Here is a 66,237-nt window from a genome sequence, read left to right as displayed (position 1 = left end):
TTCCATACGAGCTTTCTCTCTCTCTCTCTCTCTCTCTCTCTCTCTCTCTCTCTCTCTCTCTCTCCATATCTATCTATGCATCGACCCTTTGTTCCCTTAATTCTTCCATACGAGCTTTCTATGACCTCTCTCTCTCTCTCTCTCTCTCTCTCTCTCTCTCTCTCTCCATATTTATCTATCTATCTATCTATGCATCTGTTCCCTTTCTTCCATCTCTCTCTCTCTCTCTCTCTCTCTCTCTCCATATTTATCTATCTATCCATGCATCCTTTTCTGTTCCTCTCTTCTCTCTCTCTCGACCTTTGGCACTCCAGGCGGGGCCGCGAAGGGGGTGCCAACCTTACAACCCTTTGCTAACGTTTGTGGTGAAGTCTGTATGACGTCACGAGAGAGAGAGAGAGAGAGAGAGAGAGAGAGAGAGAGAGAGAGAGAGAGAGAGAGAGAGAGAGAGAGAGGAAGGAAAGGAGGGGAAGAAAGGGAGAAGGGAGAGGAAGGGGAGGAATGAGTGGAAGAGAGAGAGAGAGAGAGAGAGAGAGAGAGAGAGAGAGAGAGAGAGAGAGAATGCTAATTGGGTCCCCCTTTATGAAAATTTAAGATAGGAAGGTAAGGGAGAGGGTGATAAATAAGAAAGGGAAGGAGAGAAGGAGGAACAGAAGAGAGGGAAAGAAAGAAGATCGAGTAATGAAGGAGGGAAAAAAGGAAAGGGATACGAAAGAGGGAAAGGAAGGGAAAAGGAGAGGGAAAGAATAGGAGAAAAGGAGGGGAAGGGGAAGCCAGAAGGGAAAGAAAGGAAGACAGTGGAAGAGTAAAGATCGAAAGGAAAGAGGAAGAAAAGGGAGAAAGGAAAATTAATAAACAGAGAAAAATAAAAGAGAACAGAGAAGAAAGGAGAAAAGGTGTATAAATGAAAAGAGAAAAGGAAGGGAGAGAAAGAATGAAGAGGAGGGTTTTGCATGTGTCTTGGAAAAGGGAGGCAATGAAAAGAGGATAAAGAGAAAGAAGGACGAGAAAGAAGGAAAAATGAAAAAAGCGAAAGGATAGAGAAAGAACGGATAGAAGGACGGGAAAGGAAAGGAAAAGAAAGGGAAGCTAGGTATATATAAATTAAGAGACAAAGGAAGGGAGGGAAAGGAAAGGAAAAGAAAGGGAAGCTAGGTATATATAAATTAAGAGACAAAGGAAGGGAGGGAAAGGAAAGGAAAAGAAAGGGAAGCTAGGTATATAAATTAAGAGACAAAGGAAGGGAGGGTAAGGAAAGGAAAGGAAAGAGAAGAAATTAAGGTATATACATGCCCAATGACAAAGGAAGGGAAAGGAAAAATAAGGTAGAGAAAAAGGTATATAAATGAATGGACGAAGGAAGGGAGGGAAAGCAGCTAGAGAAGGGATTCGTACCTCGGGTCCACGCAGGTACTTGTATATAGTATTGCGTCATTCGTCCCGTGGTGCACTCATTCTAACCCACATGACGTCACTTCCTCCAACCCTTTGTGTGGGAGGAGGAGGAGGAAGAGGAGGAGGAGGATTCTGTGACGCAATTGGCCAAGAGAAAAAATACCATAACATACGCAAATAGAGAGAGAGAGAGAGAGAGAGAGAGAGAGAGAGAGAGAGAGCAGGAAGCACCCACGTAATGATTTATTTACTTTCCACCTTTTTTCACACCTGGCTCACCGCCCCCCACGCCCCCCCCCCCTCCCCTCCCTCTCTCTCTTCCGCCCCCTCCATTCCCTTCCATCTTTACACCCATTACTCATTCTCTCTCTCTCTCTCTCTCTCTCTCTCTCTCTCTCGACAGGTGTGACTGGCAACGTAAACTAATTAACTGGACCACAGGTATGCGAGTGGCTACCTGACATGTATGAACTGACAAACTGGTTGACTGACTGGCTGACTGACTGGTTGGTGGTAGGATGACTGAATGGCTGACTGACTGACTGGCTGATTGAGTGACTGGCTCGTTAACTGACTGACTGACTGACTGACTTGGCTTCCTGGCTGATGGACTGACTGCTCGACTACCTGACTGACTTGATGGCTACCTGTCTGACTGCTTGACTGACTCACTGCTATAGCCAACACATGATTCACCACAACTGGCTCTGAAAATGCACATATATAGGATGAGTAATATTCTTACACACACACACACACACACACACACGGAAACAGGGAAAAGAAGGGAGACGAGAATAGAAAGGGAGGGAAAAGGAGAGGGAAAGAAAGAGAGGACAGGAGATGGGAGGAGAAAAGGGAGGGTAATAGACAGAGGAAGGGAAAGGAATGGACACACACACACACACACACACACACACACACACACACACACTGTCAAGAATAAAAACACACTACTAGCCAAGCCAATCTTTATTACAAGACAGATTATGGTAACATTTTAAAAAGGAGAGAAAAAAGTTATATATAAAATTATTTCGTATTTATAAAAATATGTACAAATTGGCTTCCTTCCGAGGCGAACCTTAAGAGCAAGGTGGAAGGGGATTGCTTCTTTTGGTTACGTGGTATTGCGGAGACGACGAGGCCAGGGGAACGCCAAAACGCCAGAAAAATATAAAAAATTCCTTTGTTGTCGTATGTACAGACTGGCTTACGCTTCTCTCAAACGCTCTTTTACTATTTGCTTTTGTGGAAGTGCCAAGCGGGCGATTCTGTTTTCTTTTTGTTTATGCCCTTGAGCTGTTTCCTCTGCTGTAAAATAACAAAATAATTAGGGAAGGGAACGAGGAATTCTTTGATGCTGTCGTGGAGATGATGACAGGTTGCGAAATGTCAAAAATATGTAAACGCACGTAGCAATTCCTTTCCTTCTTGTTGAGCGTACAAATGAATGGGAGCTTTCGACAGAGGGATAAATAATTCTTTTTAAATTATACACCACTGCAGAGATGATGACAGGTTGCGAAATGTCAAAAATATGTAAACGCATGTAGCAATTCCTTTCCTTCTTGTTGAGCGTACAAATAAATGGGAGTTTTCGTCAGAGGGATAAATAATTCTTTTTTTAAATTATACACCATTGCAGAGATGATGAATGGGTGTGGAGCGTAAGGAAAATATAAACACATGTAATTCCTTTCCTTCTCGTTAAGCGTACAAATGGATGTGAGTTTTCGACAGTCGGATAAGTAATTCTTTTTTAAATTACACACCACTGCAGACGTGATGAATGGCTGCGGAACGTCACGAAAATATAAACGCATAAAAACTCATTCCTATTTCCTCGAGTGTATGGACTGATGTGAGCTTTCAACAGAGGAACAAGTAATTCTTTTTTTAAATCACACACTATTGAAGAGATTTTTTAAATTATACACCACTGAAGAGATGATAACAGGTTGGGGAACAGAAAAATATAAACGCATGTAATTCCTTCCTATCCTGTCAAGCGTATGGACCAATGTGAGCGTTCGCCGGAGGGATAAATTATTCTTTCGTAATTCACTTTTTAATTATATGCCGTTGTAAAGAGGACGGCAAGTTGTGGCAAGACAGAAAAATAACGCCTAAGTTTCCTCTTGGCAACTCAAGGTAACACGAGAGCCATTATGATTTTCTGAAGCTATGATTTGAAAACGATTTGACTTTTTATTACTTTTCCAGAATCAAAGTACGAGGAGGTAACTTTTGCACACGTAACAAAACTCACTTCGGGAAAAAATAAAAAAATAAATTAAATTATATTCTCTATCGACAGCTCAAGACAACCCAAGAGCCATTATGATATTCTAAGACAATTATCTGCAAGAACGATTAGACTTTCTTTTACTTTTTCGGAATCAAAGTACGAGGAGAGAAATTTTGCACACGTAACAAAACTCACTTCGGGGAAAAACAAATTAAATGAAAAGAAAAGAAAACACTGAACTTTCCTATTGACAGCTCAAGGGAACCCGAGAGCCATTATGATTTTCCGAGGCCATGATATGCAAGAACGATTTGACTTTTTCGGAATCAAAGTACAAGGAGGGAAGTTCTGCACATGTAACAAAACTCACTTCGGACAGAAAAAAAGAAAGAAAAAAGAAAGAAAAGAAAACACTGAACTTTCCTAATGACAGCTCAAGGGAACATGAGAGCCATTATGATTTTCTGAGGCCATGATATGCAAGAACGATTTGACTTTTACGGAATCAAAGTACGAGGAGGGAAATTTTGCACATGTAACAAAACTCACTTCGTACAAAAAAAGAAACAAAAAGGAAAGAAACAAAAGACACCTAACTTTCCTATCGACAGCTCAAGGAAGCACGAGAGCAATTATGATTTTCCGAGGCCATGATACGCAAGAAGGCTTCAACTTTCTTTTTTTTTTATTTACTTTCTCAGAATAAAAGTACGTGATGGGAAATTCTGCACACGTAACAACTCACTTCAAGAAAAAAATATATATATGTTCCTCTTTTATCTCCATATGTATGTGTGTATGTATGTATGTATGTACTACAAGAGACGCACAGTTGTACTCTTTAGCCTGGGTGGCGTGGTGACGCACACAAACAAACAAACAAACAAGGAAGGAAGTGTTTGTGCCTCTCTTAAAAGGGTGTAGAAAAAAAAATTATGACAACAGAAAACAAAATACCTCAAAATTTTGCTTGTATGCCCTTTTTTTGGTGGAGAGGGGGGGAATGGAGGTGAAGGAAGGGGGAAGGGGGGATGGGTGGAGATTGTGGGTGATGGGGAAGGGAGGAGGAAGGGGAAGGGAGGAAGGGGAAGGGTGGAGATGGGGAATGGAGGTGAAGAACGGGGCAATGCGGGATGGGAGGAGATGGGAACGAGTGGAGATGAAGGGAGGAGGAAGGGGAAGGGGTGGAGATGGAGGGTAATGGGAGGGGATGGAAGTGAAGGAAAAGGGTGATGGGGGGGGGGGGGGGTTGAAGGGAGAGGGAAGGGGGGGTGAGGAAGGGGGGAGGGGTGGAGATGGAGGGTAATGGGAGGGGATGGAAGTGAAGGGAAAATGTGATGGGGGGGGGGGGGGGTGTCTGAAGGCAGGGAGTAGGGGGGTCTGAAGGAGGGGAGGGTGGTGAGGAGGGGGGAGCATCATGGAGGGGGAGGGGGGGGGGTGGAGGTGCACTGGACAGCTTATCACTTCTAAGTACATACAAAAAACAGCAGAGATAAGAATGAGGTGATAAATGATAAAGAAATAATGAAACACTGGTAAGGAGGAGGAGGAGGACCGACCTAAGAGAGAAAAAATGAAGTTAGAAATGGAAATGGTACGGAATCAACACATTATCAATCTTGGCAACTGTGTAGGTGAGAGAAAATATAGATAAATAAATAACAAACAATAAAAACACAAACATTGGCTTCGAGTGAACATATTTTGGCAAGGAGATGTGCAAATGACCTGGCTACACACACACACACACACACACACACACACACACACACACACACACACACACACACACACACACACACTGGAAGCACCGAGCATTGGGAGAAATTGGAACACATTAATGGGACGAAGAATAAGAAATAAAGTTAAATTCTCCCAGGAAACTGAAGGAAAGGAAAACATTAGGAGAGGAATAAAAAAGGAGAAAGGAAAATAAAGGAAAGAAGGATATCAAAGAGTTGAGAAAGGTAGAGTGGATGGCTACGGAAATTGAGGGAAAGGAAAACATCAGGAAAGGAATCAAAGAGGAAAGAAAATAGAGGAAAGAAGAATATTAAAGAGTTGTGGAAAGTAGAGTGGATGGCCGTAGAATAAAGTAAGGATTCATAACTCACAAAATCCATACAGACAGACAGACATAGAGAGAAATGCACTGTATCAAATATCACAGAAGTCAATCACCTTTCCGAAACGGGGGAATGGTGTGTGTGTGCGTGTGTGTGTGTGTGTGTGTGTGTGTGTGAATCCATTCCTATCCACACTGTCTCTTCTTTCGCCTATTGTAATTTTCGTGGAATCTATAACCCTCCGACTGAATGTAAACAAATAAGCATTCACTGGATATTTAAATCGTTCAAATAAGTGCTTTGAATAACTTGGCAATTGTGGGGAACGTTAAAATAAATCAGGAAATATATTAACCGAGGATATGACACGAAAGGTAAATAATAATAATAATAATAATAATAATAATAATAATAATAATGATAATAATAATAATACATAGAATGTGTTTTTTACCTTAATTTACCTTCCCCTAAATCACTTATGGTTACTTACATGATTATTAAGGCACTTTTAACTCCCCTTCCCTTTCCCTTCTCTCCCTTCACCCTTTGTTTACTTTCACTCTCAACTTTCTTACATTCTCTCCCTTCTCCCTTCCTTTATGCTCACCGTTCTAAGCTTGAGATCCGATCTGGGAATGTTCTAAATGCTCTATAATGGAGGTTAATAGAGTTTAAGTCACACTAAAGGCCAAGGAGAGAGATTTAGGGTTGAAAATACTAAACATAAATTTATAAACATATTCTGGTGGCGGTGAGAAATATATAACGATCTAAATACTCTAAAAGGGAGCTTGATATCATATTTTAAGTCGTGCAAGAGGCCTAAGAAAGAGATTTACAGTTTGAAATACTAAGAATAAATCTGTAAGCCTACTCAGGTGGTGGTGGAAAATGTATAATGATCAATATACTCAAAAAGGGAGGATTTTAACATATTTTAAGTCACACAAAAGGCCTGAGAGAGAGACAAAGAGATTTAGGGTTCAAAATACTAAGAATATATAATGATCAATATGCTCAAAAAGGGAGGATTTTAACATATTTTAAGTCACACAAAAGGCCTGAGAGAGAGACAAAGAGATTTAGGGTTCAAAATACTAAGAATATATAATGATCAATATGCTCAAAAAGGGAGGATTTTAACATATTTTAAGTCACACAAAAGGCCTGAGAGAGAGACAAAGAGATTTAGGGTTCAAAATACTAAGAATATATAATGATCAATATACTCAAAAAGGGAGGATTTTAACATATTTTAAGTCACACAAAAGGCCTGAGAGAGAGACAAAGAGATTTAGGGTTCAAAATATTGTGGCAGCACTGAAAAAAAACATAGATCTAAATACTACAAAGTGGAGGTTGATGGCAGGTTTTAAGTCACAGAAACGGCCTGCCAAAGGGAGAGAAAGATAGATTTAGAGTTCAATGTATGAAAAATAAATTTGTGTCCATATTGTGGCAGCGTTGAAAAAATATAATGTTATAAATATTCCAAAAGGGACATTGAAAGTAAACTGATAACATACAAAATACCTGACAAACAGAGAGAGAGAAGGATAGATTTAGGCACCAAAATACAAAGAATAAATTTGTTTCCATATAGTGACAGCATTGAAAAATATAATGTTCAAACTATTCCAAAAAGGGACATTGAAAGTAAATTGATAACAAACAAAATACCTGACAAAGAGAGACAGAGAGGGGGATTTAACATTTATAGTAAGAACAAATTTGTATTCATATCGACAGAAAAAAAAAAGTATTGTACCATAGCTTTAAAAATGAAGTCGAAAGCACATTGGCAACCGACGCAAAGAAATGGCCTGAGAGAGATACTGGAGATTTCGTAACAACAAGAATCAATTTACATTCGGCAGTACAAAATAACACGGTTGCTTTCTTAATATACCGAGATGCAATAATCATAACAGGTGCTAATTATGGCTTGGAAAACTAGTATTATTTAAGTTAACGGTGTACAGTCATCCTCAAATAGTACGGTTTTGGTTTTATGTGGATTTTCATAGAAGACTTTTTTAGGATTTTTAAATTTCCCGATAAGCAGGAAATTTTAAAATCCTAAAAAATCTTCTATGACAATCTGTGTAAAACCGAAACCGAACTATTGAAAACTGTACTATTTGAGGGATGACTGTAATGCATATGTCGTTTTCAAGACTTGATTCTCGTCTTCACTCATGACCGAGAGCAAAAAATGCGTCCCAATAAATACGAAAGATAAATACGCGTTGGGGTGCCAAGGTGTGCGTGTGTGAGAGGGGGAGGAGGGGGAGAGGGGGGAGTCTTCAGAAAAATATATTATCCTCTGTGGTGTATATACATGAAAAATTCCATGGCACAGGACACACACACACACACACACACACACACACACACACTACGAAACCAGCAATCACATTCAAATTTCCATATGTATAAAAATTGGAGGTACACGTGACTGGGAGTGTCAGGCAAAAGATATCCACTATGACATGACTGTTCGAGGCAAAATCTATCAAATCATCAACACGACTCCTTGAAAACTGTCCATATAAGAGAATAGGGAGAAGATATGCGTAATTGACCTCCCCACACACTATCCCTTTCCTTGAATCACACACTCAATCTAGTTACTTATGGCCCTGTCCCTTACGTAACCTTCCTATAGAACATCCTTTCCACTAAATCACATACTTAATCCACTTACTTATGGGCCTGTCCCTTACAAAACCTTCCGAAATACCATCCTTTCCACTAAATCACATACTCCACTTACTTATGGGTCTGTCCCTTATGTAACCTTCCTATATAACATCCTTTCCACTAAATCACATAACCCACTTACTTATGGCCCTGTCCCTCACAAAACCAACCTTCCGATACGCCATCATTTCTGCTAAATCACATAATCCACTTACTTATGGCCCTGTCCCTCACAAAACCAACCTTCCGATATGCCATCCTTTCTGCTAAATCACATAACCCACTTACTTATGACCCTGTCCCTTACAAAACCTTCCAATAGACCATCCTTTCCGCTAAATCACATACTTCATAGCACACGCAGTTTCAAGCCTTCAATACTTATCATAATATTGCCGGTGAGGTGAACACATTGCTTACACATTTTTAATTACCAAGACTTCAATTTGGAAAGGGATGCGGTCTCACTCCATACACACCTTAGACTAAAACCCCCTCCCCCCTCCCTCCCTTTCTTTCTACCCCCGAGAGAAAAATAAATATCTGCCTTAAGATTTGGGGAATGCAGAAGCCAACAGTCATTTCCGAGGAGCTATACGACTGGCGTGAGACGGAGACGGAACGCTGGGAAGGCACAGAAGATGCATCACAAACAGTCACGGAGAAGTTCGAAGCCCATATTTTCAAACATATCGGTACCTTGGTTAACCTGTTCAAAAAACCCCCTCGTAGAAGTTGCTGGGATATTCATGGACTGCTTTACGAGCCGAGATAGGTTTACAGTCTATATATCTTGAATGGGAAAACTATCCATGAAAACTGGGGTAATCTTCTATGGGGGCTTGGAAATTTTGAAAAGTTTCGTTTAGTCGGCGCAACATCTGCAGTCATATGCCGGAGAGAGACAGGAAGGGAAGGAATTATAGGAGAAGAGAACGGATCCCAGGAGACGGGACACAACCCCCGATTAATACCTGGTACTCATTCACTGCTGGGTGGACTGGGGCATAGGACATCGGAAAAGCCCCCAAAATTTTTCCACTCCAACCAGGAATCGAACCCGGGCTCTCTTGGTTCTGGGGGCTTGGAAAATAGGAGTAATGGGAACTATATATGTTGAATGGGAAAACTGTCCATGAAAATCCAGTTAATCTTCTTTGGGGGGCTTGAAAAATAAGAGTGATGGGGACCCGATACATTTAATGATATGGACCTCAAACCCTTATGTTCTTTTCTTTGTTCATGCTGGGAAGTATGGGCCAAAACACCTCACTCTTCCATAACAGTGTTCATGTAATTCTTTGTCAGGTCACTCAGACACACTTCAGGAATCAGCTTATCATAGTGACTCAGTGAACTCCTCTTCTTTTTGACGTCAAGAAATCTGGACCAACATTGCCAGATTGTCGTACTCAGCCTCCTATGTTTGACGATTTCCGACCCAAAAACTGCCTCCTTGACCCCAATAACTGCCTTTATATATAGTTACCGTTAAAATGGTTAATTATTGGTGTTTTTTTGGCAATAGCTATGGCTCAGAAGCCGGTAAATACGAGGCTCTGACTACGATAATCTGGCAACGGTGATATGGACCACTAACCTAACCTACATACACCCTAAACGAATATCTCCCTTAAGACTTAAAGGTACAAGGCTCGTATTCTCAGACGCTTTCAGCTCTCACAACAATCATTCCCCAAGGGCGCAAAGGAGGTTAGTTGGGTTCTCATGAGTGGTTTCACATCCATGGTGCAGAGGCCTTCTCACCAATGTTGCCAGATTGTCGTACTCAGCTGCTTATATTTCCCAAGTTTGCTTTGGCCGAGGCTCACACACCTGGGATATATGAGGCCTTCAGGAGTCAACAGAACACATGGTACAGGGGAGCGTGTATTCCTAAATATATTGTCACCCCAGTACATGCCTGTTTAAAAAGCCTCTCGTAGAAGTACCCAGGATATACATGGACTGTTCTGTGATGCTAGGGATAATTTTACCCGAGTTCTGGATCTTGAATGAGAAAATCACCCATGAAAGCCCGGTTAGTCTTCCCTGTGGCCTTGGGAAATACACCTGATTACCAAAATGTCGTATGAGTCTATAAACAATTAGCTGATTTGTCTTTTTTTATATTTCCCGACTTCCTACCCCAAAACTGTCGTCTGGGCTCCGATAACGAAACTCATTTATAGTTATCGTTAAAAGAGTTAGATCCTGATGTTTCTTGGCAATAGTTAGGCGTCAGAAACTGGTAAATACTATGTAATTTTCAAGGCATTTAGTTGGTTTTGTCGAGTTTTTTATATTCCTCTTTACGTCCAAGTTTGTAATATCGACATAACTCTGAAAATCAAACACTTCTGACTAAATCCACCACAAAAACGTAATTAAAAAAGCCAAACTAGTCACACAACTGTTAATGAATACAATACGACATTTGAATAATCAGGCGATAGTCGTGATGGGAGCCGATACATTTAATTAGGAATACTGAGCAGGGTAAAGAGGAGCACTGCAGCTGGCCAGGGACGAAGGACCGGGCGCAGCATGACACTGGGTGGGTGCTGGCAGTGACACGTGGTACAGGGGATGATGAGCTGGGCTGAGATAGTGTGCTTAAAGCTATTGTAATCATGACAGACTTTAGCGCCACCCTCGTACACAAACTGCCTATAAGTTATTTTTTGGTGATTTTCAGATTTTTGGTTCCATCAGTTGTTTGTTTGTGGTGCTCCTTGTTTTTGGTAGGGTTGCTTTTGTTGTTTTATAGAGAGTGTGTTTGTTCGAAAATTTCCCTTCTTAAATCTTCTGTCTATATAATATCATAAGCTGACTAAGTGGAAAACGACAGGTCATTTTTTTTCGATTTCCCCAAAAGCAGAAAAAAATTTACCAAGGCAGTTTATTTACGAAGGTGACGTTATGTTCCGCCCCAGCGACTCAAAAATAATACTCACACAGTGACTACGAAAGCATCACTCTCTTACCACAATACTCCTCCTACGACCTGCACCATTTTTTATCATCGCTGGGACGGGACACGGAACGAACACAATAAATAGGACCAGAAGGAAGCTCAAGTGGCGTCGCTGATCATGTAGTAGTAGTAGTAGTAGTAGTAGTAGTAGTTATAGTGGTAGTAGTATCTGGAATCAGCCGGCTACCACAAATAAGTTACAGGCTATCAACACGCGGGATATATTAACAGTAGTATGAGGTGGCAGTCACTCGCACTCGCCTCCATAACATAACTAGTGGAGAGTCGGAGTCATTCAGAGCTTCAAAAAACAATCACAAACTTCACAATTACATAAAAGATAAAAAAAACAACCAAAAAAATATATGGATTATACATGATTTCTTTAAGTAAAAACTGCAAGGCGGATACAGTAACATAATAACCTTTCAATGTACAGACTTATCACTGCAATACAATACTACAATGCATAAAAAGTGAATATTGGAACCAACACGCCTAAGTGCCCCATTCACCTTACCAGCGCAACTAAGCCACGCCCACAACACCCAGCATCCACCAATAGGATTACGCCTCCTCCAGCATCCACCAATCACATGCAGCCTGGTAAAGAAAGGGTGTGTGGCCTCCTTGTGGATTAGCCAATGATATAGTTACAGGAAAAGAGGAGGAGCTTATGGATAAGGCTTGTGGATTAGCCAATGATATGCAGTGAATAGGAAAAGGGGAGGGGCTAATGGAGCTTGCTTGTGGATTAGCCAATGATATGCAGTGAATAGGAAAAGGGGAGGGGCTTATGGGGCTTGCTTGTGGATTGGCCAATGATATGTAGTTATTAGGAAAAGGGGAGGGGCTTAAGGACGAGGCATGGCTTACCTAATGAGGGTGGGTAGTCTGGCTCAGAGGCGAAGGTAACGTGAAGAGAGTCAAGGTAACGCGCTAACCTTTCCCTCAGTCTGTCAAGAGGTGACTTCAAACTGGCCGGTCTCGTTGTGTTGGGTTTAAGGTCGCACCACGAGGAGGCAACACAGGGGGACTGGGGGGTGAAGAGGAGGGCAACTTGGCACATCTAATACACCTCTTTGCTGCGTGTCTCTCCACGGAAGAGGCGCACAGGGAAGAGCTGCAGTTAGAAGGGCCGAGTAGAGAACTAAACCCACCACTCTCAGCCACGTCACTTCATAAATGAGTAACGTAAAAGGGCTGATGATAGGAGAGGCCGGGTTAGGCATTAAATTTACCACTCTTTACTGTGTCACTTCATATGGGAGTCACATGGAGGAGCTGGCACTGAGGGGGCTGAATATAGGATTGAATACACCGCCCTTTGTAGCATCATTTCACAAAGGAGTAATGCTGTGGAGCTGGTGTTGGGGGGAGAGTGACACATGTAATACACCACTCTTTCCTGCATCACTTCATATGGGAGTTATGAGGCGGAGGTGGTGTTTAAGAGGTCGAACGGAGGATCAAAAATACTCATCGCCGGGATACACGAAAGACCGATGTATAAGTCAATCCATAATGAGAGAGAATAACAATATTTGGACTGCGAAAAAATGACGGTGAAAGGAAAAAGGAACACTCACTCACCTTACCTTACTGACTTCATGGGCGTTTGTTTGTGTGTGTGTGTGTGAGTGTGAGTGTTTATGCGAGCTATATACAGTGTGTCTATGCAGCGTTACCAAGGTAGGACATCGGACCTTGGCAGCAAACTGAGCCTATGAGGTCGGGTTCGAAGGGCGGATAGACTTGACTCACAGCTCCCTCAGTCTCTGCAGCAAGGCGTCGGAGTCATTCCCGTTCTCGCTCTGCTGGCTACCGAAGTTTCTATCCCTTGACTCTAGACCAGTGGGTAGACCTGGCCGGCGTGTACGAGGACGGGATGGGCGCGCTGGCATGTTCTCTATGTCGATTTCCTCACTCCTGTGCCGGGGACGAGACGATGGTTCAGATACGAAAATAATATATGGTTTGGCAATCATGCATAAGGATAGAGAGGCTGGTTCTGATGGTGATGCAATAAAAATAATGATGAAATAGTGATTGTGCTTAAAAGAAATACTGTTTTTTTGATGCACTGATTGTTTTTAAGGGTATTGCTAAAAATATAAGATAGAATAGAAGTAAATATATCATTTTTTGCCTTTTTGATGGTGATATAATAATAGTAATAGTGAAATAGTGATCATGCATAAAAGAAAGGCTGCTTTTTGATGCATTGATTGTTTTGAGTATTGCTAAAACATATAAGATAGAAAAGAAGGAAATGTATATTGTTTTTTGCTGGTGATATAATAATAATAATAATAATAATGAAATAGTGATCATGCATCCGAGACTGGTTTTGATGGTAAAGTACTGCTCAAATAACATAAGACAGTAAAAGAAGAAGAAATATTCAGAGGTAAAAGAAAGAGGAAGAGAAAGAGCAAGAAAGAAAAAAAACTGAGAAAAAACAACTTAAAAGAACAGATGGAAAAATGAGGTTAAGAAATAACTAAAGAAAGAAAAATGAGAAAAAAATGAGGAAAAGGAAATCAAGTAAAAAAAAAATCTGATAGTAAAACGAAGGACGGAGGAGAAAAAAAGGGGAAGAAAAAGGAGAAAAAAAAGCAAACAAAACAAAATAAAAAACATTAAGAAAGAAAAAAACAAGAAAAAAATTAGGAAAAAGGAAAAAAAAAATAATAATAATAATAAATCTGATAGGAAAACGAGAGAAGAAAAGGAGGACAAAAAAAGAAGAAAAAAGGAAATAAGACAAAAATAAAACCATAAAGAAAGAAATAAGAGAAAAAATGAGGAAAAACGAAAAAAAAAATGTAAAAAAAAATTGGATAGTGAAATGAAGGGAAAAAAAAGGGGGGTGGGGGAAAGAAATGGAAGGAAAAAGGAAAATAAAATAAAACTCAAGCCATCTCACTCACAGTTTCATCTCCTTCATGCTAGTGGGAGAAGGCGTTATTAGACCGGACCGAGAACGGCTGCGGTTCAACTGGGCCCGTCTCTCGGCTGTGTGGGGGAGGAGCCGAGCGGTGGCGGTGGAGGTGGTGATGGCGGCAGCGTGTAGGGGTGAGGGGGGCAGGGAGGTGCAGTGCAGGGGGTGGAGGAGGAACAGGAGGAGGAGGGGGAAAGGTAGGGAAGGGAAAATAAATCTTGGGTCAGAAAGGATTCATAATTTTTTTTTGTCCATCTAATCAATATTCTTAGATAGGATTCATAGTATTTTTTTTTGTCCATCTAATCAATATTCTTAGATAGGATTCATAGTATTTTTTTTGTCCATCTAATCAATATTCTTTAGATCTTTTTTCTCTTTTTTTTCTTAATTACTACGGTTCTCTTCCTAAAAGCAACTATGAAAGTCACTCTCTATAAACTGTTATTTTTACTTTTCCCAAGTATCGCGTATCTGCATAAATACTTGAGGCTGTACCAAACATATGTATATGTGTGGATATATATTTAATGTAGGTATATTCTTTGGTAATTCTTTTATTCTTTGGTAATTCTTTTATTCTTTGGTAATTCTTTTATTCTTTGGTAATTCTTATATTCTTTGGTAATTCTATTTTTTGTAATTCTTCTATTCTTCGGTAATTCTTCTATTCTTTAGTAATTCTTCTACTTTTTGGCAATTCTATTTTTTGGTGATTCTTCTATTCTTTGGTAATTCTTCTATTCTTTGGTAATTCTTCTATTCTTTGGTAATTCTTCTATTCTTTGGTAATTCTTCTATTCTTTGGTAAAATTCTTCTATTCTTTAGTAATTCAATAAACTCTTTTTACCACCCAGAGTGAGTTCATTTGTTGATTTGCAAGGAAGAACACAAATGCTCAAAACAAATTTATAGAAAACCATAAATTTCATAATATTCTACTCTCTCTGGTAATAAACTAAACTCATAATATCTAAACCCATCAGGAGTGCAACAGACTAACCTCCAAAACTCGCAAATCTAAAAATAATGTGAAAATAAACTAACCTAAAAATTCATAAACATAGAAGCATCATCATAAATCTTTGTAAATATGCATCAAAATCAAGTCAATATTGATTCTCTAGGAACTTGCAAAACTGAGGCATTGTTCCATTAAGGGGCAGATACCAAGACACAATGATTGCAAAGAATACTAAAGAACAAAACCATATATATAAAACTGAATGCCATAAACAAAAACATTAACATAGACACAATAGCTAAAAATACATAATAATAAGAATAAGGAGGATAAGTATAATGTGAGTAATACATTCAAGACACAATTAGGATTCAATGACATGATCCAATACCTTCCATTACTTTATACATGTGAAGTTAAGCATCGGATAAGTAGGTTTTAATTACTCTTGGAGCACAATAGGGTGGAATTAGGGATTATCCAAGTTTATACAATTAAAACTAAGGCTTGTAAGTATGTTTAATAATTTCTGGGAGGATATTAGGGTGGAAAAAAGGACATATTAACTTGACATAATTAAACTCAAGCCTCGTACGTAGATTAAATGACTTCTTAGAGGGATGGGGTGGAATTAGAGACCGATTAACTTGATATAATTAAAATCAAGCCTCATAAGGGGGTTAAAAATGACTTGTGAGAGGGAGGGGGTGTAATTAAGGAACCAATTACCTCTATACAATTAAGGTTAAGCCTCATAAGTAAGGGAGTAAAATGGGGCAGAATCAAAGGACCAATTAACTATATATTTAAAATCAAGCCTCACAGATATGTTAAAAATGACTTCTGAGAGGGAGGGGGTATAATTAAGGAACCAATTACCTCTATACAATTCAGGTTAAGCCTCATAAGTAAGGGAGTAAAATAGAGCAGAATCAAAGGACCAATTAACTATACAATTAAAATCAAGCCTCACAGATACGTTCAAAATTACTTCTGAGAGCGAAGGGGTGGAATTAAGGGAAAAATCAACCCCGTACAATTAAACTTACGCCTCAGACAAGAGAGCAAAATGGGGCACAATCAATTAAAGGACCAATTAACTATACAATAAGTAGGTTGAATGACTTCCAAGGGCATAATGGGGTGGAATTAAGGGACCAATTACCTTCATACAATTAAACTTAAGCCTCAGACAAGATAGCAAAATGGGACACAATCAATTAAAGGGCCAATTAACAATACAATAAGTAGGTTGCGTGACTTCCAAGGGTATAATGGGGTGGAATTAAGGGAAAAATCAACCCCCATACAATTAAACTTAAGCCTCAGACAAGAGAGCAAAATGGGGCACAATCAATTAAAGGGCCAATTAACAATACAATAAGTAGGTTGCGTGACTTCCAAGGGCATAATGGGGTAGAATTAAGTAATCAATTACCTCTATACAATCAAGGTTAAGCCTCATAAAGAAGCATAACAGGGTGGGCTTAATTATGGGATCAATTAATATATCACAGCATAGTCATTTGGGTGTAGGATATATATACAAGTGTGGGTGTAGTGGTGTTGATGGGGGGTGTCAGTGCGGCTTAGGGTATAGTGAAGAGAAGTATTTTGAACTATAAGAGAACTAATCTATTTTAAACTATATAGAATGAGAAGTATATAGCATAGATTAAGTGCAGGGAACCCTATATTTAACCCGGTAGCTGCGGGGATCATGTTTATTAAAGGTCCCTCTAAGCGAGAAAAATGAGAAAAAAATCACTCACGCAAACCATTTTATAATATATATATAAATGCATTTGTGATCAGTTTATGCATCATCTATTTTGGGGGGTTTATATCATGGCACGGATTTGTCCCGTCGCTGCTACACGGTTAAACTATATTGAACGAGAAGTATATAGCAAAGATTAAGTGCAGGGAACCCTATATTTAACAAACTAATGATGAGGTTATGATGGCTTAGGGAATACTGAAGAGAATCATTTTGAACTATAACAGAACCATACTATCTTATACCATATTGAAAGAGATCTATAGTGAAGTGACCGAGGGCTATATTATTTGACACACATTTGACATGGCTCGCATAGGAGTTGAGTTGTGGCTTTACCGTGTACCAGCAACAGGCCAAATTTTTGCCATGATATAAACCCCAAAAAATAGATGATGCATAAACTGATCACAAATGCGTTGATATATATTCTAAAATGGTTTGCGTGAGTGATGATTTTTTTCTCATTTTTCTCGCTTAGAGGGACATTTAAGAAACATGATCCCCGCAGCTACCGGGTTAAATATAGGGTTCCCTGCACTTAATTTATGCTATATACTTCTCTTTCAATCCTGTGGTAGTTTTTGACCACGGTGGGAGTTTGACAAGGCTTCTGTACCACAAACTCTAAAAAATATGAAATGCAGGGAACCCTATATTTAATAAACTACTTATGACGTGTTAAGTTAGGTTCTATCCATGTACAGAAAACCTCCGCATATCAAGGACCTGTATATATATGAAAAATGAAATAGTAATTGCTTCCCAGAAATACTAAACTGAGTAAGATGATGAGGGAGACTCTGATAAACCTTCCCTCAATGTACATAATCTATCACTAACTTTCCACATGAACAATATACTTTTTCTTCAATATTAGTCACTAGTTTGATATTGTCTTTTTAGTGAACCAAAACATAAATAAAAACCACAAAATAAAACAACATGAAGGTAAATTTAATACACTTTCAAAAGCCACCATTCCCATTAAGAGTGAAATAACTAAATAAAGAAGGAGGAAATAAAGTTAAAACAAGATAAACACAAACACACAGAAAAATTATATACCCCATTAACACACACACACACACACACACACAGGGAGAGGTGGGGGTGGATGGGCGTGAGGGTGTGAAGGCTAATAAACATCAGGTCGTCTTTAGCCCTCTGGTGGTCAAAATAATGTGCTTAAAGTTCGTGTGGTGTGGCAAACCATTGTGTCGTATATACAGTGCGTGGCGTTTATTGTGTGTTAGTCCTGAGCGTGTTTGTTTACCTCGTGTAACAGATGGGATGGACAAGCAGGACTGTCTTATAACATGTAATACTCCCCTTTTGCTTGAATTTGCTCTTTTGTATAAACCTCAAAACTCTCGGTAACAATACGAATAAGAATAAGAATCTAGAAAATAAAGCTATACTTCCCTTTAGCTATATATTTCTCTCTCTTTCCATAATGATAAAAAACACATCTTCCATAATGCATCATCTGGTCAGCACATTCCAATCCAAAGGGGAAAGAATTACACTGAGCATCTCTTCAACTTGCCCTGGTCTAGTTTTGGCTCCTTATGTCCATCCCATACAGAGACTAAGGAACTATTTATGAGTGGGAGTTTTTTCTATATACCAGTGGGTCATATGAGTGCTGGAGACAAATGGAACTACTTGTATTAGTATGTGAGGTGAGTCAATGGTTGAGTAATGGGCTGGTAATGGATAGCGGCAGGCTGTACATCATATACATTAGTCCATACCACTACATGAGGCCACCACTGAGCAAGGCAGTGTTACAACTACCACAAGTTACGTCAGAAACTATGCATCAACAGTACAAAAACAGAGACAGGACAAGAATCAACGACAACCAGAGATTAATTCTACGACAAAAGCGCGACTACAGGACAGACAGGACACAAAAAGCGGAAACGTACACAAAATAAGAAGCTACGGATTAAATAAACATAACCGGCGCCATGGAAGCATCTGTGAGGGGGGCGCGAGGGGGGGTGTGGAGCGGAGCGTAATGGAGTGAGGTGTGAGGCAAGGGGTGATGAGAAAGGGGACAGCAAGGTACAGGACACATGAAGGGAGACTGTCTTACCCACAATGGACAAGCTGGCTCCTCCCTGTTGGGCAATAGAGCAGGAAATAAGATCAAGCAAGGTGGTGGTGGGTCCCTAGATCAGGATGGCCATAAATCACAGTCAAAGAAAGCTGCCTCACTAAAGGGTACACTCGCCTATTTCTGCTGTCACTGAGCTATCCTAACCAGCACTTACGGAAGGGAAATTGGAGCATTCTAAAATCACAAGCCATAAGCACTATAATGAGGAAAATATTGATTGTGATAGTAACAGGTTCCAATCAAGTGACTGGCATAGAAAACATCAACTAAAAGGAATCAAAGAATAAGTTTAATCAATGAAGGAACTGAAGGGTCTATTTTGGCTAGCATAGAAATCAACCACAGAACGGCATGGGGATCAAGGAATAAGGAATGTTTTGGTCTTTTTTTAATCAGCAGAGGAACTTCAGCATGTAAGAAATGAGCGATCCAGAGGAAGGTTGAATTTTACTACAAAAATGATAGTTTACCGCTGTTGTGTGGTCATACTGCCAGTGCAACAACATCAATGGGTGGCATCAACTCTTTATTTTTATGCTGATATTGTTAATTATTTTACTGATAAATAAACAGTGATTCTGGTCTCTCAGTTTCAAAAGGCATTACACCACCTTTTTTTATTATACAGGAAAGGAGGCAGCTCAAGGGTGGGAAAAAAAAAAAAAGCCCACTAACGCTGCTCCTCCAAATAGTGTATGTACTAAAAATAAAGTTATAGAACCAAGAGGCCAGAATCATATAGAGAGGCATCTTGCTACGTCCTTCCTGAAAGTGAAGTTCCTCTGTGTCTCTCATCAAACACTAAAGCTGGAGTCTGTCTATCCAAGGTGAAGCTAAATGAAGCATAAAAACAGAATCTAGAAGGGACACATACAGGAGCTGGAAAACAAATGGAGGTTAGGGCACAGTACTTGATGCATGAAACACAACATCTCGGAAACACAGCAACACACTCAAGAATCATTCCATTTCTAAGCTACAATCTATCACTGCTAAGGATCAAAACAAGGTAAAACAGAATCTAGAAGAAACATACTAAAAATAGGCTGGAAATTATGAGGTTAAGGAACATTCTTGCATACATAAACACTAATATATCAGAAAACAAAGCATGTAAGGAATTATTATCATTGTCATTTACTTGCCTAACCTAACCTAACCTAACCTAACCTAAAATTAACCTAACCTAACCTAAAATTAACCTAACCTAACCTAACCTAACCTAGCCCACAGCCCAAAACAAGTCTAGCCTTTCCTATAGTCTGACTCAGCTATGAGGTCCGTTCGGTTGGGCCTGTATTGTGTATTTTCTCTCCGCAGCGATGCCAAACCTACCCTTGAAGGTGTAAATATATATTCTCTACAAGCCTTTTCTTCTAAAAATACTCATTCACATAGCAAATAAGTTCTTTCTCTTGACTGTAGAGCACCTAAGAGCAAGTTGGAGTAGGTGTCATTGTGGGTGGAGGTGAGGAAGGAGGTTACTGGTGTCCTTGACCATTGTCCACTATCAACGTTGGAGAGCAAGGTTGTCATGTGTTACGGAATTTATACAGTTCAATGCCTAAAACAATTGCCTATACAGTTCATTACCCTAAAACATGACATATTCATACCACAATATAGCCTTATTTAATATATACAAAATATTCAATGTTATTTCTAATAGTAAACAGCTGACAATTTTTTTTTTTTTACAGGAAAGGAAGCAGCTCAAGGGCAGCAACAACAACAACAAAAAAGTGAAGAAAAAAGTCTGCTTATTACTGCTCCTAAAAATGATAAAAGTAGAGTTCCTCGTGTCCATTCCATACTGAGACAAGGGAACTATTTACGAGTGGGAGGTTTTCTATATGCCAGTGGGTCATACGAGTACTGAAGACAAAGTGATGGGGAGAGATGCAGGCCCCATCCAAACAGACTTCACATTTGCGTCAGACTATACTCTTCCCTACCCTGACCTGACCTAACCTAACCCACGACCCCAAGCAAGACGAGTACTCACCTGTCGTCTTCCCCGGCCGTCTCCGTCTACCAGCGCCCATCACGTCAAAGGCCTGGCCCGTGTTGATGAGCTGCACAAGTTGATCCATGACCTCCGTGTTGCTCTGGTCGTTGGTGACGTCATGTAGCGCCCTCTGTCTGGTGTCCCTCTCGGCCTTCTCGGCTTTCTCCCTCTCCGCCCTCTCCCTCGCCTCCATGTCCCTCCTTCGCTTGTCCTCCTGCTTCATGATCTGCTCCTTCGCTCTCTGTGGCCGAATGACGTTGTTGTTGTTGATGGTCTCAGAAAGGGTGCTCTCTCTCTCTCTCTCTCTCTCTCTCTCTCTCTCTCTCTCTCTCTCTCTCTCTCTCTCTCTCATTTGTCTTCTTTCATACATTTTATATTTTTCTTATCTTTACACTTTAAGACATATCAATTTTTATACTTTAACTTTTACTCTAATGATAATAATAAAAATAAGAAGAAAAAGAAGAAGTAAGGGAAGAGAGGAAGAAAAAGAAAATGAAAACAAAACTGAAAAAGAAAAAGCAGAAAAAGAGGAGGATGAAAAAGAAAATGAATCCGAAAAACTTAGAAAAAAGAAAAATGACAAAAAATAAATAAATAAATAAATAAATAAATAAATAAATAAATAAAATAAATCAACGATAAGCCCATCCCTCTGCACCTTATAGCAGACAATAAACTCGTTGATGTCCCTGAAGAACTCCTCCTGCGAATACTTGTTGACGTCGAAGGTGAAGAGCTCGGCCACAAACTCATACTTCTTCTGCATCATGTCGAACTCCATCTCCAGGAGCTCAATGTTCTTCTCGGCATCTTGGTGGAAGGACTCGAACTTCTCCTGGAACCTGTTGAAATATGGTGTTGGATTCTGTTAAAGAGGATTGGGTTGTGTGGTAATGGTGTTGGATTATGTTAAAGAGGATTGGGTTGTGAGGAGATGGTGTTGGATTCTGTTAAGTAGCATTGGGTTGTTTTAAGCAGGAGTGGATTGTACAGAGATGGTGCTGGTTTGTGTGGAGTGAGATTGGACTGTTTTAAGTAGGATTGGATTGTGTTAAGGGCTCTTGGATTGTGTTTTAAGCAGGCCTGGACTGTGTTGTGTTATACTGTCTTGTGCTGAATTGAGTTGACTTTAAGAAACAAAAGGAAGTTACGAAAAAAAATAAAAAAAATAATGTTGTACAGAAATCAAAAGTGCACACGCAAACACATACTCAGTAAAACACACAAACATACATACACACTTTGACCAGTTACACACACACACACACACACACACAAGAAACATTCATGATTTTAAGGAAAAGTTGGATATGAGAGGATATGGAGACGGGACAGCGCGGGTGTAGCTCTTTTCCTGTATGTCACAACTAGGTAAATACACACACACATACACACACACCTGTCCTCTGGGTCCTGTTTGTTATGCCGCTGGAGGTCGTTGCCGATGTTTTTGATCTCCTTCTTCATCTTGGCAATGTTGGCCTTCACCGCATCCACGTTCACCCTCTCGGCATTGGGAAAGTGGATGAGTCCATCCTCGAAGTCTGAGTTCTCCGCCTCCTCCCTCATGAGAGTCTCGGCAAGGTAGTGGAGGAGAGTGTTGCCGTCGCTGCTCTTCGTGTTGGAGAGTTTCGGCAGGAAGCTGATGTCGAAGCCCACGGTGTCGGCGTTTCTCGACCCAGCATTGAGGACATTGCCAAACTCTAGGATGTAGGAGAGGACACGCTCGAACTTCTTTGAGTTGACGAGCTCGTCGAGAGCGGCCTTGGTGTTGACGATGTCAAGGCGCGTCTCCTTGACCAGCGACGGGTACTCGGTCTTGAAGGCCATGTTCTTGAGCAGTGGGACGAGCTTCTTGATGCGACCAATGCGGTGGAGGAACAGCTCGCCCTCAGCCAGGTCCTCTTCGGCATCCTCCAGCCCTACCACCTTGTTGATGACATCGTGGTCCGGCAACGCAGCGATGAGTGTCAGCAGCGTGGAGGAGTCCGTGTTGCCCTCGGAGTCGGTGCAGAGAATGGACTCGTCGCACTGCAGGATGGCGCGGCGAATGTCGTCCAGGCTCATGTGCTTGAACTGGCCGCGCAGGGCAATGGACAGGTTCTGGTTGGTCTTCTGGTCCAGGATGCGCAGCTCCTTGTCCTTCTTGGCCGGTCGGTCCGCCTGCTCGGCTTCTTTCCGCCGCACCTGCTTGACAGCAAACTGCTCGCTCAGCTCCTGCAGCACCTCCTTGCGCACCGACACATCCTTCTTGTTGAGCTTCACCCACAGACTGTTCTCGCTCATGCGTGTGGGCACCAGCTTGCTCCACTGCAGCCGCTTGGTCTGCGCCGGCGGCTTGAGCGTCTTCTTGAGCGTCATGCCGTAGGGCAGCACGTTGGGCGCTGGGGCGCGCGGGGCACCAGGGAAGCCCATGCCTGGGGGCGGGGGTGGCCCCCCCATGCCTGGTGGGGGAGGGGGAGGGGGTCCACCCATGCCTGGGGGTGGTGGTGGGGGAGGAGGGCCACCCATGCCAGGCATGGGAGGGGGTGGTGGGGGTCCTCCCATGCCAGGCATGGGAGGTGGTGGTGGGGGGCCTCCCATGCCTGGGGGTGGAGGTGGTGGTGGGGGGCCACCCATGCCAGGAGGCGGGGGTGGAGGTGGGGGTGCCCCAGAGCCTGGCGGGGGGGGTGGGGGTGGCACAATCTTCTGCTCCAGGCCGGGCACCACGGGCAGGCCGCCCTTCTTGATGGGCTCGCCACCGCTGCGCAGGACCTCCTCCAGCTGGGACTTGGCCAGGGACAGCTCGGCCTCCAGCTTCTGGTTCTTGGTGAGGGCGTCCTCCAGCTGGGCCTGGTACTCGGAGGTCACCTTCTCGTTCTTGGTGCGTGTCTCCTCCTTGAACTGGTCCAGCAGCTGGTCCACCTTGATCTCGAAGCGCTTAGTGGCCCGGAAGTCTGGGTCGCAGCCGTTGCGGTGCAGCACGATCTGCGAGATGCACTCCTCGATGAGCTTGTAGTAGGCGGAGCGGGTGTTCTCGTCATCGCGGATGAAGGCCAGGTGCTGCAGGATGGACAGCAGCGGGGTCTCACACTGGGAGTCCTGGACCTGGCTCTTGAGGACTTCGTAGCAGCGGTTGAGGTCATCCATCTCGTCCACGTGCACCATGAAGCGGTCCTGCCAGTCCTCGAAGTCTTCCATCCGGGATTTGTGGAATACCTCCAGCTGCTTCTTGATGTCCTCATGCTCCACACTCTCCAGGATCTCCAGCAGGTCGTGCAGGCCCGTACGCATGAACTCGTTGCGCAGGTGCAGCCGGAAGTCCAGGTTATCATCGGGCACAAAGTTTATGATGGCATTGACCATGGAGAGGCAGTTGAGGCGCAGCAGGTCGTTGTCCTGCATGCCCAGGCCCATGATGATGGGGGTGAAGCGCTCCTGCTTCTTCAACTCCCCCACGATGGTGATGGCATCCAGCACCTCGCGGTGGCCGTCCAAGCCGTCCTGCTGCCACAGCGGGTGGCTGAAACTGCTCATGAGGCGCAGCACATCCAGCATGATGGCAGGCTTGCCAGGGTTCAGACTCTGGGCCAGCAGCATGAAGCCCTCGGGCTGCTGGAAGAACGCCTTGATGCCGGCGATGTTGTTGCAGATCACCCTCAGACACTTGATGGCCTCCCCCTGGATCACATCCCACTGGCGGTTGTTGCTGCTGCTGCAAGGCAACACACACAGGTGAGTCAGCCGCCACACCACCCACAGCCACAACAAACTATTCCTTCTTTCTCTCAAGTGTTCTCTTTTGTTTTTGTACCCACTCTTTCCTTCACGTAGTATTCTCTCTTTATCAAGTGTAGTAAGAATAACAAGCAAGCATTATAAGGGTCTCCCATCATAACTCTCACCTAAGAGCTGGAATACACAAAGCCACTCACCTTCTGAGTTAACTAGGCAATGAAGAAATCAGAATCAAAAGGAAAGAGAGAAAGAAAAATGTGATTAATGTTCAGAAATGTATATTGACAGATACAAAGAAATAACGAGAGAAAGAAAACTAGCCTGAACCCTGTGAGACTTGTGGTTCATTGAGATACAAAACAGAGAAAGAATCCTAAACTAAAACTTGTACTACTTGTGCTTTGGTCTTGGTGAATGCAATAAATGAATGTTAAGAAATGCACAGAAACAAGCGCTGGGGAAAAGTAACATAGTAAAATAAATGTTGCATGTGTTGAATGAGATAAAAACACAATACAAAAGAACAACTTACATACTTTACTAGAAAAAAAAGTAATAATTTCCTCTATGCAGTCTTTCGAATCTGCATTTTTTTTTACGTTATCTTAGAAACACAAAATGAAAAATGCTTCCCTGTGTTGAAAGACTGAAAACATACCAAATATCTAACTTCTCTAGAGGGAATAAAAAGAAAGGAAAAGAACCCAAACCAACACAACAGAATACATTTAAACTGACCTGACCTCAACTGACCTGACCCAACTTAACCCTCTCTCTCTCTCTCTCTCTCTCTCTCTCTCTCTCTCTCTCTCTCTCTCTCTCTCTCTCTCTCTCTCTCTCTCTCTCTCTCAAATATTTTTTTAATTTCATTCCCTCTCCCTTTAGTATTCCTTCTTTATCTCAAGTATTTTCTCTTTTTAACCCTTATTTATCTCAAGTATGTATATATCCCCTCATTCTTACTTTACCTAACCTAACTTGACCCAACTAACAAACTAACGCAACCAAACCTAAACTAACATGACCTAACCTACTTCAACCTAACCTAACCTTACCTAACTTAACCTAATGTGGCCTAACCTAACCTGACCTAACTTAACCTAATGTAGCCTAACCTAACCTGACCCCGTACTTTCTGTAGCAGTCGTTGAGGATGTTCAGCAGGACCTTGAGGCCACCGTTTTGGGCAAACTCCTGCAGCCACTGGATCTTGTTGCTGCGGAGGGTAACCTGTAGGGTCTCCAGCGTCTTAACGATCGCCTTGGGACTCAGGTCATCAAATCGCCTCAGGTACTCAATGAATTCCTTTGGCGAGTCTAGCTTGTGGTGGGCCTGGGTCTGAGCCACCTGGTGAGGGGCAGAGGGAGCAGAGTAAAAGGTGAGGTGAGGGCTTACACACACGCCCACATCTGGTAAGCTTTCATAGAGGTTGTGTTATAGTCAAACCATTTCAAATACTCTGTGAAGAAAGTGGAAGATGGTATTGGTGATGAAGAAGTGAAGATAGGTAGGTGGTGGTGAAGAGGGAAAGAGAAAGAGAAATACTAAGGGCCGCTTTCACAGTCACTTTGTTTGTTTTGATCGTTACCAATGGCGGTGATCGACGCTATAGTTTTCCACGTGAAACTGGCCCATGGGGTAGTGGCGGCTGCAGAGGAAGCGAGAGGTGTTGAGAGTGTGTGGAAAGGTGTGGGGCTAGGCTAACCCCGCAGCTGCCACTACCCCATCGACCAGTTTTACATGGAAATACTGTAGCGGCGACTGGCACCATTGGTAACGATCAAAACAAACAAAATGACTGTGAAAGCGGCCCTAAGACAACAGCTAAAAAATCAGAAGGTAGTTTGACAAGATTTCTGCTGCACCATGAACGTGGAAAAACACTCATGAGAACGTGAGTGCCGGAGTATGATTTTTTTTTGTGTTCCGCACCTTATAGTTGTTCTCTAACATGATCCGCATCTTGTCGACGGAGGTTTTCATCATCACAGATTCATTGTCGATGTTCATGTCCTTCATCATGCTCTGGAACTTTTCCCGTACCTGAAAATGAGAGAGAGAGAGAACGTCAGACCACCACCAATGTCCCTCAGTGTTATATGTTTCAATGGTGATAATAATGATGTAGTAACTTGATGCATAAACAGATGATGATTGTAAAATGATGTAGCAATTTGAGGCATAAAAAGATGATGATGGTACAATAATATAGCAATTTGAGGCATAAAAAGATGATGATGGTAAAATGATGTAGTAATTTGAGGTATAAAAAGATGATGATGGTACAATAATGTAGTAATTTGAGGCATAAAAAGATGATGATGGTAAAATGATGTAGTAATTTGAGGTATAAAAAGATGACAATAGTATGAATGGCCAAAAGAGGAATGCAACTTTGGTTTTAACATCTACATGAAACTTCCATCTGCTATGAGAAAAGGAGATCAGAAAACCAGGTATAAACAGACCCAGACAGATCATAGAGCAAAAGTAATTAAAAAAATGAAGATCGTAAGGACAAAATATCAAACCAAGTATAATCATAAAAATATCACAAACTGAACTATAAACAATCATACCTTACTTCCTACTCTTTCCTCTTCCATACTTATTATTTTACTTTCCATCTTTCCCTTTCTTTAAGCTTTCCTTCTCTTTTTTTCCCCTTCCTTCCTTTCTCGTTTCCGCCATATCTTCCTTTCTCTCCCTTCCCCTTTCCTATATCAGTCAGGTAAAAACAGCACAGGTGAGTCGTTACCTCCTCATCGCAGAGGTTGTCGAGGTGGTACTGGTCCTCCTCCACCTCATTTAAGTCTAAGTCGGAGTTGGGTCGCGGCAGGTTCCCGATGCGCTCCTTATTGGGCACCTTCTTCTTGGAGGTGCCCGTGAGCATCTTGTCCATCTTGTTGAGCTGTGGAGAGTGCCGAGGAAGGGTGAGTGGTGGTGGTGGTGGTGGAGGGTGAGTGGTAAGTGGAGGTGGTGGTGAGGGAATAGGAAAAGTTATACATTCTTTTTATTTTCTTTCTTTCTTTATATATTTATTTATTTATTTATTTTTTTTTACTGCAAAGGGGGAACAAAAAAGCCTGCCAGATGCCGCACCGTATTTTCAAACATTGCATAGCTTACACACACACACACACACACACACACACACATAGGTAGATGGTGACGATGGAGAAGGTGGAGAAAGAAAGACGATAGATGACAAGGGAGAAAAAGATAGTTGGTGGTGGCGGTGATGAGAAGGCGAAGGATGGTGATGTGATAGTGATGTGGTGATGGTCATGATGGTTAAGTGAAGAATGTGAAAGATGGTATTGGTGATGAAGAGAGTGAAGATAGGTAGGTGGTGGTAAATAGGGAGAAAGTGAAGAACAGTGGTGGTGATGGGATAGGATGTGCAGATAGGTAGTGGTGGTGGTGGTGATGATGGTGATGTAGAAAGCAAAAGGTGATGAGTATACAGTGACATCAGGGCAGTGGTGATGGTAAGGGTGGTGAAGATTCATAACTAAATATTTGCACTCTTCCAACTACTACTACTACTACTACTACAACTACTACTGTTGCTACTACTACTACTGATGATAAAGAACACTCACAAAGCTATGCGACTTGGACTTGTCATTTCTGGAGGACATGGTGGCGGCCGGAGGGACATGAAAGAGAGTCAGAAGGGCGCGCTGGTGGTGGCGGTGGTGATGGTGGTGGTGGTGTTACTGCGACAACCACTTGAAGTCAGGCTGTTATTAAGGGGTAAAAAGATCTCTTGTTAACCATAATGAGATGGAAAGGTGTGAAATTAATAATAATAATGATAATAATAATAATAAGAAGAAAAAGAAGAAGACAAAGAAGATGAAACATGAAATAAAGTAAAAGAGTAAGATAAAATATAACTTCAATAAATTCAGCACTTGAAATAATGACAGTAATAATAATAATAATAATAACTAATAATAACAGTAATAATAACAACAATCACTAAGGGAATGTGTGTGTCCTGCTTAGTCCTGCTGTGTGAGGGGAGCACTGACACATATTTCTGCTTATGTACATACAGGGGGAGGGAGGGAGGAGGGGAGAAGGGGGGAGAACACCTACACATGGGGTTGGGGTTAGGAAGGGGGTGAGGGAGGGGGGAGAAGGAAGTGGGAGAGAAAGAACACCTGTGGATGGTAGGCAACAGGTGTGCAAGTGTGTATGTGTGAGAGTGGGTGTTTGCATACTCATCATCATCACCATCATCATCATCATCATCATCATCAGCTGTTGCTAGTTCACTGCATGATTGCATGACCTACTAGGCTAGCCCTTGATGCAATTTATTCCTGTTAATCTTCAGACCCTACTCCCTCTACCAGGTCCTTAGGTCACCCTGTCACCCTTACACACACACCCATGACCTTCCCTTCCCTCCCTGCCTAAACCTGGTAAATATTTCCTCTTTGGCCACTTTCTATTTTTGGTGTTTTTTCTTCCATTTGCTTGTTTTAATGTTTTGAGGCCCCAGTTGTTGTACAAATGCATACTAACCATTGTATGACCATGGCAGTTGGGTTGAGATTGGTATTACTGACACATCATTATTTAATTTCTTTCCTACTTAACCAACTGTTCTGTTGATGTATATATTTTTTACTGGCCTACAAACCTTCCAGGAAACCACAGGAGAAAGTGTAGAGATCAAAACAAGTATGAATACAGCCATGAAGTATATGTGCTGACCTGTGCAGCCAGGGGTGGCAGAGTAACCCATAGTGTCCTGTCACCTGGGGAAGCCAAACCCTGTGGCTCACCACAGATAAAACACAAAAGGAGTGTTCACACTCCAACAGGGGGCTTTGACCCCCTCGACCCCCTAACTAAGGATCACCAGAATACAGGTAAATACATTCGTGACCTCCTAACAGGGGTCTGGGGCTCCGCGCTCCTTGACCCCCTCAGTGTTTGCACATTTCATCGCATCAGGCACTGGGCACACTGAGGTCATTATTCACCTGCACAACAAGCGAGGCTCAGAACACACACACACACTATGAATGGAAGAAAAAACACCAATAAGTACTAGGGAGCGGCAGCCAGGGAAGTAATGTCCCAAGCCTTTCACCCCGCCGTCACATTTTATCCCTTCACACGGGAACCCCCCGGGGGACGCGCCCCACACCTCCCCCTGGCCAAGGTCAGGTGGTGTTACCCTCGGGGCGGCGGCCTGACCCGTGGGGGGCGGGGAGTGTGGCGCCAGGGAGTGCCACGGAAAGGGGCTCGAAAAAGGCCTGGCGGGGAGGGCCGCGCCGGGGCCTTACCGTGTGCCCCCGGCGCGGCGGCGGGCACTGGGGGGGCGGCGGGCACCTTGGGCAGGGCGGTGGGCGGCGGGGCGGGGGCGGGGGCCGCGGCGGGGCTGGCAGGAGGCGAGTTATCTCAGCGACGTCTCTCCCGCGGGCGCCATCTTCTTTTTTACACACCCAAAACACGACAACTGACAGTAAATAAAGACTCACATTCACCCCTTCCTAGTTTTCTTCATTAAAATCGCATCCTCATAAAATCGAGGATATTTTTTAATATATAATTCGTGGTAAGTGAGTGAAAATATGAATTAGGTTTGTATTTCGGGATCTCTATTTTGAAGCTGGGTATGGTTATAAAGCACTATTTAGTTGGTTTATTCTCCTTATATTAATCTTAAAAATATATATGAATGAATAGTATTGAGATTTTATGGTGGTTTGAAGAAAATACCCGTTGTGTGATATATTAGAGTTGTCATTTTAAAGGATTTTATGGTCATAGGTAGCATAGAAGACGTAGAATATTCACTATAACATTTTTCTATCTATTAAATATGCATAAAAATGGAAAAGGAAGGAGTTATTAGGGTAGAAAAAGACTATAGCATATTTATACAGCTGATCAGGCAATGCACAGTGACTATATAATCTCTGGCGCATGTGACAGTTTCAGCAGGTTTCAGAAGTCACAAATAAACCCTCCACAAAGCGTTATATATATCATCATCATCATCCTCTGAGGGCCCATGACGTCATCCCTGTATATACTCATCTTCTTGGCGGCCTTTTGTTTACTTTAGTCTGGCCTTGAAGATGCCCACGAGGGGGTTGCCAGGCACAGATAATATATAAGGAGAAATAAATGATGTGCCTTTACTTTCCTTCCATACACTTCTTTTAATGTTCCTTTCTTCCCGGGTTTTTTTTTTCTCTTCCTTCAACTTTTAATTCTTCTCTTTGTTTCGCCTTTCCCTTTTCCATATTTGCCTTCCTTTCCTTCGTTTTCATTCACTCCTCGATCTTCTTTTCCTTCCTTCCTTCCCTTTTTTTCTCTTCCTTCTCTTTGTTTCGCCTTTCCCTCTTCCATTTGCCTTCCTTTCCTTCGTTTTCATTCACTCCTCTTCTTTTCCTTCCTCCCTTCCTTTTTTTCTCTTCCTTCTCTTTGTTTCACCTTTTTTTCCCTTTCCTTCCTTTCCCTCTTTATTCCTCTTCCTTTCCTTCATTTTCATCCACTCCTCTAATACTTTCCTTCCTTTCCTTAATTTTTCTCTTCCTCCATTTTTCTCCTCTTTGTTTCGCTCCTTTCCCCTTTCCATATTTGCCTTTTATACCTTCCTTTCCCTCTTTATTCCTCTTCCTTTCCTTCATTTTCATTCACTCCTCTTATACTTTCCTTCCTTTACTTATTTACTTCCTTTAATTTCTTTCTTCCTCTTTTAATTTCCTCTTCCTTTCTTTTCATTCGTCTTCTCGCTTTCTTTCCTCTTTTTTCCTCTTCATCTTTCTTCTTTTTGTTTTGCCTCTATTTATTTCCTCTTCCTTTTCTTGCTTCTATATTTTTCATCTTCCTTTCCTTCGTTCACATTTATTACTGCATTCTCTTCCATTCTTCCCTTTCTTTTATAGTTTTCCTTCATTTGATCTCTTCCCTTCCTCTCTCGTTTCTTTTCGCCAAGTCTTCCTTCCTTCCTTCCTTTATCCTTTACTCTATACTCATTTACCCTTTCTTTATTTCTCGTTCCTTCATTCCCCTTTCCTTCTTGTCCCTCCTTCCTTTCTTTTTCATTTTTCCCTTTCTATATTACTTGTTTTTCCCCTTCAATATCTCTTTCCTTTCCTTCTTCTTTTCCATATTCCTTTACCTTCCATTCCTATCTTCCTTTCTTTTTGCTTCCCCTATCTATCTCCCTCTTTATTTCCCCTTGTCTTTTCCTTCTTTTCCCTTCTATAATAATTATCTTACTCCTGCCTATCCTTCCTACCTCCTTTCCTATTTAATACCCTTCCTGTATTCCTTATCTCCTCCTCTTCCATATCTTTCTCAACCCTTCCATTCCTTTCCTTCCCTATCTCTCCCTTCCCTTTCCTTCCCCTACCCTTCTCTTCTTTTCCTTCCCCTTCCCTTCTCTTCTTTCCCTTCCCCTTCCCTTCCCTATATGGCCCTTCCCTTTCCTTCCCCTACCCTTCTCTTCTTTCCCTTCCCTTTCCCTTCCTTTCCCTACCCTTCTCTTCTTTCCCTTCCCCTTCCCTTCCTTCCCTATATGGCCCTTCCCTTCCTTTCCCTTCCCTTTCACTAAATTACCTCAAAAGCAAAAGCCAGCAGAGAATAAACAAATGAATAAATAAATAAATAAATACATAAACTAGGACATGAGTATAAACATGCAGTGAAAAGTAAATACATATCATACAGAGCAGACTTTACCTTCAAATATTAATAATAATGATAATAATTCACAGAGGAAGGACAAATGAAAACACTCACACATGGTTACACTGAACATTCATTTTCTCAGCCAACTTATAAACGTGTGACCAATTTGTGTTGTCTTGTGAAAAGTGAAGTCCTCCTCGGAACCACATATACAAAACCCTAAAAATAATAATGATAATAATAAGAATAAGAATAAGACATGGATAATACCTCTATACCCTTACAAAGTCTCAGTAGTCGCGGCGGAAAACGAAATTACAGTTATGGTCGTAAATGTACATCCTCTGAGAGACTTAGAAAATATCCTGCATTCATTCTTCCTATCCCTGTGTGTCGGGGGGGAGGGGCATGGGGGAGGGGGGAAAGGCTTGGAATGAATGTAAAAAGTGAGTAAATTACAATATATTTCCACTATGAATGCTTGAGGGCTTTCCCTTTTAAGCTAATGGAGTTAAATTAGAATGCGTTTCGTCTATGAATGCTTGGAGTAATTTTTTCCTTTTAGGCGAATGGAGTCGATAAAGTAGAACATTTCGTCTATGAATGCTTGGAGTCATTTTTTTCCTTTTCAGGCGAATGGAGTCAATAAATTAAAATACGTTTCGTCTATGAATGCTTGGAGTTTTTTCCTTTTGGGCGAATGGAGTTTGAATGCTTGTAGTTTTTTTCCTTTTAGGCGAATCGAGTCAATAAATTAAAATACGTTTCGTCTATGAATGCTTGGAGTTTTTTCCTTTTGGGTGAATGGAGTTTGAATGCTTGGATTTTTTTTCTTTTAGGCGAATGGAGTTAATAAATAAGAACTCATTTCGTCTATGAATGCTCGGAGTTTTTTTCCTTTTAGGCGAATGGAGTCAATAAATTAGAACTCGTTTCGTCTATGAATGCTTGGAGCCATTTTCTTTTTAAGCGAATGCAAATAAATAAGGACACTTTTTTATTCCTTTAAGGCGAATAGAAGCGAATAAATAAAACGTTTCTTCTGGCAATCGATGCTCTACGACGCTTTCCTCTCAGGCGAATACAAGTTAAATAAATTAGAACACGTTTGCTAGGACGATGCGTAGAGAGTGTCGCTCCTTTTACTTGTTAGGAGAAGTAAACAAACAAACAAAATACTTATACAAATGCTTGAAGACATTTTCGTTTCAGGCAAATACAAGTAAATAAATAAGAACATGTTTACTTATAGACTTTTAAGTGAGGAGAAAAAATGTAGCAGAAATTATTGTAGTTGTAGTAGTAGTAATAGTAGTAGTGGCAGCAGTAGTAGTAGTAGTAGTAGTAGAAAAACTCAGTAGAGATTCTTGTAATAATGAAACTCAGGCTTAATGGACCAACACAATTAATATATATAAAAAAGAGAGAATTACGTGGATAACTTATTTTGGGGGGTTGGAGTTTCCTGTCTTCAAGAAATCAGACCTACTTTGGGGGAATTGTAGTTACTTCCTTCCATGGGGTATTGGATTGTCTAACTGATGGAATTCAGATCAACATAACGTCACCTTCGTCAACAAACTGCCTGGGTCATTTTTCATACTTGTGGGAAATCAATAAAACTTTCTCATCAATAAGCTGCCTGGGTCAATTTTTTCATACTTGTGGGAAATCAATAAAATTTTCTCATCAACAAGCTGCCTGGGTCAATTTTTTCATACTTGTGGGAAATAGAAAAGACTCTCATTTTCTAAGTCAGCTGTGTGTTAGGCGGTTAGCAGGTGGTGCCTGACTAACCTTTTCCGACGGATGTAAAAGTTCGTAAATGGAAAGGAAATCGTTGGAAAAAAGTTGTATATGAAGGGAAAAAAGGATTAATGTAACCTTGATTCTAGTGGATGGAAAGTTAAAAAAAACGGAAAGAAAAAAATTGTTGGAAAATTGGTGAAAGAAGAAATGATAATGAGAGTTTATGAACATGTCAAATTTGACGAGAAGAACAATTGATTTATAACAACAAAAAACAGCCTATTGGAACTACTATATGTGTCTTCAGATGAATCATGGAGGGAGTTATCTAAAAGGAGAAGGATAGAATTTATGAATATATTTGATGAAAAGAACAATTGATTTACAAGGAAAGCCTATGGGAACTTAGATGTCTTTAGAAGTTTAGATGGACACTGAAGGTATAGTTCTCTCAAAGGAGGAAGATGGTAACGATATTGAACTGCCATGCTGCGTTATGTGGAGAGAACAACTGATTTCTGAGGAGCGCATGGGAAGGAACCTCATATAGACCTTATAGAGAACAAGAAATCAACATCATTGGCGATCTACTGCTTAGAGAAGAACGGATAGAAGAAGCAAAGAAAACAGTGTATGAGATGTGGATGAAAAGGGAACACCAACGGAGGAACTTGACCGATTGAGAAGAGAAACAAGAAAGGGAAGCGCCGTTGCAAAGGCTATGCTTCCCGACCACCACCTGAACCTGAACCTGAACCTGAATTGGCACGAAATGTTCAAAATATCGTAAATAACCGAGGCTAAGTTTAGAACACTCACATCCTACAATATGCGGTGCAGTGGTTAGCGTTCCTGACTATGAATCCGTGGGCCTGGGTTCAAATCCTGGGTGGGCACAACTCACCCAGCCGTTCATCCTTCATTTTGGGATGGTCGATAAATGGGTACCTGGGTCACTGATGCCAGATTGTCGTACTCAGAGCATAGTATTTACCAGTTTCTGACGCCTAACTATTGCCAAGAAACATCAGGATCTAACTCTCTTAACGCTAACTATAAATGTGGTTCGTTATTGGAACCCAGAAGACCGTTTTGTGGTAGGAAGTCGGGAAATATGAGCGACCGAGTACAACAATCTGGCAACGCTGACCTGGGTAAACCTGGGGAAGGTAAATTGCTCAAAGGGCCAATACGATACACAGCTATAGCATATGCTCCCAACATGACCTTTACCTTTCACCCTAGAATGACAGAAGGCAACTCTACTAAAGGTGCATCACATAAGAAGATGGCGCCACTATAAACACTTGCCTGCGCCATGACAGGCTGGGGCCGAACACCATCCAGGCGTAGACGTAAAAAAAAAAAAGGTTTACCCACATATCTGGAAGTTGCCAAATAATGACGTAGGCAGTTTGTTTATGAGGGTGATGATATTCTTTCGGCATAGTCATCAGAGTGGTATTGGTGGAATCCGAACCCATACCACTTCATTGTTCTCTGAGTGTGAGTGAGTGTGTTTGAGTGTAGTAATTAATATTGAGCACACATTGAGGGTTCCGTAAATACACTGTAGTTGATAGTTTGAACACTAATAATGTGACATACAATAATAATAACAATAACAGTAATGATAATAATGAAAATAATAATAATAATAATAATAATAATGATAATAATAATAATAATAATAATAATAATAATAATAATAATAATAATAATAATAATGATAATGTGTATACTTCTGTAAAAGTTGAATTTTCTTTTAATAATATCTTAAGGCCAAGCATACAGAATAAACCAGGATGCTATTTTTCTTCTGCTACTACTAAAACTACTACTACTACTACCACTACTACTACTACTACTACTACTACTACTACTGTTACTGCTACTACTACTACTACTGTTACTTCTACTGCTACTACTACTACTACTTCTACTACTACTACTACTACTACAACTACTACTACTACTACTACTACTACTACTACTACTACTACTACTACTACTACTACTACTACTACTACTACTACTACTACTACTACTACTACTACTACTATTATCTTCACTCAAATTACCATAACCTTGTGAAAATCAACTCTTAAACAAGCATATAATAATAATAATAATAATAATAATAATAATAATAATAATAATAATAATAATAATAATAATGATAATAATGCACACAAATAACGTTCACAACAGTATTAATCAATTGTTCGAAAAATTGAGTCCGGGAACCATCTGACGACAGGATTGTAGAAGCTCATAACCTGAGATTGTGGCGACGGCGGCGACAGCACTTACTGTATTGACGATCGGTGAGTCTGACAGTTTGTTCATCACACACACACACACACACACACACACACACACACACACGGTTTTAAATTGAGTACGATAAATCTGCTTTAAAAATACAGAACACGACAATTTTTACGCAATGTTGTAAAAATACGATTGGGTAAGAGCGCACACACACACACACACGCACACACACACACACACATGAGCGTCACTGCTGAATACCTACGAACAGAAATATCAAAATCAGAACTGCCTGCCTAGATAAACCATTGTAATAATGTCATGTTTACACTTCAGTCGAAAATAAACTTACGTCTGACTACGAATAATTGTCACACAAAAAATAATAAAAGTGATGATAATAATGACACTAATAATATCTTCGTCAATTCACAATTATTTACTTTCGACAATGAAATCTCGTATCAGCGTCCACTACCAACTGAGTTCCCCCTAAAATAAGACCTCGACTTGACGTAAATGAAGAGAAAATGGGAAAGTGTTAAGAGGTACCCCCACTCTGCCCTGGGGTGGGGTGGCTGAGTGCCTGCCCTCTGCCTCGACAGGATAAGGCCGGGTGCCCATTTGTCCATGCCCTGTGTCTGTCTTGACGTACAATTTCGTATCGGTGAAAATTTTAATGAATGGGACAGGCAGAGAGGGAATTAAAATTGGTTTGAGAGAAAATAATGCTGTGGATTTTTGTATCAGTGAAAATTTGAACGTATGGGACTGACAAGGATGAAAATTAGTTGGTGATTTTCATATTGGTGAGACTTTGAACGTTTGGGAAAGGAGGAGAAGCGATGAAAATTAGTTTGAGAAAAAGAAAGCAATGGATTTTTGTATCGGTGAAAATTTGAACGTATGGGACTGACAGGGATGAAAATTAGTCAGAGATTTTCATATTGGTGAGACTTTGAACGTATGGGAAAGGAGGAGAAGCGATGAAAATTAGTTTGAGAAAAAGAAAGCAATGGATTTTTGTATCGGTGAAAATTTGATTGTATGGGACTGACAGGGATGAAAATTAGTCAGAGATTTTCATATAGGTGAGACTTTGAACGTATGGAAAGGAACAGACGCAACGAAAATTAGTTTGAGAAAAATAAAGCAATGGATTTTTGTGTCGGCGAAAATTTGGACATATGAGACAGAGGCGATGATAATTATAGTCCGAGATTTTCATATTGGTGAGACTTTGAACGTATGGGAAGGAAGAGAAGAGGAAAATTAGTTTGAGATAAAGTAAAGCGATGGATTTTCATATTGGCGAGACATAATATATGGGACAGGAGGAGAAGCGATGAAAATTTAGTTGGAGGATAAATAAATGAAGTGATGAATTGAGTTAGAGTAATTTGAATAGTTGAAAGAGCAATTAATCAGTCTGGGGGGTTGAGTATATGTAATAATATTCGGTTGTGGATGCAGGAGCGGACACAAAATATGGATCACGGACAAATGGAGAGCCCGGAAAAAAAAAAAGTATACCAAATAAATATACGAGAAAGCGAGAAAAAAAAAAAAAAAAAAAAAACGCTCCGGTGAAATACGAAACGAGTGACATAACAGAGAAAAGAACGACATTGCTGCACAAATTCCCCTACTGAATCATCACAGTTAATACTTAAGACTACTAAAAACTACCTTGTGTTCTTTTATACAAAAATATATCACCTACTATTGGTCTCCCTACCCACTATGAACCAGTCCCACGTAACGATAAAGCTTCCGGCAAAGAAGGTCACGTCTCGGTCCTGTTATTACTGTTATTACACTGTCAGGCTTGTCGTACCAGCTGAGAGTAGAAAACACCTTGGTCGCTGAGCTGTGTGTGCCGAGGAACCAGGTCGTACGCAGTCGGTTTTGTTCTCGTTCTTGTTCTCGGTCCGGCGGAAGGGTAGCGCTGAGTTTCAGTACATTAGCTGCCATTTTTTTCCTCCTCATTTCCGGCAGTTCACAAAATAGCAGATAAATAAGGTCGTGAATGCAGTTTTTTCCTCCTCTTTCCTCTTTCCAGCAGTTCACAAAATAGCAGATAAAAAAGGTCATGAATGCAGTTTTTTTTCTCCTCTTTCCTCTTTCCAGCAGTTCACAAAATAGCAGATAAATAAGGTCATGAATGCAGTTTTTTTTCTCCTCTTTCCTCTTTCCAGCAGTTCACAAAATAGCAGATAAATAAGGTCGTGAATGCAGTTTTTTCCTCCTCTTTCCTCTTTCCAGCAGTTCACAAAATAGCAGATAAATAAGGTCGTGAATGCAGTTTTTTCCTCCTCTTTCCTCTTTCCAGCAGTTCACAAAATAGCAGATAAATAAGGTCGTGAATGCAGTTTTTTTCTCCTCTTTCCTCTTTCCAGCAGTTCACAAAATAGCAAATAAATCACACAAATACTAATGCACAGTTTTTCCTCCTCTTCCTCTCATCACTTCACCTGATAACGACGTATATAATATCAAAGGTTCTCTCATCCTCGGGGCATTCCTTGTTGTGAGAAATTAATAAATCGTTCTTCTTTTATTTATCACATCTTCTCTTTCTTTTTTGTTTAATTTTCTTTTCATATTTATATCTCTTTTTCTTTATCCTTCAATGGCCTTCTTTTTATATTTACAACACACATTTCATTCTCTTCACTGCTATTCTCCACCTTTCTAAAACTGCCTTGGTCTCCCATCCAGCGTTTAGTGCCAGTTAGCTACCGTACTTCCCATGCGCTTTCCTCGTCCTCAGAAATTAGACATTCTTTCCATACAATCCAACATGACAGTTCAGTATCACTACCATCTTCCTCTTTTGAGAGAACTATGCCTTCATTATCCACTGAAAGACATGTATACCCCACAAGCTTTCCCTGTTATAAATCAATCGTTCCTTTCATCAAATTCAACATGTTCGTAAATTCTATCCTCATCCTTCTCTTCCTTTTAAATAACTTCCTTCATTATCCATCTCAAGACACATACGGTAAGTTCCAATTGGATATTTTTGGTTCTTATAAATCATTTTTTCATCAAATTTAACATGTTCGTAAATTCTATCCTCCTCCTCCTCCTCCTCCTCCTCCTATTGAATAACTATCTTCACTATTCATCTCAAGACACATGCGGTAAGTTCCAATCGGATTTTTTGGTTCTAATAAATCGTTTTTCATCAAATTTTACCTGTTCATAAATTCCCTGTCTTACTGTATGGCTGTGAGACATGGACACTGAATAATGACTTGTAGAAGAATGTCGAAGCCTTTGGTACCAAGCGCTTTCACAGGATCATGGGGCATCACTGGAATGACTTCACGTCGAACCAGCGATTACGTGATGAAACCGAATTGAGGCCTGTTACCACCACGCTTAGAGCAAATTTAGGATGGATGAAATCAAGATGAACGAGACTTTGCTTTCCTTCAAGAGAACCAGAGATAAGGAGAGGAGGAGAGTCCACGAATGCCAGAGTTGCCAAATTACCGTACTCAAAACATTGCATTTATCAGTTCCAGGGCCCAAAACTTTCTTACCCACACAGATAACGAAATACCAGTTAAAGTTCTCATTAACCCGGTAGCAGCGGGGATCATGTTTCTTAATGGTCCCTCTAAGCGAGAAAAATGAGAAAAAATCACCCCTCACACAAACCTTTTCATAATATATATCAAAACATTTGTGATCAGATTATGTATCATCTATTTTTGGGGGTTTATATCATGGCACAAATTTGGCCTGTCACTGCTACACGGTAAAGCCACAAATTTGGCCCGTCACTGCTACATGGTAAAGCCACAAATTTGGCCCGTCACTCCTACACGGTAAAGCCACAAATTTGGCCCGTCACTCCTACACGGTAAAGCCACAAATTTGTCCCATCACTGCTACACGGTAAAGCCACATATTTGGCCCGTCACTGCTACACGGTAAAGCCACAAATTTGGCCCGTCACTGCTACACGGTAAAGCCACAAATTTGTCCCATCGTTGCTACCGGGTTAAAAGCATTACTTATTGGCGTTTTTTGCGATAGCTGTGACTCAGAAACTGGAAAATACGATGTGCTGAGTGTCTGAATACGATAACTTGGTAACCCTGATGAATGCCAGCTCCGGCTATATGGGCAATGGCAGTGAAGGGAGTAAAGGAGCTTAATCTGGTATACTTAAGAGTGGTGTGTCTTTTTTCACATTAGGCCTCCCAGACGGTGAACCTGCTCATGGTGTTGTTTCTGTACGAGACAACCCTGAGTGGGGGAGACCAAGGTGACGCCCACGTAGGTAACTCATGGCAAGGGCAAGTCGACTGATACTGCTGGGAGGGCCTTGGGGTGGATAGGGCGGCTGTAGGGGAGTTTGCTCAGGGGAACCGTGGGAGTGGGGGTGGTGAGTGAGTGAAGCGACCTGCCCCCCAGTTGTATGATCCCTATTTGTTAGTTAGTATTCATAAACTCTATCCTCTTCCTCCTTTTAATACATATCATCACCCACTGAATATGTAAGTTAGATTCAATAGGCTTTTTTTGTTATATGTATCAAATTTAACACATTCATAAACTCTTTCGTCTTTCTTTTAAGAAATTGTAATCGTAACCCATTTAGTTCCATTTTCTAATTTTCTACCCATCAAATTCAAGGATATGTTAATGCCTTTTTGTTTCCTTTTCACTTACAAACTTTTTCAAATTATTTTCTTGCAATTTTCAAAGTTTACATCCACTGAAATCAAGGTTACAGTAATGTTTTTTTTTTTATCTTCATTTACAAGCACTTTCAAACTGTTTCCTTTCTGTTTCCGAACTTTATATCCATCAAAATCAAGGATACCAGTAATGCTTTTTTTTCATCTTCATTCACAAACATTTCCGAACTGTTTCCTTTCCATTTTTAACTTTACATCCATCAAAACGAAGGATACAGTAAAGCTTTTTTTCATCTTCAGATACAAACATTTCCGAGCTATTTCCTATCCATTCCCGTTACAATAATTCTTTTCTCCCTTCATTTACAAACATTTCCGAGCTATTCTCTTCCCCTTTCCAAACTTTACACCCTCGGAAAAGCATAGTCAGGCACCAGTAGCTAACTTCACTTGCGAGAGTCTCCACTTGTCGAGCGAGGAAGAAAAAGAGCCATCATTTTTTCCCTACGTTGTTGACCTGATGCATGAGGTAGCTAGTGACGGTGGAAGTGTTTTGTCTAACCTTTTGGCAGTGGGTACAAAAGGAACTCCAGGCACTATCATCCTCTCACACCGACAGCACGCAACGGCAAGAGCTTTCAGTCGCATCGGTATGTACTTTTGTCAGGCCTTTTGATTCTTCCTCATGTATCCATCGTCCTGACACGGCTCACTCGCAGCAACGTTACGGCAAAAAGTCACACACGTTTTTCCCTTTGGCCTGAAGTCGCTCAAATAAATGGCGTCTCGTACTATCATAATGTTTTGCTACTTTTTATATCCTTCAGGTCTTTCAACACATAGCAACATTACGGCACGATTTCACTCCTTATGTTCTTCTATATTCTCTCAGGCCAAAAACTTCTCACACTAATGATTTCTTGTACTCGTGTTTTGCTGTTTTTTCAATCATTCAGGACTTCCAACTCACATCAAAGTTGTAAAATAAATTCACTCTTTACATTCTTGTCTTACCGTGTTCTTTCAAGCCTCAAAAAACTTTCACATCAAGTTTTTTGTAGTCATGCTTTGCTGTTTTTTCTATTATTTACGATTCTCAACTCACATCGACATTATTAAACAGGTTCACTCTTAACGTTCCTCTCTTACTTTGTTCTTTCAAGCCTCAAAGACTTCTCACACCAATAGTTTTTTGTAGTCGTGCTTTGCTGTTTTTTCTATTATTTACGATTCTCAACTCACATCAACATTATTAAACAGGTTCACTCTTTACGTTCCTCTCTTACTTTGTTCTCTCAAGCCTCAAAGACTTCTCACACCAATAGTTTTTTGTAGTCGTGCTTTCCTGTTTTTTTCTATTCTTTACGATTCTCAACTCACATCAACATTATTAAACAGGTTCACTTTTTACGTTCCTCTCTTACTTTGTTCTCTCAAGCCTCAAAGACTTCTCACACCAATAGTTTTTTGTAGTCATGCTTTCCTGTTTTTTCTGTTATTTACGACTTCCAACTCACATCAAAGTTATAAAATAGGTTCATTCTCTACATTCACCTCTTTCTTTGTTCTTTCAAGCCTCAAAACTCTCTCACACCAACAGTTTTCCGTAATCGTGCTTTCCTGTTTTTTCTATTGTTTACGATTTTCAACTCATATCGACATCATAAGATAGGTTCACTCTTTACGTTCTTCTCTTACTGTGTTCTTTCAAGCCTCAAAAACCTCTCACATACATCGTTTCCTGCTATTTTTCTCTCTGGTTCATGTCTTTCAACTTCTACGATACTATATTCCTGCTTTTATTTCCTGGCCTCAAGTCTTTTAGTATTACAGCACAGTCACTCTTTACATTCCTTTATTACTGTGTTCTTCCAGGCTTTCTTTCACACCAATGACTTCTTGTACTTTTGTCTTGTTTTTTGTATTGTTCAGGTCTTTCAACTTCTACTACCATACTGTTTTCCTCTTTTTTCAGGCCTCAAGTCTTCCTCGGAGTCACACAAAAAGCTTCCTTGAACGCCAACAAACAACCAACCAAAATATTTGTTTTCCTATTCCTGTGATGGCCAGACTTGCCACCACGCTCAGAGCAACTTTAGGATGGATGAAATCAAGATGAACGAGAATTTGCCTTCCTTCAAGAGAACCAGAGATAAGGAGAGGAGGAGACGGAGGAGGAAGAGAGGGTAAATAAGGAGATACTAGCATTCATAACCTTCACCGGGTGCTTTGTAATGGTTCCCCGCCCCCTCGCCTCCCATCTCGAAGCAAACCATCAGCATCAAACTACACAACCCCCCCAAAAAACGAAAGCATATTCCCGCAACTCACGTACTCGTTTCCACGCGGCAAGGAGGAGAACACCCACACTCAGTCTCACTTATGAAAACACATCACTGTATCCAAATCTAAAGAGACTAATAAAAAAGACGTATGCACATTCATCGTCTCAGGAGCTGGATGTGAGTGTGGCAGTGTAGTGGTGGTAGTGGTAGTGGTGGTGGTGAGGTGTTGAGATCAGCAGTGAGTGTAGAAGAGGAGGTAAGGGGTGATGTTAGTGGTGCGCATCATGTGGCACACCTCCTGGGATGTGACCAACTTGATCTTGTCGTCGTCGCACTCCAGCCACAGCTTGTCCTGCCCTCGCCTCCCACTCTCGTCATCTGCAAAGTAATGTAAAAAGTATTAAATAGTAAAGACGAAAGTATAAGAAAATAAGTATAAGAAAAAAGTATAAGTATAAGAAAGGGTAGGTGGTGGCTGAGTGGTTAGCGTGCTGGGCTCACATTCACCGCGCCATGGACAACGTCAGTTCGAATCCCCACGCTGCCACCTGAGATTTTTCAGTCACCGCCGAGTGGCCTAAGACTACCCACATGCTGTCCAGAAGACCACCCATCAACCCGGACTCCAGAAGAAACCGTCCAGTGAATCAAGAATGAGTTCCAGGGGGCAGCATGAGCCAAGCATAAATGGCGACACTATAAAAATTGCTTGTGCCATGACAGGCTTGGGCAGACCATCTGGCCCCTGAAGAAAGCCTACTGGCACTATTGGCGGGGATGAAAAAAAAAAGTATAAGAGAAAATTATTAGAAAAGTATAAATCAATCACAGTAGCAGGGAAAGGATCAGCACTAATTCAAACAAAAAGGAGGATTACAAACACTGTGCAGAATTTAAAGTATTATGGTAAAAACTTAAGCACAGCAAACATGACTTCACCTAACCTAGCCAATGCAAACCCCAACCAAACCTAACCTAACCTATCCACAACCAATCACAACCTAACCTAACCACAACAAACAAATTATCATAAGTCCAACCCCAAGAATGAGGGAAAATGGGCTGTAAACGAAGAAGAAAAAGAAAGAAGAAAATGATCGTAGAGAAGTCTTTTAATTTTCTGGCAAACAACGAATGACACAAATAAATAACTATCTCGCTCTGCCTAAATTCACGATTATAAAAATGAAAAAAAAAAAAAAAAGGGGTCACTGAGAAAAAAATTAAAAGAAAAGTATAAAACATGACCATAGAGAAGCATTTTCATATTAGGGTCAGACAACAAATGGCAGAAATAAATAACTTCCACGGTCCCACAAAATTAATTATTATAAAAATGAAAATATAACAAAAAAGTCGCTTGTTCCTACACTCCACTTTCTCGGTTCGCCTAAATTGATGATTACAAATATGAATAAATAACAAAAAAGGCATTCATTCCAAACTCCATTTCCTCAACCTACCAATATACATGAAAACAAAAACAAAAATAAAAAAAAGCATCCCTGGATGCATATTTTCCTGCTTATATTTTCAGGCCACAAGGCTTTCAATATTACAGACCAATCACTATTTATGTTCTTCAATATTAGACCAATCACTATTTATGTTCTTCAATATTACAGATCAATCATTATTTACGTTCTTCAATATTACAGACCAATCACTATTTACATTCTTCAATATTACAGACCAATCACTATTTACGTTCTTCAATATTACAGACCAATCACTATTTACATTCTTCAGTATTACATACCAATCACTATTTACGTTCTTCAGTATTACAGACCAATCACTATTTACGTTCTTCAATATTACAGACCAATCACTATTTACGTTCTTCAATATTACAGACCAATCACTATTTACATTCTTCTCTCACCATGTTCTTCCAGGGTCTCTCACACCCATGGCTTCTTCACTAATTAACTAACCATTATGCCCATTCAGAAAGGACAGCGGACGGATGTGGTCCAGCTGCAGACCACAACACCGCATCCACGAGCAGTTCACGCGGGTGTTGGCGGCTGGCAGGGTGTGGTGGGCCTGCTGGGAGGGGGGTGGCTGCTGCTGCTGTGTTGCCTGCTGCTGCTGCTGCTGTTGCTGTTGCTGCTGTTGCTCAGGGCACTTGGAGGACTGGAGGGCGCTCAGACGGACAAATGACAAATAGTGGCCTGAGGAGGATCATAAATGTCACAAGAAAGCATGTGCAGAATTTAAAGTATTATGGTAAAAACTTAAGCACAGCAAACATGACTTCACCTAACTGGCCACTACAAAGCTAACCTAACCTAACCACAGCAAACGTGACTTTTCAGTGACACAAGAAAATGGGTGCTGCAAAGAGAGACTAAGATTCTCAGTGTTTTCATGTAATGTCCATCGTCACTGTGTCTGTCTTCTTCATCGTTAACTTTCCTTGTAGACTGTCTCTTGTTGTCCACCGTTACACATTGTTATACACATACACCAACACTTAAATGTTAACCTACACAAACAACATTCACAAAAACGCATACCCACACAAACACCTTTTTTTTGTGTTGTGTTTGTCTCAATGACTTGTTGTATTTTTGTGCAATAAAGCAACCCTAACGGATACTGAGTTTCTTTATCCGTGAACCGACTAGCACTTAGAACACTCGCTACCACCAACAACTTCACCTAACCTATCCACTGCAAACCTAACTTAACCAAACCATAGCAAACATGACTTCACCTAACTAACCACTGCAAACCTAACCTAACCTAACCTAACCCAGTCACTGCAAATCTAACCTAACCACACCAAACATGACTTAACCTAACTAGCCACTGCAAACCTATTCTAACCTAACCACACCAAACATGACTTCACCTAACTAGCCACTACAAAGCTAACCTAACCACAACAAACATGACCACCTAACTAGCCCCTGCAAACCTAACCTAATCTAACGTAACCTAACCACAGCAAACATGACTTCATCTAACTAACCACTGCAAACCTAACCTAACCACAGCAAACATGACTTCACATAACTAGCCCCTGCAAACCTAACCTAACCTAACCACAGCAAACATGACTTCACCTAACTAACCACTGCAAACCTAACCTAACCACAGCAAACATGACTTTACCTAACTAACCACTGCAAACCTAACCTAACCTAACCACAGCAAACATGACTTCATCTAACTAGCCACTGCAAACCTAACCTAACCTAACCACAGCAAACATGACTTCTCCTAACTAACCACTGCAAACCTAACCTAACCACAGCAAACATGACTTCATCTAACTAGCCACTGCAAACCTAACCTAACCTAACCACAGCAAACATGACTTCTCCTAACTAACCACTGCAAACCTAACCTAATCTAACCTAACCTAACTTTAAGGCAAGGGTACCTGAGGGCATTAAAGAAAAAGAAGAAGCAGAGAAGAACCTAACCCTAGGGCACAGCTACCTGAGGATGCTAAACAAAGAGAAGAAGAGCCTAACCTAACCTAATCTAATCTAACCCTAAGGCACGTCTACCTGAGGATGCTACACAAAGAAAAGAGCCTAACCTAACCTAACCCTAAGGCATGACTACCTAAGGATGCTACACAAAGAAAAGAAGAGCCTAACCTAACCTAATCTAATCTAACCCTAAGGCACGTCTACCTGAGGATGCTACACAAAGAAAAGAGCCTAACCTAACCCTAAGGCATGACTACCTGAGGATGCTACACAAAGAAAAGAAGAGCCTAACCTAACCTAACCCTAAGGCACGTCTACCTGAGGATGCTACACAAAGAAAAGAAGAGCCTAACCTAACCTAACCCTAAGGCATGTCTACCTGAGGATGCTACACAAAAAGAAGAGCCTAACCTAACCTAACCCTAAGGCATGACTACCTAAGGATGCTACACAAAGAGAAGAGCCTAACCTAACCTAACCCTAAGGCATGACTACCTGAGGATGCTACACAAAGAAAAGAAGAGCCTAACCTAACCTAACCCTAAGGCATGTCTACCTGAGGATGCTACACAAAGAAAAGAAGAGCCTAACCTAACCTAACCCTAAGGCATGTCTACCTAAGGATACTACACAAAGAGAAGAGCCTAACCTAACCTAACCTAACCTAACCCTAAGGCGCGGGTACCTGAGGACAAGGTCGGTCCCACGTGACACACAACGGCAGTGAGGTGGTAGGGGCTGTGGTAGTTCCCTTTGGCGGAGGAGCCGGGAGAGCACTTGGGTGTGTCCCCCCCCTTATCATGTGGGTTTTTCCGCTTCTCCAGGTAACACGAGCGGCAGAAACACGGCAGGACGAGAGGGGCGGGCATGGCATCGGTGCACTTGGAGGTGTTCATGTTTCTGGGGGTGAAGGAAAATGGGTTAAGATTGGTTTGGTTAGGTTGGGTTGGGCTTCGTTTCGTTAGGTCACATTGGGCTTGGTTAGGTTAGATTTGGTTAGGATAGGTCAGGCTTGATTAGGTTAGATTAGGTTGGGTTTGGTTAGGTTGGGTTGGGCCTCGTTTCATTAGGTCACATTGGGCTTGGTTAGGTTAGATTTGGTTAGGATAGGTCAGGCTTGATTAGGTTAGATTAGGTTGGGTTTGGTTAGGTTATATTCAGTTGGGGTTGGTTAGGTTAGATTATGTTAGGCTTGGTAACGTTAGATTAGGTTGGACTTCATTAGGTTAGATTAGATTTGGTTTGGTTGAATGAGGATATGTTAGGCTTGGTTAGGTTAGATTTGGTATGGTTAACTAAATATACAGTCATAATTTTACGTGGCATCCCTAAATTCAAGGGTTGCCAGTGCTCACACATTTGACTTAGGGGTTAAGACTAGATCCCCCTTCCCGACTAGGGCCCATATTTCTAAACGCACTGGACTCCCATTACGACTGTTTCCCAAGGCCACACAGAAGATTAACCGGGTTTCCATGGGTGATTTTTTTGTTCATGGTGCAGAAATAATGTAAAACTATCACTGTGCATTTTTGTCAGGCCTTATGATTCTTCCTCATGTATCCATTGTCCTGACACAACCCACTCACAGCAACATTGCGGCAAAAAGTCACTCATTACGTTCTTCTCGCAGGCCTTAAATAGCTCAAATAAATGGCGTCTCGTAAAACCTTGTAAAACCTTGAAAACCCAAACAACTTCTACAAAAGGCTTTTCAAACACGCGAACTAAGGCAGCAATACGTTAAAAAATACGGGCTTAGGGCCTTAAAGTGCCTCATCCCTGGAGCACCTGTGGCACGCCCTAACGAACCAGTGCCTCACCTCTGGTATGCGCTGAACCTCTTGACGTGGATGACGAGGTGGTGCGGCAGCTGCGTGAAGTGGACCGAGCGCTGCGCCTCATTGTGGTGGTAGCAGTGATCACACCAGTACTTGTTGTTGTCCTGCAGGCACTCCTCCTCGCTCAGGGCCGCCATGAAGATCCGAGACTCCTCCATGGTTTGGTCCACTGCAGAGGAAGAAAGGAAAGATGTGGTTTGTTACTTTTTTTTTTTTTTTTGAGAATGTGAATCTAACCTTTGACAGAGGAAGAGAATGAGGGTCGTATTATAAAACATTTCGTTGCCCAAGTTCAGATATTTGCCAGGGCTTTCAAAGGAGTTGTGGGCATTTCCAGGAGTAGTTTTATGACACTGGTGGTAGTTTGACCATTCCTCTGTACCATGAACCTAAAGAAACACTCATCAGAACCCGATTGACCCCCTCTTTGGCCTTTAGAAAGAGATGATGTGAGAACTGAAAGTGTCTTAAAATACCTACTTAAGTGTGGCTTGTATACTCTGAAGGGAAAGCTATGTATGTGTGTGTGTGTGTGTATGTGTGTGTGTGTGTGTGTGTGTGTGTGTGTGTGTGTGTGTGTGTGTGTGTGTGTGTGGATGAGAGGGTAAGAGAAAAAAAGAAAAGCGAGGAAGAAAAAATTTCTTGAGGGAAGATAGTAAATTAATGAAGATAGTAAGTTAATGGTAATAGATAAAGGGGGGGATGAGAAGTTAATGAAGATAGATTTAGGGAAGATAAGACATTAATAACAATAGTAACAATGACTGAAACTGATGTCTCTTCAAGCCTCTCATTCTTTACTCTTTTACTGAAGCAACGATTGGTGGGCTTTTGTTTCCTGTTTGTTATGCCATTAAGCTGTTTATATTGATGTGAAAAAAGAAAAAGATGAAAAAGACAAAAGCAATAGGAGGATAATGTCTATAATGATGATGATAATGATGATGATGGTGATGATAATGATGATGATGGTGATGATCATGATGACACTCACCATCAAAGTCGGCCTTGGTCTTGACGGGGACGCACACCTCCAGGAAGTTCTCCTCGCGACCGGTCACCTGCTCACACTCCAGGCAGCAGGTCTCCAGGCACATACGACCCACGAACTTTGACCCGACCACATCAACCGCCTGCCGGAGACATGACCTTATGGGTACAGCTGATTCTTTTTTTTTTTAGGTAATGGAAGTGGCTTAAGAGCATAAAAAAAGAAAGAAAGAGAAAGGAAGGAGAGAATGGACAATTAGAGAAATAGATACATGACCATATGACACACACACACACACACACACACACACTTTATACTTTGTTTCCTCTTTTTCCCCTTAAGCTAGCTGCCGCCTTTCCTATATAAACAACAAACAAACAAACAAACAAAAACAGACCTTGCTCGAGTCCTCTTCAATGGCCTGTATTCTCTCCGACCTCCTTCGCAACCTCTTGGGCTCGGGGGGGTTGGTGTCCCGCTCCTGCTGTGCCCCCAAGACGTCCCCGCAGCCTGTAGGGTCCGTGCCGTTGGGCCTGACTTGTAGGAGGTCCTGCGGGAGGTGGCACAGCTGGTCCAGGAGGCAGTGAAGGAGCTCATGGGCGTCCTGCTGTCGGTTCCCTTCAAACATGGGGTTGACGACTCTGGGGGGGTGAGGGGTGAGGGGTCAGGGACAGCGTGTGTAAGTCATAGTCAGTCAGTCGGTCAGTAATCCAGTCAACAAGTCATTTAATCATTCAGTCAGCCAGCCAGTCAATCAGCTAGCCAGCCAGTCAGTCAGTCATTTAGTCAGTCAGCCAGCCAGCCAGTCAGTCAGTCATTTAGTCAGCCAGCCAGCCACCCAGTCAGTCAGTCATTTAGTCAGCCAGTCAGTCAGTCAGCCACCCAGTCAGTCAACCATTCAAACAGACAACCATTCAGCCAGCCAGCCAGTCAGTCAGTCAACCAGCCAGTCAGCCAGTCAGTCAACCATTCAGACAACCACAATTCTACATATACTTCGAAACTTGCAGAACATAGACAGCCAGTCAGCCACTCTTTCACTCAGTCATTCAGTCACTCAGCCAAACCCATAGAGAGAGCACCACACTTCACTCACCTCAAGGCTTGCAGGAATTGGTAGGGCTCGTAGGGAGACATTCTCTTCTCCGAGGCAGTCCTTTCCTCCTGGCAGAGACTCCTGAACAGCGAATGGAGCTCTGACAGGAAATGTATCCGCTGGTCAAGGTGGGCGTCCTTCAGCTCACTAGGATGCAGAGAGGGAGAGAAGACTCGTTAGCAAGTTAGGCTCAAATTACCACACAGAGAGAGCGAGGGAGAAGGGAAAATAAGGGTCAATTTAGCACACAGAAAAAGTTAGTGAAAAGAAAAAAAAGCCTAAGAAAGTGACATAATCGTTTATCTTTTAACTATAGTGCATCAAAAATTCCCCTTATCAAGACACCTCTCCACCTCTCTTTTGGCTACTCTTTACTTTTGTCTTTTATGGGAGTGGCAAGTAGGGGGCTTTTTTTTTTTTTTTTGCACTCTTTTTGTTGCCCTTGAGACATTTCCTTTGATGTAAAAAAAAAAAAAAACAAAAAAAAAAAAAGAGATGGAGCAAACAAGGCTCACCCACTCACTCACCTGATCACCCAGTCACTCGAACACTCACCCAGTCACCCACTCACTCACCCAGTAGACCGTAGATGCATGTGAAGGTGGTGTAGGTCATGAGTGAACCCCGGAAGGAACCTCAACGCATACAGGACCGAGTTAAGGAAGCAGGTGTTACCCATGTTGGCGAGGGGGCACACGCCCGACACCGGCCCCCCGCTGTACCCCAGGTCCCCCGCACTGCCCAGGACACCAGAGCTGCCGCCACCAGACTGGGAGGAGGCCAAGCTGGTCCTTCGGCCGCTGCTTGTCACAACGCTGCGACTCAGACTCATGCTGCGTACCGTTAGTGGAGTCTGTGGAGTAACATGGTGGTGATGGTGGTGGTTGGGATATATTTTTTTATTCTTTTAATTTATTTTTTGCAGCAATGCCAAATAACTTCACCATCACCAAGACAATTCTCTCTCTCTCTCTCTCTCTCTCTCTCTCTCTCTCTCTCTCTCTCTCTCTCTCTCTCTCTCTCTCTCTCCTTCATGGCTTCATACACACACAGCTCACAAATACATGGCATTCTAGAAGGAGCACAAGTTAAGCAGGGTGAAATTAGGAGCCCCACTGTACAATAAAAACAGTAATGACAGCCCACCTTATTCCTGTCGTCCGCGTCGCTGAGGCTCGGTGTTCGGAAGCGGTGGCTGGTCCGCGGCTCGGGGGCGGGCGAGATGTCCGAGGCCAGCGTGCGCTTACGGTTCTGTCGCAGCGAGAGTCTGGAGCTTCGGCTTTGCATTGAATACTCTCCCGAGTTATCCAGAGCCGTCATGATTTACTGTGGATGAGGAGGAGGATTAGAGAAGGAAGAGGCACGTCATGAGGTCAATAGGTTGGCTAGCCAGGGCTGTTCTCCCTAGAAGCCTCATAAAGAGTTTTGTCCAGGGATAGAGGAGCAGAAATCCTGACTGACATGTATCAAGGAGAAGGAAAAATAGCTAAAAGGAAGAACTATAGATAGGAAGATAATGAAGATGAAAGCGGAGGAAGAGGAAAGCAAGGTAGTGAGGATGAAGGAGGAGGAAGAGGAGAGGAAGATAATGAAGATGAAAGAGGAGGTAGAGGAGAGCAAGGTAGTGAGGATGAAGGAGGAGGAAGAGGAGAGGAAGATAATGAAGAGGAAGAGGAAGAGGAAAGAGGAGGAGGGGGAGGAGATATTTGAAATGAAAGAGAAAGAGGAGGAGAAGGAGAAGGAGGAGGAGGAGGATAATGATAATAAATAACTAGGTGCGCCAGAACTGTAGTGAGACCAATATGGTAAACAAGGTGACCACTGATGGGAGAGGACCAAAGGATAGACCGAAGGAAAGCAGAGAGGAGGTGATAATTGTGGAATCTGTAAGTTGAAGGTGAGAGATAACCAAAGTGGACTGTGTTGTGATACCTGTGACCAATGACTTCACCGTGACTGTGAGCAAATGAGCGTCAAGGAAATAAAGATGGTGACAGAACTTGGCGAATCACTTGGAAATGCAGATGACAACTCTTTAACCCGGTAACAGCGACGGGCCAAATTTGTGCCATGATTTAAACCCCCAAAATAGATGATACATAATCCGATCACAAATGCTTTGATATAAATTATGAAATGGTTTGTGTGAGGGGTGATTTTTTCTCATTTTTCTCGCTTGGGGGGACCATTAAGAAACATGATCCCCGCTGCTACCGGGTTAAATCTATATTAATGTTCTTTACAACTAAATTGGAGGAAAATATTCATAGAAGAGGACGAAAACTGTATTGTTTGTCATCAAGGGGAGAAAGAAACACATATATCTCCTGCTACAATGCGATAGACTAACAGAAATACAAGGAAAAATATAACATTGAAAAGGACATCGCAGTGGAAAATGTTCTTTCATTTGCCCCAATAAGTAAGAAAGAAGAAAACTATAAAGCTTAGTGTAGGAACTGTGGAAAATTAGAGAAGGAAAAACTGAATTAGCTCAGAACAAACTGTAGGTAAACCTTGAAACTATGAATATTGCACAACCAATACAGAGGCAAAAGTACTTCTGTATCAGTACCAGTATCAGGAGGAGAAGGATTAAAGGAGGATGAGGATGATGATGATGAGGAGGAGGTGGTGGATTAGAGTAGGAGGATTAAAGGAGGAGGTGGATTAGAGTAGGAGGATTAAAGGAGGATGAGGATTAGTGGAACAAGAGGAGGAAGTGGATTAGAGGGGGGGGGGATAATTAGAAAAAGAGAAAGACAAAGATATTAAAGATAGAAGAGGAAAGAGGAAGAAGAGAGGAGGAAGAGGAAAGCAAGGTAGTGAAGATGAAGGAGGAGGAAGAGGAGAGGAAGATAATGAAGATGAAAGAGGAGGAGGAGGAGAAGGAAATATTAGAAATGAAAGATAAAGAGGAGGATAACGATAATAATGATAATAATAATAACAATAATAATTCAGTTAGTAAATAGTTCCTGAATAACAAAGTGGAGATAGGTTACCATTTAAACACTGTCTATTGGGATGATCAGGACATGGGAACACAACATTAACATAAAACACAAACCCCGCCATTAAAACAAATAAGGTCACGTAAAATTAGACGTTTGAGAACAAAAAAAAAAGAAACAGAAGGGAGAGAGAACGAGAGGCATGCCATGGAGGAAGAAAGAAGGGAGGGAGGGAGAAGCAATGAAGGAATGGAGACTCAGGGGAAGAAGGGATAAAAAGGAGGAGAAAATACAAACAAAAAACAGGAGCCATAAAAAACAGTGATCAGACGCCCGGCTCCCCTGTGTCTCTCCCCCTGTGCTCTCCCCGGTGGTCACGCGGCTCCCCCAGCACGTCCACGGGGGGAGAAAAGCCATATTTGCCTCCCACCAGACACAGAGACTCACCAAATTAAATAAAAACATGAGGATTTTGAGGCAACTGTCACCAACACACTCCACAGGTCGTCTTGTCTCGCCCCGGGGACTGTATTGCTCCTCTCCGTGTTTTACTCACACTTGCCTCCTTATTTACAAGCCCCCCCCGTCAGTTTATAAGCTTTTACTCTTGTGCTTGTTCCTGTCACCTACAAGATCTTATCCATGTCCTTGTTCTTATGATTTACAAACTTATTCATTTACTGGCCTTTATTTCATCTACATTTACGAGTTTATTAATTTACAAGATAAAATTCATGTTCAAGCTCTTTTTTCAATTTGAAAACTCAAGCTCTTATTCATTTATATGCTTTTATATAATTTACAAGCTCACGTTCATTTACATGTCCTTATTAATTCATGGAAATCTATTGATTTGCAATATTCCATTCATTTCTAAGTTTTTTTTGGCTTGTATTAAAAATCAAAGGTTTAATGTTGATATACTGACTCCCATCTCTTTATTTTGTACGGTATTTTGTGGAGGTCTTGAAAAACGTTCCTAAAAAGAGATGATCCAACGAGCCGCCACAACAACGTTCTCTTGGCCTTGGTCGTGGCCCAGGCGAGCCAAGACCAGGACCATCAAGGCCACGACTCGACGGCTGTACGGGATTTGGCACTCCAGGGGGTAGGTCACCACTGTTACACACGTAGATTTGCCAACCGGAGGTGCTGCTATGGCGGCTGTGGGTTCGTGTACTTGAAAAGGTCTGGCAATAGAGAGTGTGGGAGATGGTCCTCCGTCTCCATATATCTCCCTCCCAGCCTCCATTCAGCATCCTCTCCTCCTCCTCCTCGATCTTTAGTGCATTTCTTATCTCTTTTTTTCTCTTCCTCTACAGTAATAATATCCTGTCTGACACAGTGAAAATGTAAGAAAAAAACCCAATTTTGTACTGGATTTCATTTATTTACTGCAAAAATAGTAATAATAATAATAATAATAATAATAATAATAATAATAATAATAATAATAATAATAATAATAATAATAATAATAATAATAATAACAATAATAGAGTGCAGGCGGCGGGTGAGTGAAGCAACACAACCTCGGGCGTATGCTACCCGTCACATACATACATACATACATACATACATACATATACGCATAGCTTAATACTGTTTGATAATATATAGATACAATTCTGATCTGAGACACACACCATATAATATTAACCATTTCACAAACCAAACTCAAAATTCGGATTATCACGACCGTTATTTTTCCCTTTGATGACGTGGGGGAATAGGATATCATGGAGATCCTCATTCATTCTATATTCCTCGAAGCCCAAATTACCTTCCATGACCTGTCCAGTGGAGTCAAGACGCGTACAGGATATGGCAAACACCTTCTCAGAATCTCTACTTTGCACTGCTTTGGACATAGGACTCTCAGAATTTCTTGACCTCTCTTCCTTCGCATTCTCCCTTCTTCCAAACCTCGCTCTTAGGATCCTACCGAGCTCGCTGCTGTATTTCGTGTAGTACTCCATCAACGACTCCCTCACCGGCTTGCTACAAAGGATATAGAGGTAGAAATTCAACGTGTGGTTCAGAATCTCCAGTAAATTCGCCACTGCATTGAAGATGACGAAGTTTAACTCACTGGTGCTCCTGCTTATGTTAATGGCGTTGGCTATACCCGAAGGAATGATGGTGACGACGAACGAGGACATGACAGCTATCAGAAGACCCATCAGATATCTCTCCTCCCGAGTACTAACGTGACCCGAGGACCGCTCTGATGCCTGCGCTCTGACCTGTCTGTGAAAAAGGTCATGTCTCATCCTCCTGTGCTTCATAAACCCTCGTAACGTCAGCATATTCAAGGAGACAACGATGAAGATAGGGAGAAACGAGACTAGAGCTTGCCGTACCCAGACATAGGCCACGAAATACCCTTTATCCTCCATATCATGAACTAGACACGCAACCCACCATGTCCTATTATCAGGTGGGGTGAAGGATGTTGACTCGCACTCCTCGGATATCCTTGGCTCTCGTAGGAAGCACATAGGAACCCAAGAGACTACAGAAACGCCAAAAGCCACCGCAATGGAGAGCCTGGCGAATCGAGGCGTGCTGATCCTCTTGAAGTGCGTCGGACGACAGACGGAGAAGAATCTGTGGACGGTGATGCAGACGACGACGAGGACAGAGAAGGACATGGCCACTCCGACGAAGAGCAGCTCGAAGTAGGAGTACCAGACAGTGGTGGAGTGGTACAGAGAGGCCCCAGTGAGCACGTGGTGGATTGGAGAGATGCAGAAGACCAAGGAGAGAAGATCCGCCCCTGCCAACACGATGAAGTAGGAAAATACAACCCCTGCCGAGAAAAAGAAGACATGAACTTACAAAAGGATTCTGATTGTAACTAAAGAAAGCGAATGAAACTAGGACATGATGGAGTGGAAAGGTGCAAGACATGATGAATGACTAAAAGATGTTGTGAGAGAAAATACAAATGTGGGAAGAAATATCCAGAACAGGACAAAAAAAAAAGAGAAAAAAAAAAAGGAAAAAATGATCAAAGGGTAGGCGGTGGCTGAGTGGTAGCGTGCTGGGGCCACATTCACCGCGTGATGGACGACGCGAGTTCGAATCCCCACGCTACCACCTCGGATTTTTCAGTCACCGCCGAGTGACTTAAAATTACCCACATGCTGTCCTGAAGACCACCCATCAACCCGGACTCTTGAGGAAACCGTCCATGTTAATCAAGAACGAGTTCCGGGGGCCAGCATGAGCCAAGAGAAGATGGCGCCACTATAAACACTTGCCTGCGTCATGACGGGCTGGGGCCGACTACCATCCAGGCCCCTCAAGCAAGCCTACCGGCGCTATAGGCGTAGACGTAAAAAAAAAAAAAATAATAATAATAATAAATAAATTAATTAATAAATAAAATAAAATAAAAATAAAAAAGATAAATTAATAAGAAGAGGGCGTTGACAAAAAAAAAAAAAAAACTACTAGAGATAAAATTTACCGCAGAAGAAAGGAAAAAGGAAGGAAAAGAACAAGTGCCAAAATCTCACCCTTGAACCGTGGTAGTCTGAGGAGGACGAGGACGAGGACGTTTCCAACAATGCCGACGGAGAGGAGGATGGGCGCCACCACCCCGTAGGCCACATGGCGCACCGTGAGGACCTTCTGCTCCTCCTCCAGGGCCGTCTGGGGCGTCTTCACCCCCTTGAAGACCTCAGGGGCCTCGTGGAACCAGGTGTACTCTGAAGGTGTGAGAGAGAGAGAGAGAGAGAGAGAGAGAGAGAGAGAGAGAGAGAGAGAGAGAGAGAGAGAGAGAGAGAGAGAGAGGGGGGGGGGTAAAGGGGGAAGAGAAAATGGATGAAGGAAAGAATGATTACTACTACTACTACTACCACTACTACTACTACTGCTACTACTAAGCATAAACTACTACTCTATAACTACTAGCTTGCTATTAAAACTGCTATTACCGCTGCTATTATTATTATAATTTTCATCATTATTTTCATTATTATTTTCATTTTCATTTTCATTATTATTTTCATTATTGTTTTTTATTATTGTTTTCATTATTATTGTCATTATTATCATTATTGTCATTATTGTTATTAGTGTTGTTATTGTTGTTATTGTTATTGTTATTATTATTATTACAATTATTATCATTATTATTATTATTGTTATTATTATTATTATTATTATTATTATTATTATTATTATTATTATTATTATTATTATTATTATTATTATTATTATTATTATTATTATTATTATTATTATTATTATTATTATTATTATTATTATTATTATTATTATCATCATCATTATTATTATTATTATTGTTATTATTATTATTGTTATTATTATTATTATTATTGTTATTATTGTTATTGTTTGTAATGTGTATATTATAATGTACATGTGTATGTATGACTGTATGTGTGGCGACACCCGGTCGGTGTCGCACAACAGGATGTCTAACAACACGTCGTGTTATTGTTATTATTGTTATTGTTATTATTGTTATTATTGTTATTGTTATTATTGTTATTGTTATTATTACTATTATTATTACTATTATTATTACTATTATTATTACTACTATTATTACTATTATTATTATTATTATTATTATTATTATTATTATTATTATTATTATTATTATTATTATTATTATTATATCATCATATTATTATTATCATTATATTATCATTATATTATTATTATTATTATTATTATTATTATTATTATTATTATTATTATTATTATTATTATTATTATTATTATTATTATTATTATTATTATTATATCATCATATTATCATTATATTATCATTATATTATTATTATTATTATTATTATTATTATTATTATTATTATTATTATTATTATTATTATTATTATTATTATTATTAATATCATTGTTATTATTACCATTATCATTATATTTACCTTCTAGCAACATTTTAAATCCTGAGATAAAATGCTACTGACGTTTATTTTCTCCCTTGCACCTTTTCCTCGTCGCTGGAGTCCGTCATCTTAACATTCTTCCTTTTCTTCATAAGCAAGCCACTGACACCCTCCCTTCACCTTACCAGAGCTGAGACTGCCTGATAAACTGACTCACACCCTCGTTATACACTCGCCGCTTCCACATACCTCAATAACCCTTAATTAACATCATATAGGCAACTTGGACACCTGCTGTTTACATGACCACTGCATCCTCTCTCTCTCCCTCATATTTCTCTCCGTCTTAACTCTTTCTCTCTTGGTATTTCCAGTCAACTTTGCTTTTGTTTATGTTGTTTGTCTATCTCCTCTTCCTTCTGATTTTTCGTGTACCAAAATTCTGTCATAAACTTATACTACGACAAGTATTTCAATGGAGTTCTGTCTTAAAATGTCACTAATGGTAATGGAAGGGAAGGAAAGGGAAAGGAAGGAAGGGAAAGGAAGGGAAGGGAAGGGATAGTGAAAGGTAGCCATGCGTGAGTGAATGAGTGGGCGAGTGAGTGAGGGAGTGTACTTAACTATCTAATTACTAAAAATTCTTATACACGATCACTTCAGTCTTAATTATTTCTCTTCCTTTTCTTTCTCTCTCGTCCTTCCAAGTCTCCGTTTATCACATTTCCATCATTTCACGGTGCTCGTTTCAGCCTTTCTCTTCCTCCCCTTCCTTTCCCCTCTCTCTCTCCTCTTTTCTAGCTCTTGTTTTTCACATTTCTCACCCCATCACACTCAGACAAGATTCCACAGTTTCATCTCCACATATCACTTCTCATGCAAATTTTCCTTTCCTCCTTCTTCCCTTTTTTTCCTCTTCTCTCTCTCCTCTTTAATAGCTCTCATTTATCACATTTTCCACCCACTTAGACAATTAAGATTCCACAGTTTCACTCCGCATATCACTTCTTACACAATTCTTTCTTTCCTTTCTCTCTCTCTCTTTTATCACACTACCCCACACACATGCATGCACAGTGAAGTCCCCGCCGTGTCTAATAACATTCTCTCGTCTAATTCTTATCTCTTTCGCAAGGGTAGTCTAGTGGGTAATACAATATGAATGAGGTGTTTATGATCGAAGGAAAATCATAGATGGGGTGGTGGTGGTGGTGGTCGTGATAGTGGTGATAAGATAGGAAGGTAAGAGCTGGTAATTCTCTCTCTCTCTCGGCCTTCGTGGTTTCCTGTTTGTAAGTTAAAAGGGGTTAAGAAAAGTAGTAGTAGTAATAGTAATAGTAGTAAAAGTAGTAATAGTAGAAATAATATTGACTACTACTACTACTACTATAAGTAGGTTCACTTAAGCCTCGGTCACACATTCAGGTATCAAGTCCACGTATGCTCACGTATGTGATTTTTGGCCCATACGTGGCCATACGCGGGGTTTGTTGCCGCGATCAACTGGATACGTGTCACGGGCCTATGTACGTAAAGCCTGCACGGTCAACATAACGCCATAACGTAAGTACGAGGTATAGTCCAGTAAAATTAGCAGATATTCCCCCAGAACCCACCACTAATTGCAACAGAAACGAAACTTGTTGGAATTTGTTCAATTGGGTACCTTTCATGATATCCTAAAAGTCCCGCCACATATTTTGAGTGGAACAATATTTTATTCATGCTTGAACATTCGGATTTCAGGATTATACGACCAAGATACAGACAGGCATAGTAAAACTTCTCATGAAGCTATCAAGACATTTCTGGTGTTCTAACTAAGGTTTTTCTGGTATATCTTACACATGGAAATGTCTGCAAAGAGATTTAGGTCTACCCTATTCCCTTACCAGGGGCAGCACCATACCACCTTACCCCTATCCGGCATAGTATGTGCAATACAATTGATATAAGAACTGTGTATGATATAGTTAGGGTATCTGTGCTGCATGTATGAATCAGTATAGGTTGTAATATTCATAACTACCTGTAGGTTTACCTATAATGCCTGTCTTTATATTAGGCTTAAATATATATTAAACTTTTTTCTTTACAAGTACTAATGAGAAGTCTGAAATCGAGTGGAGGTCTCACAAGAGGAAGGGGAATGACGGAAACCCAAAGACTGGTCTGGTGTCTTTCAAGGCCAGTCTGTGCAGAAGTAAACATGGCAATGCAACAGCTGACATCCATCACATACGAGACAAGTGAACAGCATAAAGACGTATCACAAGCTCGGCAAGGAAGGGACAGTAGTGACTGTAGGAAATTGCTGTCTTTCATTGACTGGAGGTCTCCATTTGAAGCAGAGTCATCCCTCCGCAACACAATCAGTGGAATCTCGGCTGGTTCTGAGGTTAATGTGGATGATGCAAAAAGGATTGGTTATGACATTCTTAATAAAATGGTTGGACAACATGTGGTCAAATACAGTTTCAAGAGGAGATCTCAAGCTGTGACTTTTGAATCTAAATTGGCAGTCAAGATAGGTGATGACGAAGTACAGATTGATCCTCTTCTTCTGTTTCAGCGACTCATCATTGCAGGAACTCAGACAAATGACCTTCCGAATGCCCTAACCTACGAACTCTGCAACTACCCACCTGCTTTGTTTGAAGGGAAGGAAAACCTCCTGAAAGCTGTAAAGCCACAACTAGCTGATGCAATCTGGTCCGAGTACCACACCCCAGCACCATGTAAAATATCACATACATCCTTGATGGTGGTGCTCTTCTTCATCGCATTCCATGGCAACTTGATGAAACATATGATAAGATATTACAGGACTATACCAGATATGTTACAAAACACTATGGTCAGGCAGTGGTTGTCTTTGATGGTTATGAGGTGGGACCTTCAACAAAAGATATCACACATCAGCGGCGTGTGGAGTGTGAGGGCAGGAAGGTGACATTCAATATGTCCACAAAGCTCCAGCTGAAAAAGAAGGAATTCCTCTCAAACCAAGATAACAAAAAATGCTTTCTTGAATTTTTAGGAGATGCCCTGGTCAAAAATGGTTGTAAAGTTATCTATGCCAGAGGGGATGCAGATACTCTTATTGTCCAAACTGCAGTGAGATTATCTGAGGACAGAGAAATTGTGTTAGTCGGAGATGACACAGACCTGCTTGTTCTCCTAATCCATCATGCAGGAGAAAACAAGCATGACATCCACTTCCGACCTGAACCAAAGAAAGGATCAGAAGTCAGGTGCACGGGTGTTAATTCAATCAAGCATAAGCTTGGGGTTCAGGTTTGCAGGCATATTCTCTTTGTTCATGCTTTCTTGGGGTGTGATACCACATCCAGGGTTTTTGGGATCGGGAAGGCAGCAGGTTTGAAACTTATTCAAGACAGCGAGGCATTTCAGGAACAGGCGGAGGTGTTCAGGAGTGAAAGGGCAACAAAGAATGACATCATCACAGCTGGTGAGAAGGCAATGGCCATTGTCTATAAGTGTAACCCCTGGGACTCTCTTGATGATGTTAGATATCGCCGATTCAAAGTCCTTGTCACCACAAGAAAGAGGGCAGTTCATCCTAACATGTTGCCACCAACATCAGCAGCTATGAAGTACCATAGCCTGCGTGTCTATCACCAAGTTCAAGAGTGGCAGGGGAACACACTGAATGCTGAAGATTGGGGATGGAAGCTCTCAGATGGAATGTTTAAACCAGTCATCTCTGACCGTGCCCCTGCACCACAGTCATTGTTGACTCTAGTGCGGTGTGCCTGCAAGTCAGGATGTGGGACACTGCGCTGTAGCTGCCGTCGACATGGGCTTCAATGCTCACCTGCTTGTTCTGAATGCCATGGTGTTTGTCACAATGACTATGGCAGTGATGAGGATGTAGATGAGAGCGAAATCTGACAGAAAATGTTAGTGAACTGATGAACATTGTGGACATATACTCGTATGTGTGTGCGGATGTTGGGATGAAGGGTGGGGGAAATGGTTTGGTAATTCTTTTTTAATTTTGGTAAGGAACTCATTTCTAACACTTTTCTTGAAAGAGTAAGCATGAAAACATAGATAAAGGTGTTTTTTTGTTCTGAATTATCTTGATTAGTTAAAATGTTATGACCACTTGAATTTGTACCAACATATTAAATGGCAAAATAGCAATACGTTTTCGTTCTGTTGTTTCACCATGTTCCACTCCCACAGTTCTTTGGGACTTTTAGTATGTTATAAGGAACCTTTATCCAAGACAAATAACACTTTTATGGATGGGGAAGGGGTTGGTACTGGGACTGGTGGATAGCGGAAGGATTCGTAATGGGACTGGTGGATAGGGGAAGGATTGGTAATGGGACGGGTGGATACGGGAAGCGTTGGTAATGGGACTGGTGGATGGGGGAAGGATTGGTAATGGGACTGGTGGATAGGGGAAGGATTGGGAATGGGACTGGTGGATGGGAAGGATTGGTAATGGGACTGGTGGATAGGGAAGGTTTGGTAATGGGACTGGTGATTGGGGAAGGATTGGTAATGGGACTGGTGGATGGGGGAATGATTGGTAATGGGACTGGTGGATGGGGAAGGATTGGCAATGGGACTGGTGGATAGGGGAAGGATTGGTAATGGGACTGGTGGATTGGGGAAGGATTGGTAATGGGACTGGTGGATAGGGGAAGGATTGGTAATGGGACTGGTGGATGGGGAAGGATTGGTAATGGGACTGGTGGATAGGGAAGGGATTGGTAATGGGACTGGTGGATGGGGAAGGATTGGTAATGGGACTGGTGGATGGGGAAGGGTTGGTAATGGGACTGGTGGATGGGGAAGGATTGGTAATGGGACTGGTGGATAGGGAAGGGTTGGTAATGGGACTGGTGGATAGGGGGAGGATTGGTAATGGGACTGGTGGATAGGGAAGGATTGGTAATGGGACTGGTGGATAGGGAAGGATTGGTAATGGGACTGGTGGATGGGGAAGGATTGGTAATGGGACTGGTGGATAGGGAAGGATTGGTAATGGGACTGGTGGATAGGGAAGGATTGGTAATGGGACTGGTTGATGGGGAAGGATTGGTAATGGGACTGGTGGATGGGGAAGGATTGGTAATGGGACTGGTGGATAGGGGGAAGGATTGGTAATGGGACTGGTGGATGGGGAAGGATTGGTAATGGGACTGGTGGATGGGGAAGGATTGGTAATGGGACTGGTGGATGGGGGAGGATTAGTGAAATGGGACCGGTGGATGGGGGAAGGATTGGTAATGGGACTGGTGGATGGGGAAGGATTGGTAATGGGACTGGTGGATGGGGGAAGGATTGGTAATGGGAATGGTGGATAGGGGAAGGTTGGTAATGGGACTGGTGGATGGGGAAGGATTGGTAATGGGACTGGTGGATAGGGAAGGGGTTGGTAATGGGACTGGTGGATAGGGGAAGGATTAGTAATGGGACTGGTGGATAGGGGAAGGATTAGTAATGGGACTGGTGGATAGGGGAAGGGTTGGTAATGAGACTGGTGAATAGGGGAAGGGTTGGTAATGAGACTTGTGGATAGGGGGAGGATTGGTAATGGGACTCGTGGATAGGGGAAGGTTTAGTAATTGGGATGGTGGATAGGGTAAGGGTTGGTAATGGGACTGGTGGATAAGGGAAGGGTTGGTAATGGGACTGGTAGAGAGGGGAAGAATTAGTAACGGTACTGGTGAATAGGGGAAGGGTTGGTAATGGGACTGGTGGATAGGGGAAGGATTGGTAATGGGACTGGTGGATGGGGAAGGGTTGGTAATGGGACTGGTGGATAGGGAAGGTTGGTAATGGGACTGGTGGATGGGGGAAGGATTGGTAATGGGACTGGTGGATGGGGAAGGGTTGGTAATGGGACTGGTGGATAGGGAAGGGTTGGTAATGGGACTGGTGGATAGGGAAGGGTTGGTAATGGGACTGGTGGATAGGTGAAGGGTTGGTAATGGGACTTGTGGATTGGGGATGGGTTGGTAATGGGACTGGTGGATAGGGGAAGGGTTGGTAATGGGACTGGTGGATATGGGAAGGATTGGTAATGGGACTGGTGGATAGGGGAAGGGTTGGTAATGGGACTGGTGGATAGAGGAAGGACTGGTAATGGGACTGCTGGATAAGGGAAGGATTGGTAATGGGACTGGTGGATAGGGGAAGGGTTGGTAATGGGACTGGTGGATAGGGGAAGGATTGGTAATGGGACTGGTGGATAGGGGAAGGGTTGGTAATGGGACTGGTGGATAGGGGAAGGATTGGTAATGCGATTGGTGGATAGGAGAAGGATTGGTAATGGGACTGGTGGATAGAGGAAGGATTGGTAATGGGATTGGTGGATAGGGGAAGGATGGGTAATGGGACTGGTGGATAGGGGAAGGGTTGGTAATGGGACTGGTGGATAGGGGAAGGGTTGGTAATGGGACTGGTGGATAGGGGAAGGATTGGTAATGGGACTGGTGGATAGGGAAGGATTGGTAATGGGACTGGTGGATAGGGAAGGATTGGTAATGGGACTGGTGGATAGGGAAGGATTGGTAATGGGACTGGTGGATGGGGAAGGATTGGTAATGGGACTGGTGGATAGGGAAGGGTTGGTAATGGGACTGGTGGATGGGGAAGGATTAGTAATGGGACTGGTGGATGGGGAAGAGTTGGTAATGGGACTGGTGGATAGGGAAGGATTGGTAATGTGACTGGTGGATAGGGGAAGGATTGGTAATGGGACTGGTGGATGGGGAAGGGTTGGTAATGGGACTGGTGGATGGGGAAGGATTGGTAATGGGACTGGTGGATAGGGAAGGATTGGTAATGGGACTGGTGGATGGGGAAGGGTTGGTAATGGGACTGGTGGATGGGGAAGGATTGGTAATGGGACTGGTGGATAGGGGAAGGGTAATGGGACTGGTGGATAGGGGAAGGATTGGTAATGGGACTGGTGGATGGGGAAGGATTGGTAATGGGACTGGTGGATGGGGAAGGATTGGTAATGGGACTGGTGGATAGGGAAGGATTGGTAATGGGACTGGTGGATAGGGAAGGATTGGTAATGGGACTGGTGGATAGGGGAAGGGTTGGTAATGGGACTGGTGGATGGGGAAGGATTGGTAATGGGACTGGTGGATGGGGAAGGGTTGGTAATGGGACTGGTGGATAGGGAAGGATTGGTAATGGGACTGGTGGATAGGGAAGGATTGGTAATGGGACTGGTGGATAGGGAAGGGTTGGTAATGGGACTGGTGGATAGGGGAAGGGTTGGTAATGGGACTGGTGGATAGGGAAGGGTTGGTAATGGGACTGGTGGATAGGGAAGGGTTGGTAATGGGACTGGTGGATAGGGAAGGATTGGTAATGGGACTGGTGGATAGGGAAGGGTTGGTAATGGGACTGGTGGATAGGGGAAGGATTGGTAATGGGACTGGTGGA

At 41.8% G+C, this 66,237-nt stretch overlaps 3 protein-coding genes and 1 long non-coding RNA gene across 9 annotated transcripts; all 4 read right to left on the bottom strand.

The window, feature by feature from the left end:
- Positions 1-11,753: 11,753 nt before the first annotated feature.
- On the bottom strand, positions 11,754-30,402 carry LOC126985460 (protein diaphanous-like). 6 transcript variants are annotated; one of them, XM_050840401.1, is made up of 11 exons: positions 30,296-30,402; positions 28,546-28,686; positions 27,699-27,851; positions 26,873-26,983; positions 26,073-26,287; positions 22,623-24,917; positions 21,882-22,065; positions 21,218-21,461; positions 19,189-19,213; positions 14,329-14,413; positions 13,176-13,324 (listed from the first exon to the last, which is right to left on the bottom strand). In XM_050840401.1, exons 2-10 carry the CDS (start codon positions 28,582-28,584, stop codon positions 14,347-14,349), a joined length of 3,333 nt encoding a protein of 1,110 aa, XP_050696358.1. In that variant the 5' UTR covers positions 28,585-28,686; positions 30,296-30,402; the 3' UTR covers positions 13,176-13,324; positions 14,329-14,346. The 6 variants fall into 6 exon arrangements, with proteins under 6 accessions (XP_050696353.1, XP_050696357.1, XP_050696354.1 ...); XM_050840396.1 differs by lacking the exon at positions 19,189-19,213 and having other exon boundaries at positions 11,754-13,324; XM_050840400.1 differs by lacking the exon at positions 19,189-19,213 and having other exon boundaries at positions 11,754-13,324; positions 22,623-24,914.
- On the bottom strand, positions 14,998-19,181 carry LOC126985462 (uncharacterized). The gene is made up of 2 exons (XR_007738729.1): positions 16,743-19,181; positions 14,998-16,469 (listed from the first exon to the last, which is right to left on the bottom strand). It is a non-coding gene; the product is annotated as an uncharacterized LOC126985462 (long non-coding RNA).
- Positions 30,403-32,720: 2,318 nt separating the features above from the next.
- Positions 32,721-54,495, bottom strand: LOC126985459 (ubiquitin carboxyl-terminal hydrolase 1-like). The gene is made up of 10 exons (XM_050840395.1): positions 54,356-54,495; positions 52,101-52,280; positions 51,530-51,807; positions 50,955-51,101; positions 50,256-50,499; positions 49,862-50,000; positions 48,850-49,036; positions 47,712-47,926; positions 45,515-45,754; positions 32,721-43,955 (listed from the first exon to the last, which is right to left on the bottom strand). Exons 2-10 carry the CDS (start codon positions 52,272-52,274, stop codon positions 43,810-43,812), a joined length of 1,770 nt encoding a protein of 589 aa, XP_050696352.1. The 5' UTR covers positions 52,275-52,280; positions 54,356-54,495; the 3' UTR covers positions 32,721-43,809.
- A 788-nt stretch (positions 54,496-55,283) lies between these two features.
- On the bottom strand, positions 55,284-59,848 carry LOC126985455 (probable G-protein coupled receptor B0563.6). Its single transcript, XM_050840340.1, has 3 exons — positions 58,834-59,848; positions 57,433-57,624; positions 55,284-56,720 (listed from the first exon to the last, which is right to left on the bottom strand). Exons 1-3 carry the CDS (start codon positions 58,844-58,846, stop codon positions 55,573-55,575), a joined length of 1,353 nt encoding a protein of 450 aa, XP_050696297.1. The 5' UTR covers positions 58,847-59,848; the 3' UTR covers positions 55,284-55,572.
- Positions 59,849-66,237: the final 6,389 nt, after the last annotated feature.

This window comes from Eriocheir sinensis, chromosome 59 (assembly GCF_024679095.1).
Source record: "Eriocheir sinensis breed Jianghai 21 chromosome 59, ASM2467909v1, whole genome shotgun sequence".
NCBI lineage: Eukaryota > Metazoa > Arthropoda > Malacostraca > Decapoda > Varunidae > Eriocheir > Eriocheir sinensis.
Note: the sequence above shows the minus strand (reverse complement) of the source record. Positions and strands in the feature narration are given on the sequence as shown.

Bases quoted from the DNA above. Each gene is read 5' to 3' on its own strand.
- LOC126985460 (XM_050840396.1), bottom strand. From the start codon at position 28,584: ATGTCCTCCAGAAATGACAAGTCCAAGTCGCATAGCTTT. The intron at 26,288-26,872 runs GTGCGGAACACA...GCCCCTCACCAG, and splicing joins TGTTAGAGAACAACTATAAG to GTGGCTCAGACCCAGGCCCA. The intron at 13,325-14,328 runs GTGAGTGAGATG...TCCCCGGCACAG, and splicing joins AGCATGAAGGAGATGAAACT to GAGTGAGGAAATCGACATAG.
- LOC126985459 (XM_050840395.1), bottom strand. From the start codon at position 52,274: ATGACGGCTCTGGATAACTCGGGAGAGTATTCAATGCAAAGCCGAAGC. The intron at 51,808-52,100 runs GTGGGCTGTCAT...GTTACTCCACAG, and splicing joins ACGCGGACGACAGGAATAAG to ACTCCACTAACGGTACGCAG. The intron at 50,500-50,954 runs GTGAGTGAAGTG...TCACCCCCCCAG, and splicing joins CAATTCCTGCAAGCCTTGAG to AGTCGTCAACCCCATGTTTG.
- LOC126985455 (XM_050840340.1), bottom strand. The intron at 56,721-57,432 runs GTGAGATTTTGG...TTTTCTCGGCAG, and splicing joins CAGACTACCACGGTTCAAGG to GGGTTGTATTTTCCTACTTC.